We start from the raw sequence: 72,089 nt of genomic DNA, 5'->3' as shown, positions 1-72,089 counted from the left end.
GACCTTGAAGACATTTCAGACAATGTGCAAAACAGTTCATTTTAAGTTGTCTGAAACGACTTACAAAAGTGAACGGATGGAGTATCTTGTTTCGAATGACTAACTATTGCAAGGAAAACACGGGCATGGTAATACATACAGATTCGTTTGCATTCTCAAATGTAGGCGCACCACGCAGACCAGGGTCGTGTCGGGGTGGATGCTGCTTCGGTGCCTTAAAGGCAACTACCTTTGGGTCACTGACATGTGGGCCAGCCACCTGTTGGGCCCACATGTCATGGACACAAAGGTAGGTGCCTTAAGGCACCGAAGCATAGTCCTGTCGGGGTGGTCGCGTGTGTCGGACGGACGCGTAGCACCCAGCCACCCCCCCCCCAAAAAAAAGCACGACGACAATATAAGTTCGTGCTTCCACGTTTCGGATTGAAATATCTGGCAGCCCCAATTCCAGCCCTACAAAATCTCTCTTCTCCACCGTCCCCTTCCATGCCCAGATTGCTCAAATCCCTAATTCGCTGCCAACCCCCGAATCGCCCCTTGTCTCGTCTCTTTCCCCACCGTTCCCCACCTCTGTGCCGGACGACGACGACGAAGACGACGGTCGCGCTTCACCACCGCACCGGAGCTACCTCATCTACGCCCTCGTCCACCGCACCGGGTGGTCCACCGACAACATCGGCCGCCGCAACCGACGTGCCTCACAGACACCGAGTTCCACCGCATCAAGTGCGCTTCACCGACGCCGTCTCCCAGCTCACCGGGGCTACTGCACCGAGCACATCGTCGCACCTCCACCCCCCGAGGCTATTGGGGCTTCACCAATGGTCTCATCCATCGCATCGTAGCGCTCCGCTGCCACTCAAGATCTGCATCCGTGCACGGCCAGTGAACGCCAGCTCATCACACTCAACGGCTCTGAAGTGACCCGCACTCTAGCTAGGAGAGCATGCCCAAACGCCGGCCCGAACTAGGTATCCACACATCACTCCCTTGTGCACTGTTCCGACGATGTTTGGATATCCTTTCACTACTCTCTTAGCTTACACGCCTATGCAACTTTGACTTTAACTCTTATTTCTTCTGGAGATATCATCTGAAACAAGCAAATCCATTTTTTAGCGAAGCATGACGGCGCTACGGGATCTGGTACACATATTGCACACCCGTATAACCTTGTAAGTATCTGTCCTCCGGTACAACATCAAGGTCGATTCCTCTTATTTGATCAACCATTCGTCGTGTCAAAAATGTAGAGGTGGATGCAAGGAGCACAAGGCCTGCACATGCAAGCAAGTGGTAACATGGACTTGTACATGGAACATCCCAAGCGCAAGCAAAGCTGCAGTGAGCCTGTACAACAAGCTAGCGTAAGTCCCTGCATTTCATTTAATTCGTACTGGCATTCGTGTATGATTTGTGTGCAGTGGCTGATCCATGAATTCAAGTTACCAGGGGCGAACATTTAACTTAAAAAATACGAAGGCACTTGCACTCCGGAAATCAACATAACTTGAGAAATGTGAAGCTACATGCACTTTGAAAACCAGCTAATGATCCAAAGTAGTTCAGATTATAAACACTAAATGATGCAAGCACCAAAAAACACAAAATGCAACATGGTGTACAAGGACTACAAACATGGTCTGTACCTGCTTGAATTATTCGTTCTCTGGCTGAAAATATCGAAGTGTAATTGCACGTATAACCAGTGCGCAAACTGCATATCAATATATCTATCCTGCACAAGTATGCCAATAGTTTCAAACAACAGATTAGAAAAGTATTTATGCTATGTTGTCATGATACGGGGACTTTCTGGTAGATGGCCTCGACGTTTCCTCAAGCTATGAAAATGCACTATAATTTGCTTGTCATCAATGCCTGCAAATCTCTGTCTCTCTCAACATAGTAGATCATCATTAGACACTAAATCCTTCAAGGAGCTTGCAAAATGCTTGTGTTAGATCCCTCATTAGCCACTATATGTTCATCACCAGGAGCATGTAAAATATTTGCATCCAATCCTTCATTAGCAGTCTGTTCATTAGACACTTCAGGCTCAAGAACAACATGAGCTTGTATGTTTGCACCGGAAACTTGATTAGATACATCAGATTCAGTCAGTTCAGTATTGGTTGGGGGAGTTATAAAATAAGTAGAAATTGGTTTCATTTTCTCATAGAATCCCTACATACAAGCAGTTTTACAACACTGTCAGGTTTAACTATTGGCCAGAAATTGAAGAGTTGAATTAGATATAATCAGGGATGTGATGTACCTGCTCGTTGCGCATGCTACTCTTGCAAGCTGCGACTGTCCATTTGCGCAAGCTCGATGCCATGCCCGTGCTGCCGCCGCTGCCTCCCACGGAGGCTACACCCAGGGTTGGATCTTCATCTTCTTGTCCTTCCATTCGCTTGAAGCCCGGAGACCGCCCTCCAACGAGGGCGCGAGAAAGTGCTGTGTCGGTCTGTCCAGCGGCGGCTAGGTTAGGAGCGAACCAGACTGGAGGCTGGAGCGAATGAATTGGGATTTTTCCTAATGTCAATCGATATGGGAGGCGCTCGTTTGGGCCGCGAGCCTTCTATAGGGCCTGCCTTGCACTTATGTTATTGGCCCATCCAAATTGAAACATTTTTCTTCATTTTTTACATTGCCTGCTCATGCGTTGGGACGAAAAAAACTAGCATGGGCCAACCTGGACGACTCAAACTAGGTGCACACTTTCCAGCCGCCTGAGGCGGCCACCCATACCAGCCCCTATGGTGGCGTCGCCCCTTTTAGCGTGTATGATTGGATAGTGAAAAATATTCTAGTGGCGCTTTTGATTTACCCACATAATGGTTGAATTGCTTGTTTCTATGAACTGAGTTCGCCAATAATGTGAAGGATGCCAGTCTTTTCATCCTATTGTAGATTGATTAGATCTCGATATGCCAAAAGTAATCGCATGAAATATACAGTAAAAGCCAGTGTGATGTGTTTGGCTACAACTAGTCTGACTACACGTCCTCATATAACATATCAAGGACGCACCATCTTACCAGATTAACCATTCGGCTTACCCATGCAGTGTGGGAAGAAAGAAGTATTGGGACTGCGTATCCAAGCAATTGATGCCATGGACTCCTTCGTACAACCTTGTAAGCGAAAAAGAAGTTGCGGTGTGCCTGTACAAAGAGCTAGCGTAAGTTCAGTTACCTACTTCTCGGAATTTTAGTTAGCCACCTATTGCAAAATTGTTCAATTACGTTGCTTGGCTTAATTTAGTTTGCTACTGATTACATAATGGCACAGCCTGTTAATCATATTGTAGACTGCGCCTATCTATGTGTTTGATACTTACTGTTAAGAATTACCTGTTTGCCTTAACTTAAATATCTACTTGTTTGTTTAACTGCTTTGCTGCTGCAACAGCGGGTTACAATGATGTTAATAACTACTTTTCAGCATCCATTTGAAACTCTTTAATTCCTTATTTGTTTAACTGGTTTGCTGTTATAACTCCCAGTTGAGATGTTTTGCTAACTTCAACTTTTCTGAATCCAATCAAAACTTTAATGGCAAAACAGGTTAGCCCAAGATCAAAGAGCGAGGTCCCCATGGACGTTGCATCATCCCACAGCAGTGGCATCGGCCCAATCGTGCATTATGAATTGCCAACTGCTGATGCTCTAGAGGCTAAACTAGTGGTAGAAAGAGATTCTGCTTCTGCACTTAGAGATGAAGTTGACATGTTGAGGCAAACAACACAATCACAAGCAGTACTCAAGACAACCATTAAATATTTGGTGGATTTCAAAATGAAGCAAGCTGAGACTGACCAGATTGTTAAGGTCCTGAAGGAAAAAAGGAAATTAAATTCCTACTTGGTAAATCATAGGTGAAATGTTCTTTCCATAGTTGAATAACCTTTGTGTTGTCTGTTCATGTAATCAATCAAACCATTTGTTTTAGAGATCATGTAATAATTGTTTTTTTGGTTTGTAATTTTATTTGAGCACAAGTCTGTATTAATTGATAAGACTCAGAGACATTTCATTTGGATTGTTGTGCCAGACCTACAAATATGCCAATCGGGCTGAATGTGCATTCGGCAATAGTAGTAGTATAGATGGACCATAAGTGGCACGCATCGGAAAGGGCCAAGATGCTGGCTAAAAAAAGGATGCTGTTGTAGCCAAAAAAAGTACAGCGGCCTGGCTTATGTATGTTAGTTGATATTATTGATCCATATACTCTATAAGTGTTTATATGTCTGTTAGTTCTGTACATTCTTGGTTGATTGACTCGGTATTTGAATCTTGATACATCGCTTGTGTACATATCTAAATGGGAGTACACATTATGATGCGTGTGACATTTGAGTTGGACATGAAGTGTTCCAAATATTCGAATTCACCTTAAACTGGATTCTAGTTTCTGAATTTGAGTATCGGCATTTGTAAACCATATTCATATATGACAGTGGAATACATCTTTGTCATCCTTTTGAAGATATATAAAACACATAGAATGATTTATAAAGATTCATATAGGAATACAAAATGGATTCGAATTTAGTTGCCAGGGTAAACGTGGATGCTTATTGTCCCAAAATACGAAAGAAGCAGCAAAATGTCCACTCCCACATCGGCTGCCCGAAGCCAATTGTTTGGGAGATGGAAATTACTGTCTACCCATTACACAGACAATCCATCGGCCCGATTTCCACTGCTCTAAATAGGGGTAGGTTAGTAACTTCAATTAGACGTGACACGACTGCCTCTGAGCCCATTCCGACACGGTGGACGTCAAACATGGGCGGCAAAACTCATTTGATTCAAGCTTGTCCGAAAGACCTCTGTTTCTCCCTCCATTCCCCATTCATACACGGTGGGCGGCAAAACAAACTCGACTCGGCCGAAATTGATGTAGGCAAATATTTTCAATAGTGGCAGGTTTGTAGCTTCACTCAGACGTGACACAACCGCCCTACCGGTCAGCCCCGTTCATACACCGTGGGTGCAAACCATGGGCGCCAACCACCCTCTCCTCGCCCGAAATCGCTCTGGGCAAATATTGGCGAGATGCGAGATTACCGTCCTATCCCCAACCGACGAGACGTCCAAATTTTAAATGGGGGCTAAGTTCGTAACTTTCCCATATTTCAGATAGGCGCGTCCCAAAAACAAGGTTCCCCGTACCTCTCCCTCCATTTTCCCATTCATACACCGTCCGCGCTAGAACACCCCATCCCCACACCAGCCTCTGTCCGCCACCCCATCCATCACCGCCGTCCTCCACCACATCCATCGCCACCGTCCTCCACCATGTCGGAGCACCTACCAAGACCGCGTCGTCCACTGCTAGAGATGGACGTTTCTCATCCACGGCGACGGACCAATAGCCTTGCATCGCGTCCTCTCGCTTCATCGGCGTCGTCGTCCTCTTTACCGGGGCCGCTCACATGACCTTCTCTTCCACCACAACAGGACTTATCCCCCGATGCACCCGTCTACCGTCGCAGATCTGCTTCAACGCCACCGACAGCCATCGCACCCCCGATGCCTACACGGCGCCGCAAGAGAGGTGGTACTTCATATCTCCTCAACTTTTTGATCTCAACCAGAAAATAGATCTTAACTTGGTTACTCTACTTTCTTTTCAGCTCTTAGAATTTAGTTCTTAGTTCAAAGCAAACAATGGATGCTAAATATCATTTCTCCGGTTTGCAGCTTCAAATCTGCCATGGCACAGCCATAATACGATTTAATTGATCATGCTTAGGGTTTAATTGATCATGTTGGTTCCGTGGTGGTTTCTTTAATAGAAATCGGAGGGGAAACCCTCTTTTGCTAAAAAAATATGCTTAGATTTTCCCCCTTTTATGATCACTATACGATCAGAATACGTGCTTCATGTCATAATAACACTGCTCCACCCATCAAGCTAAACAAGCTTAGTTGTTCAAATACGAATCTGATATTATTAAAACAGAGTTGTTTAATTGGTCAGCTAAATGTTCCTAAATTAGTTTCGAAAATGCATGTTTGCCGCTCGGGTGTGTATCTCTACAGGGTGCCCATGGTGGTCCAGCCCACCCTGGGATTTTGGGTCGTCCCATGCCCCGATTCCCCTCTGTTCTGCTGCGCACTTCCGATCTCTACTCGCCCCAGCCGCCTGCCTCATCGGCGACTTGCCGTCCCCGGATGGCATGACTCTAGGAGGAGATGCCGGACTAACAGGAGGCCAGGAGCCGCTCGCCCAACAGCGTCACCGCTGCCCGGGCGTGCCGCCGTGCCTACCTTCCCAGTCCGTTCAGGGCTCAGGCGTGCAGCACCCACCAAGCCAACTCGATTTATCCTGAGATACGTCCTCAACACTCAGCAGCCACTCCTCATCACCCATTTTCTAATTGATTCATTACTCATTAGGTAGGACTATCATTAGGGTTTGTTGTGTGCTCAGTGCTACCTACACTTAATGGTTCAGATGTATTTCGGTAATCTTTAGTACCTCTAAAGTTCACAGGGTTTTCAAAATTCCGGCCCTCGGAATAGAAACTAGTCATTTTGGATTGTTCGTCGTAGTGACATTGACCCAGATTACTACTGCAAGCCAGGTTTGTTGACAATTTTACTTGTCTTTCTTACTCATTCGATATAATATCCAATTATTCATGTCGATTAGTTGCAAACAATAAGTGCTAGACAAACTTCTTCATTCAGATTTTGGACGGTCTCTTACTGTAGTTACAATTCTGCATACTTGTCCTAGTAAGCTCACAAGTAAATGATTGATTCACTACATCTATGCTTGCCTTGTCAATATTCTTTTAGGGTGGACCACCCTGTTTCTAAATACTGGAACCGTAGACATGAGTGAATAGTATTTCTCTATGTGATCTCTTCCATCATGTGTGGGTAACGAACACTGCATTGTATAGAAAGAAAGTGTCATTTCCAGCTTTTACATAGGTTTCGATATTTTACATGGAATACAATCTGCCTACTTGCTTTGTGTTGCACTACCAACACTCCTCCCTTGAAGCTAAACATTACGCCACTCATAATTGCTTAGTTTATTTGTTCAAATATGAATTTCATATGATTCTAATGTTCCTACTTCAGTTTTGAAATGTGTGCCTGCCTGTTATAGAGACATAAGGGGTTTGTATTTCTGTGTGTGGTCTGGTCAGCACGGTTGGGGAGGTGAACTTTGCATATGCAGGGGTTTATAGGGAGACACTCTCCGAGTTGAATCCGCAATGCATTCCATAGATAATCTGACTACTTTTTATGTTTTCATGAATCTCAGATTCTGAACAGCATCATAATGATTATGAGCTTGCACGCATGAAAAGAATAAAGCAGAACAATGCCATGGCTGTCAAACTTGGCATTAAGGGACTGAAATCAAGTCTGGATGCAATGCAATGCAAACGCTCTCCACCTACAGATTCATGCTCAGAATATGATCCTAATAGTGATTCTGAGCTAGAGGGAGACTTATGTCAATGTAGCTCCCTAGTGGAGGAGTCAGAGGAAGATGCCCTATCTTATTCACCCATCAAGGTACTTGCTCTAACTTTCCAATGTTACATTGCTCGCACATATCTTGCAACTGATGCTTTGCATTGCTTATACTTTGTTGAACTGCCATTAGCTTAGTTTACACATCGTGTATGTGAATACGCCCTGCCTATCCATTTTCAGTACATATTCCATCTGTCATCATACCATATTTATCCATTCAAATGTTGTTCTTGTGTATCAGACGTTCAAAAGGAAGAGGGTGATTGCTGATCGTGGAGGAGCACAAGCAAAGTATTTGGAGAAGGTAGTGGCACCTGATAAATCAAATAGCCCATTAGGTGTAGTTGCAATATCACCTGACCCACAAAATACCCCAACTCTAGCAGACTCTAGCCCAACTACACTGGTCATTTCTGATGCCCCAACTCAGCAGACCCCAACTGCAGCAAACAGTATGATTATGCCAGTTGACATAGCACCAGCTGTACGACACAAAACCCCCATTCCAGCAAAGAATGCACCAAATCCAATTGCCAAATCCCTTTTCGAACCAGAGAGAGCCCCAATTGCAGCAAATAGGACCCCTGTTCCATTTCTTCCCAGTTTAAAAGATGAAGCTTATGTTGTTGTCAGGAACTTTGTGTGCATCTTTCCTTCATGGAAATATTATACCGCAGACACAGAACAATTTCCAGTCTTCCTCCGCAACTTACGCGTAAGTAATGTACTAATGTTATTCATGGTCATTACTGCATATGTTTCTGCTGACAGAAGACACAAGATTTCATTCTTTTAAATAGGCGAGGAGCAAACTGGATTGTGATGACGAGCAAGGGTTGGTTGCGCTTTTCAAGCACTCGTTGATGAAGTATCGTTCCTACCTGAGGCAAGCGCACTTCGATGGCAAGCCTCTGAATGAAATTTCTGTAAAGTCTCTGGTGCTACATTTATCCGACGGTGACTGGAATAATCTTGTTACACATTGGTCTCAGCTGCAGCATAAGGTACTGTATATGATATCACATCACAATTTGAACTACATTTCTTCATTTGCCTTAATGTCTCACTTGTACGAAAACTGTTAGCAGAAGAACATTCGTTCTCAAGGGACCACAGAATCTCGCAACTATACTGCACACTGCATTGCTCTTGTGAGTACCTCTTGCCCTGTATGACCATACTTACTTTCATAGTTGTTTGATTATGTAGCATCACTGCACATGTTAGCCTCATAATCATCCATTTGGTGGACATTGTAAGATCCGTATGGACTCTTACATAAATTTAGAATCAACCCAATGCTTTTGAAGAGGTTTAGCTCTGCAGTCCTCTTGTAAGGACTGAACGTGGTCTATCACTGTACTTACATTAACAGCTACTCCCTCCGTCCCATAATATAAGAATGTTTTGTACAGTACACCAGTGTTCAAAACACTGTTGTATTATGGGAAGAGTGATTGGTTCATTTTGTAGCATTATGCATCTTATCTCCCTCGCCGACCATTTACTAAAAAAGATCAGATCTATATTTAATCTTACCAACAAGTAGAATACACAGACAATGCCAGTGCAGAAGTGTAGCCCATTGCTCTTGTCAGTACATTTTGTCATGTAATGCTTGTACTTCCAGGGATTGGTAGTTGATTATGTAGCATCAATCTGCATCTTATCTTCATTATCCTCTATCCCTTCCAGTATTATCATATCTATAATTACTCTCTACAAAATGTAGAGTACAGGCAATGCTTATGAAGAAGATTCTATGCTGAAATTCTTGAGTTATCGTTCCCTTGACATGGAGAAGGGCATTATAAAGCCAGTGTTAACTGTTAATGTAAGTCAGTCCTTCTAAAGCCTTTATCCTCAACTGCTATTTAATTTGCTCATACTCCCTATCGTTTACTGCTGTTTAGTTTGTTGTTTCTACCAAAATGCATGTTCGTAAGAACCGTAAGTTCTAACTTTTACTTGTAAAACCAAATTCCTTATTCATACCATGCACATTACTTAATACCCCCTATATGTATGCTTGTTTTTGTGGATCTATAATCCATTGTGTGGTGAAGCAGCCCACGTTTGCACCTTGTCATCTCCTGTTTTATCTTACTAATGTGGGTGATGATATGAACAACATGCCATGCACATTATCCAAAATAGATATAATGATTTTCGTTGCCCTTCATCTATGCTTGTTATGTTGACATGGTAATCCACTAGTGTGGTCAAGCTCCCCGCATTATGAACAATGCCAAATTATGCTATTGATATTTTGAACTTACTCTTTATTTTCTAATTTGAAATTGGATAGAATTGACAGAACAATTATCATCTTTGTTTATACACGTGCAAAACATGTCATCTCTCTGCTTTGTTTCAGGGTGATATGCCTGATGGCATGCACAAGTCTGTTGAAGACTGTGAGACAAACCCAACATATATTGCAGCAAAGAAGGCAAAACATCTTGAAGATAGCGAGACAACCCCAAAGTCTTGTCTTGATGCAGTGTTCAAGTTACATGAGACTAACAGTCAGACAAGCTCACAGAATTCGTTGTCTGAATCAGTTCGACTTCTTCAGTCCCAAGTTCTAGCAAAAAGGCATTCTGCAACTCAACTTCGACTTGAAGTCCTATCTCTAAGAAAGATTGCGGGGAACACCAATGAGAACCTCATCGCTAAACAGCTACACCTGGAAGCTATGACCGACATGCTAGGCCGGTCTCACAGCCTTGCTCAGCAGCTTGCACAACAGTTCCCCCGCAAGGCTAACCTTTCTTGAACTGTCTTGGAAGTGGTCTCGGTTCAGTATTATTTCGTTACGCTGCAATGGTGCCCAGTTTTTGTAATCTGCTTCTTCATTGCGCTTTATGATCACTGGTGGCGAACTTCGATGCCCAGTGGATGTAATATACCTTAAATCCTTTATTGTATAGTGTAGGTTTATTCTTAGTTACTATGCCGTAATTTCTTTATTGTATAGAGTAGGTTTGTTCTTAATTCCTACTATTTACTGCCATCCTTCGCTATCTGAAAAAAAATCTGATGTAGTCGACCGGACCAAAACATTCGACTCTAACGGGCCAGGTTTTTAGTGGGCCACAATTGGGCCAGACTGTGTCTTTATTGGGCCCGAATGATTGGGGCCTTCACACATTGCGCCAGGCCCGAACTTACACCGGCCTATATTTTAGTTGGGCCTTTTGTCGACCCAACGCTTAGTTTGGCCCAGGTAGCGTTGGGCCATTAACAGGCTGAATATTGTACTGGCATGTTACGGCCGAGATGAAACCACGGGCCTTTAGCAGGCCAAAATGCATGTTGGGACTCAATTTTCACTAGTCGTCGACGGGCCTTCAGCAGGCCGAAATGTAGACCGGGCCATTTTGGGCCCAGTTAGCTCACGGGCCGTTACCAGGCCGAAACATATCTCGGGCCTTAGTTGGCCCACTGATATCATGGGCCTTTAAGAGGCCGAAAGCTTAGCACAGGCATCAACGGGCCGAATTACGCGACAGGCCTTTAACAGGCCCAAAGTCATGTTGGGCTTAATTGTTGCCACCTTTAGCACGGGCCGTTAGTGGGCCCGATGTCCCGTCGGACCATATATGGCCCATGGGCAACACGAGCCATTCCCAGGCCGTAAGTCACACCGGGCTGAAATGGGCCCATGTCTACATCAGGCCTCTAACAGGCCGAAAGTCACTGGGCTGTAGTTGGGCCCAAATATTCGGCGAACAATTAACGGACCAGATCTGGCTTCGGGCCACAAATGGGCCCAAATATTGGGCGAACAATTAACAGGCCAGATCTGGCTTCGGGCCGTAAATGGGCCCAAATATTGGGCGAACAATTAACGGGCCAAATCTGGCTTTGGGCCATAAATGGACTTTATTAAGCAGGCTGTTATTGGGCTGGCCCACTAGTACCTGATTAAGTTCTACGGGCCTTTGACTGGGCCGGCCTTTTTAACCTATATGGGCCTCTGTTGGGCCCAGCCACGTGTCGACGTATCATAGGCATGTCTCCTCCAATGGACGGGCGACATCTGGCCCACTGACGAGCTGACAGGTGTTCCCTTCGGCCAATCAAAATTTTACACGTGGAAATTTCCCATTGGTCAGGGCTGTTAACGGGTTATCGGATCCAAAATCTGACCCGATAGCTTAACGGCGTTCCGTTACGGTGGATGCCACATGTCAGTCACCCTTGATGAAAGCACTTCTGTGATGCGCGATTTATTGTCATGGAAGTGGACACTTCCGTGATGATAATTTTGGTAATGTCATGGAACACTTCTACGACAGCACAGGTATGACTATCTTGATTCTGTCATAAAATCGTCATGGATGTACATGCATGACAAAAAACGCGACCTACTGTGACAAACACGTATCATCACGGAAGTGTATTTTTTTGTAGTGCATCCTTGGAGCGCGGCATGATAATCTGTTCACATCAGAAAAACAAAAATGAAATGAAAAGTTCTTTCGACACATAGCACTAGGACCACTGTTCCAAAAATAACTATAAAGAAGAAATGCAACAAACCAGAAAATAAATGACGGAAAAGAATGGACTTACCATTTTTGCGTCCAACAGGTTTACGTCGTCGCTCACAAAAACCTTGAACTACTTAACTGAAACAAACGAGCTATGCACAACTGGCAACACAGGGTTTAATTCATCATCTCTCGTCACAAAAGTTTCCATTTGAAGAACATACTACACAGAAAAGAACAAAAAGGACATGAAGGAAAGAATAAACCATGCATGCAGGCATGGACATGAAAAAACCAGTACAACAGAAAAAATGGCAGCACACGTTTACCGTGATAAATAAAGGTGAAAGGAGCACACATTCACCAGAATGATAAACTAAACCCAATTCAGGGTCTTGCTTCGAGTACTTGATGACAAAATCCATGAGATACGAATCCATTAAAGCTCCTTTGCCAAATGTATTATAGATATAGTCAACAGCGTAAGTATCAACATCACCAAACGGACTATCCACCATAAAGAACACGTTCCTGCAGTAAACATACACATATGGGATCAATAAATTTAAAATTAAAAACAAAACACACAAAAAGGATTAAGGGCACACACATAAAACTTACTCGTTGTATTTGGTTACAAAATCTTTGCTGAGAACAAGATCCTTTATTTTCCTCGCCTCATCAATATATTTGAACCTCGGAGGCTTCAATTTCTCTATAGAGCATCTCAACTTAAAAGCCCTCTCACCTGCCCTCTTGTTTGAAAATACTTCAACCTCATCCACAGGAGGACGATTAATTGTTGCACTCCTAGTCCTAGTGACGCGTGGAAACGGCGTAACAAAATCATCATCATCAACATCAAATACATCGCGTGGAGAGCTAGGTCGAGAAACACTTCCACCATCAGGTCCAGACGCCACAACTGTGTTCAAACCATCTCCAGCCAAAGGACCAGAATTATCTGGAGAGATTTCAATGGCACAATCCTCCATAACCACCTCAGAACCCTGCGACTCGAGTAGTGACGTACAGCCTTCATGAAGCCCCCCATCAAAACCTAAAAAACGTGTAGAAAAAACATGAAAACACTCAGCACAAAATACAAAACCAAAAACATGTAATACATCTCATTAATATAAAAAATGCAGTTCACTAAAGAATAGAATGCAGCCCAACTGGCTACATCAATGCAGTCCGCTTGTCTACAGTAATGCAGAACAATTGTATACAACAATGCAGCCCACTTGTATACAACAATGCAGCCCACTTATAAAGAACAATGCAGCTCACTTGCCCCAAAAATAAATACAGCTCACTAACACAACAAAAAATATACACACATCCATTCCAAATCACGCACTTAACTAAATGAAAGATCGTGGATGTCGCTTAGAGGGGGGGTGAATAGGCGTTTTAAAATAATTACGGTTTAGGCTTGAACAAATGCGGAATAAACCTAGCGGTTAATTTGCCAAGCATAAAACCTAAAACAACTAGGCTCACCTATGTGCACCAACAACTTATGCTAAGCAAGATAAGCAACTATGAGATAGCAAGATATATGACAAAGAACAATATGGCTATCACAAAGTAAAGTGCATAAGTAAAGGGCTCGGGTAAGAGATAACCGAGGCACGCGGAGACGATGATGTATCCCGAAGTTCACACCCTTGCGGATGCTAATCTCCGTTTGGAGCGGTGTGGAGGCACAATGCTCCCCAAGAAGCCACTAGGGCCACCGTAATCTCCTCACGCCCTCGCACAATGCAAGATGCTGTGATTCCACTAAGGGACCCTTGAGGGCGGTCACCGAACCCATACAAATGGCAACCCTTGGGGGCGGTTACCGAACCCTTACACTTTGGCAACCCTTGGGGGCGGTCACCGGTACCCATCAAATTGCTCGGGGCGATCTCCACAACCTAATTGGAGACCCCGACGCTTGCCCGGAGCTTTGCACCACAATGATTGAGCTCCGAACACCAACAACCGTCTACGGCGCCCAAGCACCCAAGAGGAACAAGCTCAAGGGTACCAAGCACCCAAGAGTAATAAGCTTCTCAACTTGTAACTTCCACGTATCACGTGGAGAACTCAAACATGCACCGAATGCAATGGCAAGGGCACACGGAGTGCCCAAGTCCTTCTCTCTCAAGTCCCACCGAAGCAACTAATGCTAGGGAGGAAAATGAGAGGAAGAACAAGGAAGAGAACACCAAGAACTCCAAGATCTAGATCCAAGGGGTTCCCCTCACATAGAGGAGAAAGTGATTGGTGGGAATGTAGATCTAGATCTCCTCTCTCTTTTCCCTCAAAAACTAGCAAGAATCCATGGAGGGATTGAGAGTTAGCAAGCTCAAAGAAGGTCAACAATGGGGGTAAAAACGAGCTCAAGAGATAGGGTTCATTGGGGAAGAAGACCCCCTTTTATAGGAGGGGGGAAATCCAACCGTTATGTGCTCAGCCCGCACACGAGCGGTACTACCGCTCCTGGTCCCGGTACAACTGGGACTCACAGTATACGCACAGAACCCTACCAGGCGGTACAACCGGGCGACCAGGCGGTAGCACCGGTTGAGAGGAACAACCGGACCAACCGTCCAGCCACCGCTCAACCACCGCATAGGAACAGAAGGGAGTCACCCCTGAGTGCGGTAGTCGAGCGGTACCGGGCCGGTGCAACCGCATGGCCTTGAGCGCTCGGGCGGCTAAGTCCTGAGCGGTAGAACCGCTCCGGACACCGGTGGTACCGGTACGACCGGACCAACCGGGCCACCACCGCCCGAGTACCGCATCAAAACAGAGGCCTGACCGGTACTTGGGCGGTGCCTCGCCGGAACAACCGCCCAAGTCTTTGCAGAGCAAGTTGGCGGTACCACCGCCCGGAAGCAGCGGTACAATGGCTGAGAGCTCCAAGCGGTACTACCGCTGGGGCACGCGGTACTACCGCTGGGACCAGACAAAAACCACTTCCAAGAAAACAAGAACTGCCATAACTTCTGCATATGAGCTCCGAATTGAGCAAACTCAAGCTTGTTGGAAACAAGACGACGAGTAGCATCAAAACAGTGACTGGTTATAGTAAGAAGAGGCAGGGGAGGTATGCCAACAAAAAGAGGAGTGAAACCTCCAACTGAGAAGAACCGGCAAAACCTCCAACATCGAAAACATCATAGAAGAAGCATGCGAACTCAGTTTTTGATGAACTCAAGCTTGTCATCAAGATGACCATAAGCTCTAAGACTCACAAATGGAACCAAACAAGAACTAAGAAATATGATGCGAGGATGCAATGGTTTGAGCTCTCAGCGAACGATACGATCAAGCTACTCATCGAGAGACCCCCTTGATAGTACGGCAATCGATCCTATAACCCAGTCTCCCAACTACCATCATGAGACTGGTAAAATAGAAAACCTATCAAGGGCAAACCTTTGCCTTGCACATGGTCCACTTGAGCTAGATGATGACGATCTTGACTCCCTCAAGTTGGACCACCTTTCTTGATTGGGTTGACTCGATGAAGACTAGTTGATTGCTCCCCCATACTCCACTATGGGTGAGCCACTCTTCCGCACATCTTCACAAGTCCATTGTCACCACAAAGGACGGCAAGCTTCAGGCATTTGATCTCTTCGTGATGCTCCACTTGAACTTGCACACCGCAACCTAACCCCACAAAGAACCCTCACGAAGACCATGGGTTAGTACACAAAGCGTAATTGACAATGCTTACCATACCATGGGATCACTTGATCCCTCTTGGTACATCTTCTACGCTTTGTGGGTTGATAAACTTGATTCACTCTTTAACTTAGTCTTGATCAACCTCTCACAAGACCAATCTTTAGTTAATTCCTTGAATAGCACTTTGGTCGACACAAACTCTCCTTGAAACCAACACATGTACTCCAAGAAAAGCCTATGGACAAAACCTTCAAATATAACTCAAGGCAACCATTAGTCCATAGAGATTGTCATCAATTACCAAAACCAAACATGGGGGCACCGCATGTTCTTTCACTAAACAAACTAGTAAAAAAATCCCGTAAGAAGCGGAAGCAAGCAGTAGACAAAAAATAAATAATGAAGGATGAAGAAGTTCACTAAAACAACCTTTATCTGCAAAAATTAAGTGATGCTAAATCAAGGCAACACTTTCTCGATGTGAGCCAACTATAGAGCATGGCCTTTCTGATGTAGCTAATGTGCTCCGCCCCAAACTAAGCAATTCGAACACCATCCCAAGTCTGCAAGAATTGAAACATATAGAATCCCCCATCATGCCTGCAATAAAAGAATAAAAAACATCAATTTCACAAGATGAAATAAAAAAACTTGAGCAGTATGGTGGAGACGGACTGCACGGAACACACCCATTTGGCTGCATTGGGACAATGACATGTTTCAACACAAATCCATCAAGTGTAGGAGGATTTAGCGGCTCATCAGAACTTCAGCTACCTTCTTTCCATTCACGCTTGATATTTTTAACCATCCTCCTAAAAACCCTGATCGCATCAGGGCTGCCAGGTTTATTGAGCGAGTCAAGAAATTCAAACCGTCTTTCTTTCACATTTAACGCAACTACACAATAATGATCAATGTCATCCCTCATCTCTGGCGGATCAAAGGTTGCAAAAAGGACCTGTTCAAAGAACGAAAAATAAATAAAATTATTATAAGAAGAAGAAGAAACAGAAGACTATAAAAACAAACACACAAAATATAGTTTTTGACACATAAAAACGTTACTCACCATATCCTTTTTTATCAACATGCTCCTCGGGTTTTGAAGAGAACATCATTTTAACACTCCTGCCTATAGTACCACCATTCCAAATATTTGTATGCCAAAACAAAACCAAAAGTCAAATAGTGCTCAAACAAAAACAAGTCGTTGCACGAAATCAGAAAAGAAAAACAAAAAATAAAACAAAAATTTCTGCATTCTTACACAAATATGGTACGGGGCAACCATTGTCGGAGATCCCTTAAACTTATCTACCAGCAAAGAAACCCCAAGATCTACAAGGCATGTAGTGAGCATCCCTTTATCCCAAAAAGATTGACCAACTTTGCCAATGGTAACATCAGCCATCTCAGTTTTAAAAGCAATCATGTCTTTGAATTTTTTATGAAAAACACAAACATAAGATACTAAAAAAATAACAACAAAGAAAAAAAGGTAAAAATACCAAAATTAGAAAATACAAATGAACAAAACCATTTCTAAAAAACCATACTTCTTCTTCTTGTCCTTCTGAACCCTCGTAATAGCAGCGAACAACTCATTGTATCTTTTCAGAAGAGCTGGATCAATGATCGATAGTGTCACAACAGGAAGTTCGTCATCTGTAATAAAAAATATGAAGTTCACTTATCCAAAGAATGAAGTTCAAATATTAAGATAAGCAAGTTCTGCTAGCTATTTTGAAAATCATCAACAAAAGATAAAAGTTTCACTTATCATTAAACATCTAATACAGCTACCATAGTAATTAAACAAAATGAATGAGAAAAACTTCAACTGCACTGTTCGAAACAAAACTCTTGCCTTCAGTGTCAGAGTCTTCATGTTGTTGTTCTTCAGAGCTGACCAAAACATTTTCTTGGCTAGGTTGCGACGAATCCACCACAACCTCACTGGACTGCCCTTCTACAGCAACACCAGCATTCTTTGGATTTACAACAGTCTGGTCAACCACAAAATCCTTAGATACTTCAGCTACATGAGGCTCCACTCTCGGTACTTCAGGAACATCGTTGGCCACCAAAAAAACAGGGGGAGCAGCGACACTAACAGCAGGAACGCCATTCTCTAGCGACTCTTCAATGCCAAAATCAGAATCTTCATGCCGACTAGGGGAAACAACATCATGGGATTCTTGAGCTGCATAAGGGTCTGCATAGTCAACGGCAACCGATGCAGAAGCATCAACACTGCCACCACCATCAACAGCACAACCCCCCTGATTCAGATCAACATGAACTTCTACATTTTCTTCTCCAGACTGTGGAAAGTTCAAAAAAACACACAATAACACAAATGAGCGTGGGGATAATTAACACAACAACACACAAGACACTTATGTCAAAGACTGCTGACAACATACGCAGAACAACTGCAGTCCACATATGCAAAACAACTGCAATCCACATGTGTCAAAACAACTACAACTGCAACCCACATATACGTAAAAAAGAGCTGAAGTTCACTTTGTCAAACGATGCAGTTCAGTTATGTTATATACTGAAGCTTACGTGTGTAAAAGACTATGGACCACGCATGCGAAAAGAACTGCAGTTCACTTCTGTCAAAGACTGAAGCTCACACATGTAAAACTATTGCAGCTCACATATGTAAATGAAAATACATGAGTGAACATAACATCCTACATCAAAGTTTATAACAACAACAAAAAATTACATCACAACCCACTAATAGAAAAAGTAATACAACTATACCTTATCAACTACAACATCCGGAGGGGACGATGCATCAGCCAAGACCTCATCCTTCCCAGAGCCATCGTATGACTCTTTGTGCACATCACAAGCAGCAACACCAGTCTACGGGCATACAACAAACCAAAAACGAAAATAAGATGGTAACGACTAAAAAGAAAAAACTTCAACTATCCACAAGTAGTACACACATTACAACAGTGAAGTACACAAAAAATACAATAAATGGAAAGCAAATGCAAGTTCAAAGAAGAGGGACGCATGGCAGAACAGACATCGCAGAAGTACTTGTACCTGACCAATTCCATCGTCCCTAGATACATGGACACCAGAAGATTCCACTGCAGCCTATCACAAAAAACAAAAAATAGTGAGGAGCAGTCCACATAATACACAAAAGAGGTTCAAAGCCACAAAAAACCTAGAACATACATTATCAGCTCCAACGCCAGTGTCCTGACGGTTCATTTCATCCAAAATATGCCCAGCATCCTTCTCATACAGACCGCGTTTTTCCTCCTGTGAATGTCTCAACTGAGCATACGAAGACCGAACATTCGTCACTACAATCTTCAGGCTTCCAATCACGCCATAATCAAAATTGTGAACAGCAACAATATCTTCATCTCGTGGGCCATGGCTAACAGGGAAAAACCAGCAACTGTCCTCAACCTGTCATGGCTAACATCTCGTGGGCCAAGAACTCATCCACGTACCAAGTTCAACGGTGATCTTCATCAAGTCCGGTACCAACTTGTGGAAACCATATATTCATTTCCAACCTAGGCTCGCCCCTTAGGATGAGATGAGCGATTGGTCCCACCGAGATTGCAATGCAAACTCTCTATTTCCCCGTCGTAACGTTTTGGTCTAACCAAGATGAGCGAATCGGTCCCACCGAGTTTGCCTGACCAACTCTCTGTTTGTCTATTACCAAAATCGGCCCCACCGAGTTTGTGTAATCGGTCTCACCAAGATTACGTTATGCCCTAACCCTAATCGAATCGGTCCCACCGAGTTGACATGTCGGTCCCACTGAAAATCCTAACGTTCACATTTTGAACTAATTTGGTCTGGCCGAGTTTTATAATTTGGTCCCACCGAGTTTGGTGATTTGTCTGTAACGGTTAGATTTTGTGTGGAGGTTATATATACCCCTCCACCCACTCTTCATTCATGGAGAGAGCCATCAAAACATGCCTACACTTCCAACATACATTTTCTGAGAGAGAACCACCTACACTTGTGTTGAGGTCAAGATATTCCATTCCAACCACATAAATCTTGATCTCTAGCCTTCCCCAAGTTGCTTTCCACTCAAATCATCTTTCTACCAAATACAATCCTATGAGAGAGAGTTGAGTGTTGGGGAGACTATCATTTGAAGCACAAGAGCAAGGAGTTCATCATCAACACACCATCTATTACCTTTTGGAGAGTGGTGTCTCCTAGATTGGTTAGGTGTCACTTGGGAGCCTCCGTCAAGATTGTGGAGTTGAACCAAGGAGTTTGTACGGGCAAGGAGATCGCCTACTTCCTGAAGATCTACCCTAGTGAGGCAAGTCCTTCGTGGGCGATGGCCATGGTGGGATAGACAAGGTTGCTTCTTCGTGGACCCTTCGTGGGTGGAGCCCTCCGTGGACTCGCGCAACCGTCACCCTTCGTGGGTTGAAGTCTCCATCAACGTGGATGTACGATAGCACCACCTATCGGAACCACGCCTTTCCTCGGCTTGCAACAAAAGGGGCGAGCCTAGGTTGGAAATGAATTCTTGGTACCACCCGTGTAGTTTCCACATCGCAGACAAAGGTAGTAGTCCCTAGGTCTACTACCTATATTCATTTCCAACCAACCACCCGTGTAGTTTCCACATTTGGTTTCCACGTGGGCCAATTCCGGTACCCTCAAAGATATGTACACAACTTTGAGAGAAACCAAGTGTGGACATTGGTTGAGAAGCCCGACAACAAACACAACATCATTGGTACCAAATGGGTGTTTTGCAACAAGCAAGACGAAGATGGACAAGTCGTTCGCAACAAAGCACGTCTCGTCGCCCAAGGCTACACTCAAGTCGAAGGTATGGACTATGGTGAGACATATGCCCACGTTGCTATACTTGAGTCCATCCGCATCTTACTTGCCTATGCTAATCACCATGATATTACCTTGTACCAAATGGACATTAAAAGTGCTTTTCTAAATGGTGAAATTGAGGAGGAAGTTTATGTTAAACAACCTCCCGGCTTTGTTAATCCTAAGAAACCCGACCATGTTTACAAACTTCACAAAGCTCTTTATGGTCTTAAACAAGCTCTTAGAGCGTGGTATAAATGCTTGACCAAGTTCCTTATTGAAAAAGGCTTTGAGATTGGAAAGATAGATTCTACTCTTTTTACTAAAAGGGTTAATGGTGAATTATTTGTGTGCCAAATTTATGTTGATTATATCATATTTGGTTCGACTAACCCTCATTTTAGTGAAAAGTTTGGAAAGCTAATGTCGGAGAAGTTTGAGATGTCTATGATGAGTGAACTCAAGTTCTTTCTTGGGTTGCAAATCAAGCAAACCAAGGAGGGTACTTTTTTTCCCAAGCAAAGTATACCAAGGACTTATTCAAGAAGTTCAACATGCAAGAATGCAAAGGTATGAATACACCCATGCCTACTAGAGGACATCTTGACTTGACCAAGGATGGTGAGCCAGTTGACCAAAAGGTTTATCGCTTTATGATTGGTTCATTGTTATATCTATGTGCCTCCCGTCCCGATATTATGCTAAGTGTGTGCATGTGTGCACGATATCAAGGAGCCCCCAAAGAATGTCATCTTAAGGCTGTGAAAAGGATAGTGAGATACTTAATTCATACACCAAATTTTGGCATTTGGTATCCTAGGAGGTCTTCTTTTGATCTTGTTGGATACTCCGATTCGGACTATGCCGGTGACAAGGTTGATAGAAAATCCACTTCATGTACGTGTCAATTTCTTGGTAGATCTCTTGTGTCTTGGTCCTCCAAGAAACAAAACTCGGTATCCTTATCCACCACCGAAGCGGAATACATTGCCGCCGGTTCATGTTGTGCTCAATTACTTTGGATGACCCAAACTCTTAAAGATTATGGGATCTACGTGAAACATGTTCCATTGCTTTGTGACAATTAAAGTGCTATTAATATTGCTCACAATCCCGTGCAACATTCTCGAACTAAGCATATTGAAGTTCGTCATCATTTCATTCGAGATCATGTTGCTAAAGGAGACATTGATCTTAAGCATGTTCTTATCGATAAGCAATTGGCGGATATATTCACCAACCCGCTTGATGAGAAAGTATTTTGTCATTTGAGAGGTTAATTGAACACCATTGATGCTTCAAACTTGGAGTATAAACTCCATTTGGATACATATGTCTTGGATATACTTGATATTTCTCTTATGATGATGATCATATGTCTTGGATATACTTGTACCCTTGCATGCTATCTAACTCTTGTAGGTACTTGGATGAATCTAAATATATGAGATTGCAAATCACTCACATCTTGAGCAATCTCTACATCACCAAGTCTCTACAATATGGTGGTTGAAGACAAGGAAGCATGAATCCCTTTAAACATATCCTTTGACAAATCCTATATATCAAATTTCATTTGGTATCAATTTTCATGATTGTCATTTTGGATACGCAAGTGCTTTTCCTTGCAAGACTAACCCATGTAGGTAGATGAACTCAAACTACAAGTGGTGCTCCCAATCATTGATGAGCTACATCAACCTTGAGCATCCCACACAAGTTTAACTACATGATCAAGATCGACACCACCACCCAATTTATGTCATTCCATCTTAGAGAAGCTTTACCCCAAGTCATGGGTCAAAGCAGCTCAACAAGATGTGAATACATCAAGATCCTTAAACAAAAAATGGTAACCCCATTTTGAGCTTAAACGATGAGTATGACCTACGATCAAGTGTTCTCACCTGACTCCTAAGTTAATACACTCTAACATAGGTGACTTTGTCGCCGACCAATTCTAGATGAAGTTCTCTAGTGTTTCTCTGAGTTCTTGCATTTGTCTCTTGCATATTTGTTCTCCTTCTTTATTAAAAAACTTCATCTAGAGCTCTTTAATTTCTCTATTTGTTCCTGCATTCCCTGCAACCAATTCGTTGCAAATCCTTCAGTTAATTCCTTGCAAATATTTGTGAGATTGTATTTGCCTAGTGAGGTCAGATGACAAGTGTTCTCTCTGTATTAAACTCGGACACACCGGCTTGCCTCTTTCGGTCTAACCGAACCATCTCGGTGCTACCGAAGAAAACAACTCGGTGCTATCGATCTCAATGCTGAGAAGACACTTTGCCATTTGCATCCAGCATATTTGTTCCAGCTCCACTCAATGATTCTTGTCCTTTACCTGCATCACATTCTCTAAGCTGCTTTTCTATGTGACTCAAGGACCAAACCTATTCGACTCATATTCCAGAAGAACCTTCTTGGAAATTGATGTCAAAGGGGGAGAGAGAGAGATCACATCAAAGCTTAATCACTTCAAAAGGGGGGTACACTTCAAAGGGGGAGAGTGCTCAGTCACATCAAAAAGCCCCAGATGCTTGGTATTCAAGAGGAGAGAAGTCACATGTCTTTAAGAGGGGAAAGACATGTTAGTTTGTGTTATGTTTCTATTTGCTCTGATTTTCTTTTCCCTATATTCACCCATTAGATTCAGGGGGATAAAGACTTCTAAGGGAAAGAAATCTTTGAATTCATTGCACATCTTTACCTTTGGGGACATGTCTATATCTAATAGGAGTACCCAGTACTCACTCTCTACATGACATCCCAATCTTGGTACTCTTGTGGTTTATTGCTTGCTCTATTTAGCAGATGTTTCTATGTTATCTAACCTTGTTTACTCAGGTTCATCTCTTCCAAAGCCAGATCAAGACCACAAGGTAAGTATATGCATCACACTCATGTGCATGATAATCTCTTTCTAATGTACATATTGTTTGCAAGAAAGACTCATGAAATGAAGGTATATTTCCAGTATCTACACCATTTTCTCTGATGCATATAGCCAAGATACATGTAACTCATTGCTTGATCTATCATGCTTATGCATTCGCATGCTCTTATATTCCATATTTACATGGATCCATACATGTAGGGGAGCCTATGCATGTTACATGTTCTTCCAAAGCTTTACCTTCTATTCTTTATATATTTATCTAAATCTTTGATGTATGTTGTCATCAATTACCAAAAAGGAGGAGATTGAAAGCACAAGTGCTCCTTGGGTGATTTTGGTAATTAATGTCAACATATCTCTTGTTGGATTGATATTTTCACCTAGTATATTTTAGATGAGATCAACAGTGGAGTGGCTTGGACAAGAGGATGTGGAACCCCTTCAAGATGCTAAGGACAAGGATTGGCCCAAGCTCAAGACTCTACATTTTCCTTTTAGTGATCCAAGATCACATTGAGTCCATAGGAAAAGCCAATACTATTAAAAGGGGATGAGGTGTAGCTTAATGGCTTGCTTGCTCAAAGTGCTTAGTGATATGCTCCAAAGCCCTCAACCACTTTCTCATATCCACATATGTCCCAAACCAAAAGTCAAACTCGGCCCCACCGATTTGATTTATCCGGCGCCACCGAGTTTACTTGTCATAGCCACTGCCAGAAACCCTAATCAATTTGATCTCACCGATGGGATCCCGGTCTCACCGAGATGGGCTTGCAAACTCTCTGGTTCCTGTTGCAATAATTTCGGTCTCACCAAGATATGTAATCGGCCTCACTGAGTTTGCTTGACCAACTCTCTGGTTAGCTTATTACCAAAATCGGTCCCACCGAGTTTGTGTAATCGGTCAAACCGAGACGAGGTTTTACCCTAACCCTAGCACATCGGTCCCACCGAGTTGATCATATCAGTCCCACCGAAAAGCATAACGTTCACATTTTGAACCAAATCGGTCTGACCGAGTTTAACTATTCGGTCCCACCGAGTTCGGTGAATTGTGTGTAACGGCTAGATTTTATGTGGAGGCTATATATACCCCCCCCCCACCCAACCTCCATTCATGGAGAGGGACATCATAATGTGCCTACACTTCCGGCATTCATTTTCTGAGAGAGAACCACCTACTCATGTGTTGTGACCAAGATATTCCGATCCAACCATAAGAATCTTGATCTCTAGCCTTCCCCAAGTTGCTTTCCACTCAAATCATCTTTCCACCAAATCCAAATCCTTGAGAGAGAGTTTAGTGTTGGGGAGACTATCATTTTAAGCACAAGAGCAAGGAGTTCATCATCAACACACCATCTATTACCTTTTGGAGAGTAGTGTCTCCTAGATTGGTTAGGTGTCACTTGGGAGCCTCCGACAAGATTGTGGAGTTGAACCAAGGAGTTTGTAAGGGAAAGGAGATCGCCTACTTTGTGAAGAACTACCCAAGTGAGGCAAGTCCTTCGTGGGTGATGGCCATGGTGGGATAGACAAGGTTGCTTCTTCGTGGACCCTTTATGGGTGGATCCCTCCGTGGACTCGCGCAACCGTTACCCTTCGTGGGTTGAAGTATCCATCAATGTGGATGTACGATAGAACCACCTATCGGAACCACACCAAAATCTTCGTGTCTCAAATTGCGTTTGCACACTCCAATCCCATCCCTTTACTTTCTTGCAACTTGCATGCTTTACTTTCTGCTGCTCATATACTCTTTCCATGCTTGCTTGAAATGTATTGTGAATGTTTAAACTTCTGCTAAAACTCCACCTTAACTTGAGGAAATTAAAAACTACTACTTTTTTGTTAAGAGTCTATTCACCCCCCTCTATACGCCTCTTCTCGATCCTTTCACTATCACGACCCCAAATGATGTGAGCAGGGTTCCCAAGTCCACCTCGACGGATGGTACTATGCTTGGTACACCGTGCCACGTGCCTAGCCATCCCAAGTCCATCCCATCGGGTAGTAGTGCGCTTGGTATGGCCAATAGCACATTCTACAAACACCAGAAACTACTTGCAACTCCTGGATAGAGATCAGGGCAATTAATAAGTCAAGAGAGTCAATTAAGGATCCCAATATGTGGTAGTAACTAATCTTGGATAACACGCAGAACTCAGTTCTTAAGGATGGTTGAGGGAGTCCTGGATTAAGGGGTCCACGGGCATCCGGACTATGTAACATGGGCCGGACTAATGGGCTATGAAGATACAAGACAAAATACTTCTCTCCGTGTCTGGATGGGACTCTCCTTTGCGTGGATGGTGTCAGTGTCAAAACCGGCGGATCTCGGGTAGGGGGTCCCGAACTGTGCGTCTAAGGCTGATGGTAACAGGAGGCGGGGGACACAATGTTTACCCAGGTTCGGGCCCTCTCGATGGAGGTAATACCCTACTTCATGCTTGATTGATCTTGATGATATGAGTATTACAAGAGTTGATCTACCACGAGATCGTAGAGGCTAAACCCTAGAAGCTAGCCTATGATTATGATTGTTGTTGTCCTACGGATTAAACCCTCCGGTTTATATAGACACCGGAGGGGTCTAGGGTTACACAGAGTCGGTTACAAGGGAGGATATCTACATATCCAAATTTCCAAGCTTGCCTTCCACGCAAAGGAGAGTCCCACCCGGACACGGGAAGAAGTCTTCAATCTTGTATCTTCATAGTCCAACAGTCCGGCCAAAGTACATAGTTCGGCTGTCCGAGGACCCCCTAATCCAGGACTCCCTCAGATGGAAAGCTTGGCATTCGGATATGTAGATTCCTTCCTTTGTAAACCGACTATGTACAACCATAGGCCCCTACGGTGTCTATATAAACCGGAGGGTTTAGTCCGTAGAGGCAATCACAATCATATAGGCTAGACATCTAGGGTTTGGCCATTATGATCTTGTGGTAGATCAACTCTTGTAATCCTCATATTCATAAGGATCAATCAAGCAGGAAGTCGGGTATTACCTCCATAAAGAGGGCCCGAACCTGGGTAAACATCATGTCCCCTGTCTCCTGTTACCATCGATCCTAGACGCATAGTTCGGGACCCCCTACCCGAGATCCACCGGTTTTGACACCGACATTGGTGCTTTCATTGAGAGTTCCGCTGCATCGTCACCAAAAGGTTCGTTGGCTCCATCAATCATCTACAACAATGCTGCCCTGGGGGAGGTTTTCCTCCCCGGTCAGATCTTTGTGTTCGGTGGCTTTGCACTGCGGGCCAACTCGCTTGGCCATCTAGAGCAGATCGACAGCTACGCCCCAGGTCACTAGATTAGTTCTGGAAATCTGGAGTATGTCACTGATATCTGAGGAGACTTGATCTTCCAAGGGTTCACGACCCCTACCTCCGCTCTGGCCTTAGATCCGAAGCGCATCACCAGGTCCGAAGACGGGATTACCGAGCCTGCCGGACTATCAGTGGCCACTAAACCCAGTACGGGAGAGCAGGAGGAAGTAGTGTCGCTGGCAACCATCATGAAGCCGGACTCTTCTCCGGACACTGGCTCCGAACCCCCAGAGTCAGCATCGTGTGAGCTCAGCCAAGGAGTTTCCTTCCTGTCGTACTCCATGCATTTTCTTCTCCCTAATCAAACCTCGCCTTTAAGTGAGGCTCTGAATTTAATGCGATCCCTCGTCATTACAGAGGGGCAATTTCCAAACTACGCCCATCCCGGACTAGGGGTTGAGGGCGGATAATTTTACGTCCCACCCACCACCCACTTCATAGCCACTGTCGAGGACTTAACTGGCATGCTCGACTATGGCTCCAAAGACATCGATGGTATGGATGACGATGCCAGAGAGGAGCAGGCCAAAAACCCGCCGTTTAGCGGACACTGGACGACCACCTCTTCGTATGACGTGTACATGGTGGACACACCCAAGGAGGGTAACGGCGATGATAAAGAAGATCCAGTTGAGGATAAGCCTCCTGAGATACAGCCAAACGCCGACGTCAGCAGCGCCGCTCTAAATCACATCGTGGAAAAGATAGCAATACCTGCACAGGAGACAATGATGTCTACTACACAACCTTCTTCTTGTAGACGTTGTTGGGCCTCCAAGTGCAGAGGTTTGTAGGACAGTAGCAAATTTCCCTCAAGTGGATGACCTAAGGTTTATCAATCCGTAGGAGGCGTAGGATGAAGATGGTCTCTCTCAAGCAACCCTGCAACCAAATAACAAAGAGTCTCTTGTGTCCCCAACACACCCAATACAATGGTAAATTGTATAGGTGCACTAGTTCGGCGAAGAGATGGTGATACAAGTGGTATATGGATAGTAGATAATAGTTTTTGTAATTTGAAAATATAAAAACAGCAAGGTAACTAAGGATAAAAGTGAGCGTAAACGGTATTGCAATGCTAGGAAACAAGGCCTAGGGTTCATACTTTCACTAGTGCAAGTCCTCTCAACAATAATAACATAATTGGATCACATAACTATCCCTCAACATGCAAAAAAGAGTCACTCCAAAGTCACTAATAGCGGAGAACAAACGAAGAGATTATGGTAGGGTACGAAACCACCTCAAAGTTATTCCTTCCAATCAATCCGTTGGGCTATTCCTATAAGTTTCACAAACAGCCCTAGAGTTCGTACTAGAATAACACCTTAAGACACAAATCAACCAAAACCCTAATGTCACCTAGATACTCCAATGTCACCTAAAGTGGGTATGATTATACGATATGCATCACACAATCTCATATTCCTCTATTCAACCAACACATAGAACCTCAAAGAGTGCCCCAAAGTTTATACCGGAGAATCACGACGAAAACGTGTGCCAACCCCTATGCATAGGTTCATGGGCGAAACCCGCAAGTTGGTCACCAAAACATACATCAAGTGAATCACGTGATATCCCATTGTCACCACAGATATGCACGGCAAGACATACATCAAGTGTTCTCAAATCTTTAAAGACTCAATCTGATAAGATAACTTCAAAGGGGAAACTCAATCCATTACAAGAGAGTGGAGGGGGGAAGAAACATCACAGGATCCAAATATAATAGCAAAGCTCGTGATACATCTAGATCGTATCACCTCACGAGAGAGAGAGAGAGATCAAACACATAGCTACTGGTACATACCCTCAGCCCCGAGGGAGAACTACTCCCTCCTCGTCATGGAGAGCACCGGGATGATGAAGATGGCCACCGGAGAGGGATTCCCCCCTCCGGCAGGGTGCCGGAACGGGTCTAGATTGGCTTTCGGTGGCTACGAAGGCTTCTGGCGGCGGAACTCCCGATCTATTGTGCTCTCGGATGTTTTTAGGGTATATGGAGATATATAGGCGGAAGAAGTACGTCAGGGGGGCCACGAGGGGCCCACGAGGGTGGAGGGCACGCCTAGAGGGGTGGGCGCACCCCCTACCTCGTGGCCTCCTCGAGGCTTCCCTTATGTGCACTTCAAGTCTTCTGGGCTTCTTTCCTTCCAAAAATGAGTTCCGTGAAGTTTCAGGTCAATTGGACTTCGTTTGATTTTCCTTTTCTTCGAAACCCTAAAACAAGGTAAAAACAGAAACTGGCACTGGGCTCTGGGTTAATAGGTTAGTCCCAAAAATGATATAAAAGTGTATAACAAAGCCCATAAACATCCAAAACAGTAGATAATATAGCATGGAGCAATCAAAAATTATAGATACGTTGGAGACGTATCAGCATCCCCAAGCTTAGTTCCTGCTCGTCCTCGAGTAGGTAAATGATAAAAACAGAATTTTTGATGCGGAGTGCTACTTGGCATAATTTCAATGTAATTCTTCTTAATTGTGGCATGAACATTCAGATCCATAAGATTCAAGACAAAGGTTCATATTGACATAAAAATAATAATACTTCAAGCATACTAACTAAGCAATTATGTCTTCTCAAAATAACATGGCCAAAGAAAGTTCATCCCTTCAAAATCATATAGTTTAGTCATGCTCTATTTTCATCACACAAGAATGCTCTCATCATGCACAACCCCGATGACAAGCCAAGCAATTGTTTCATACTTTAGTAATCTCAAACTCAAAAACCTTCACGCAATACATGAGCGCGAGCCATGGATATAGCACTATGGGTGGAATAGAATATTGAGGGGGTTATGTGGAGAAGACAAAAAGGAGAAAGTCTCACATCAACGAGGCTAATCAATGAGCTATGGAGATGCCCATCGATTGATGTTAATGCAAGGAGTAGGGATTGCAATGCAACGGATGCACTAGAGCTATCAATGTATGAAAGCTCAACAAAAGAAACTAGTGGGTGTGCATCCAACTTGCTTGCTCACGAAGACCTAGGGCACTTGAGGAGGCCCATTGTTGGAATATACAAGCCAAGTTCTAATAATGAAAATTTCCCACTAGTATATGAAAGTGACAAAACAAGAGACTCTCTATCATGAAGATCATGGTGCTACTTTGAAGCACAAGTGTGGTAAAGGATAGTAGCATTGTCCCTTCTCTCTTTTTCTCTCATTTTTTCATTTTTTGGGGCATTTTCCTTTTTTATGGCCTTTATCTTTTTTTTGGGCATTCTCTTTGTTTTATGGCCTTTCTCTTCTTTTTTTTATTCCTCACTTGGGACAATGCTCTAGAAAATGATGATCATCACACTTTTGTTTATTTATAACTCAATGATTACAACTCGATACTAGAACAAAGTATGACTCTATATGAATGCCTCCGGCGGTGTACCGGGATATGCAATGGACCAAGAGTGACATGTATGAAATAATTATGAACGGTGGCTTTGCCACAAATACTATGTCAACTACATGATCATGCTAAGCAATATGACAATGATGAATGTGTCATGATGAACGGAATGGTGGAAAGTTGCATGGCAATATATCTCGGAATGGCTATGAAAATGCCATAATAGGTAGGTATGGTGGCTGTTTTGAGGAAGATATAAGGAGGTTTATGTGTGACAGAGCGTATCATATCACAGGGTTTGGATGCACCAGCGAAGTTTGCACCAACTCTCAATCTGAGAAATGGCAATGCACGGTACCGAAGAGGCTAGCAAGGAGGGAAGGGTGAGAGTGCGTATAATCCATGGACTCAACATTAGTCATAAATAACTCACATACTTAATGCAAAAGTCTACAAGTCATCAAAAACCTCGGCACTACGTGCATGCTCCTAGGGGGATAGATTGGTAGGAAAAGACCATCGCTCGTCCCCGACCGCCACTCATAAGGAGGATAATCAAATAACACCTCATGTTTCAAATTTGTTACACAATGTTTACCATACGTGCATGCTACGGGACTTGCAAACTTCAACACAAGCATTTCTCAAATTCACAACTACTCAACTAGCACGACTTTGATATTATTACCTCCATATCTCAAAACAATCATCAAGCATCAAACTTCTCTTAGTATTCAAAACACTCATAAGAAAATTTTACTAATCTTGAATACCTAGCATATTAGGATTTTAAGCAAATTACCATGCTATTCTAAAGACTCTCAAAATAATATAAGTGAAGCATGAGAGATCAATTATTTCTTCAAAATAAAACCGCCACCGTGCTCTAAAAAGATATAAGTGAAGCACTAGAGCAAATGACAAACTACTCTGAATAATATAAGTGAAGATCAATGAGTAGTTGAATAATTATGCAACTATGTGAAGACTCTCTAACATTTAAGAATTTCAGATCTTGGTATTTTATTCAAACAAAAAGCAAAGCAAAATAAAATGACATCTAAGAATAGCAAACATCATGTGAAGAAGCAAAAACTTAGGATCAACCGATACTAACCGATAGTTGTTGAAGAAGAAAGGTGGGATGCCAACCGGGGCATCCCCAAGCTTAGACGCTTGAGACTTCTTGAAATATTATCTTGGGGTGCCTTGGGCATCCCCAAGCTTGAGCTTTTGTGTCTCCTTAATTCCTCTCATATCACGGTCTCCCTAAATCTCAAAAGCTTCATCCACACAAAACTCAACAAGGACTCGTGAGATAAGTTAGTATAAACCATTGCCAAAACCTTATCATACTCTAATGTAGCAAATCACTAAAATTATTATTCAACATTGCATACTAAATGCCTCTGTATATTTAATAGTCCTATCCTCAAATAGAACCATTAAAGAAGCAAACATATGCAAACAATGCAAACATAACAGCAATCTGCCTAAACAGGATAGTCTGTAAAGAATGCAGAAACATCCATACTTCCCTAGCTCCAAAAATTATGAAAGAAAATCCCCACTGTATTAAATTTATCAGAGCTTAATATGCAAAAGGTTTCAACATTTTATCACATTTTGAATTTTATAGGGAATTATTGCAACAGTGGTAAACTTTCTGTTTTCAAACAGCAACATGTGGACTTCTAAAATAGGCATAGTAAAGGCTATCAATGCCACTTTTATTGAAATAAAAGATGCAAAACATTGTTCTAAATAACAGCAAGCAAATCCTAACAAAATAAATTGACACTCCAAGCAAAACACATATCATGTGGTGAATAAAAATATACCTCCAAGTAAAGTTACCGATGAACGAAGACGAAAGAGGGGATGCCTTCCGGGGCATCCCCAAGCTTTGGCTCTTGGCTATCCTTGAATATTACCTTGGGGTTCCTTGGGCATCCCCAAGCTTAGGCTCTTGCCACTCCTTATTCCATAGTCCATTGTCGGAGTAAATAACCATGGGTAGCCTAGCCGGCTCCCCCTGGCCCTTCTGAAAAAATTACGAGCCGATTCGGCCCTCAAGAATCCAAGACGCAGGGCCGCCTTCCCCTTGCCAGCTGTCTCCAGGCCGGCTATCGAAAGGCGGCCCGACTTCAGCCCTCATGAAGAGAAGCCGCGGGAGGGCCGGCTCCGAGAAGCCGGCCGCGAGAAGGCCGACTCCAAGAAGCCGGCTCCCATAAAGCGGTCAAGATCGTACCCTTGAAGTCTGCATCCACATAACGGCGATGTGACGGGGCGTGGCTACAGTGAAGCCTGCCACCCCCTAATCCCGGAGCACGCCTGGCACAGTGCGCTGTACGGGTGGCCATGACCCGTCCGACGCAGCACTGTTGCCACGTTGACCCTGATGTCATCCACGACAGGTTACCAGTACGGCCCACGGGCGATGGGCCCCTTCGGGCAGAGAGACACCCGAAGGCGGCCAGACCTCCCCCAGTCGGCCCAAGATAGAGCCGGCTCCCCACAGCCGGCTTGCCACCTCCCTCGAAGAAGACGCCCCATTAAGGAGACAAGACGCGGTGGGGCTACAGTGATCGCCCACCGGGCAGCGGCACTGTAGCCACGCCCACTTCAGCGAAGCCCTCGCCACCAGGATTGAGCAACAGTAACCAGCCGCCGACAAGGCCCTGACAGTGGGGCCTGCCTGTCGACCAAGGAGCCGGCAGCCGGCGGGACCCACTAGCGGGCGGGCCCTAGCAGCCGGCGCAGAAGCCAAAGAGCGTAGACACAGACGGCTGGGCCCCGCGCCCAGCCAGATTACCATTGTACCCCCGGGGGGTAGGCCTATATAAACCCCCCGGGGCATCCATGCAAAGAGAGATCAATCCCTGCTAGTCTCAGACACCACATAGGGAGGAGAAGAGAGCAAGCCGTGCCCTTCTTCCTCCTCTCGCCAATAGCTCAAGCAGCACCGTGTAGCTACTTGTTCATCTAGTGACCATGCGGAGACCCCGCAGAGCAGCAGTAGGGGTGTTATCTCCACGGAGAGCCCCGAAGCTGGGTAAGATTCACCGGCGTGCATGTCTTAGCCTCATCCCGTTTCCAGGCACCGGCGACGTCTTACTGGCTCCCACAATGATAAGCCACTCGTTGGCATATGTCGCACCTACCACCCGACATCCATTGAATCCTTACCCAAAACTTGAAAACTTCACAACACAAAACTTAACAGAAAATTCGTAAGCTCCGTTAGTATAAGAAAATAAATCACCACTTCAAGGTACTGTAATGAACTCATTATTTGTTTATATTGGTGTTAAACCTACTGTATTCCAACTTCTCTATGGTTTATAAACTCTTTTACTAGCCATAGATTCATCAAAATAAGTAAACAACACATGAAAAACAGAATCTGTCAAAAACAGAACAGTCTGTAGTAATCTGGATCAAACGTATACTTATGGAACTCATAAAATTATCAAATAAATTTCTGGACCTGAGGAATTTATCTATTAATCATCTTCAAAAAGAATTAACTAAATATCACTCTCCAAATAAAAATGGCAGCAATTCTCGTGAGCGCTAAAGTTTCTGTTTTTTACAGCATGATCAACAAGACTTTCCCCAAGTCTTCCCAACGGTTCTACTTGGCACAAACACTAATTAAAAGCATAAAACGACATATAAACAGAGGCTAGATGAATTATTTATTACTAAACAGGAGCAAAAATCAAGGAACAAAAATAATACTGGGTTGCCTCCCAACGCTATCGTTTAACGCCCCTAGCTAGGCATGATGATTTCAATGATGCTCACATGAAGGATAAGAATTGTAACATAAAGAGAGCATCATGAAGAATATGACTAGCACATTTAAGTCTAACCCTCTTCCTATGCATAGGGATTTTGTGAGCAAACAACTTGTGGGAACAATAATCAACTAGCATAGGAAGGTAAAACAAGCATAACTTCAAAACTTTAAGCACATAGATAGGAAACTTGGTATTATTGCAATTCCTACAAGCATATATTCCTCCCTCATAATAATTTTCAGTAGCATCATGAATGAATTCAACAATATAACTAACACCTAAAGCATTCTTTTCATGATCTATAAGCATAGAAATTTTATTACTCTCCACACAAGCAAGATTCTTCTCATTAATAGTAGTGGGAGCAAACTCAACAGAGTAACTATCATGGGATTGAAAATTGAAATCAAGATGACAAGTTTCATTGTTATTATTATTCTTTAAAGCATATGTGTCATCACAATAATCATCATAGATAGGAGGCATGCTTTCATCATAATAAATTTGCTCATCAAAACTTGGGGGACAAAAAATATCATCTTCATCAAACATAGCTTCCCCAAGCTTGTGGCTTTGCATATCATTAGCATCATGGATATTCAAGGAATTCATACTAACAACATTTCAATCATGATCATCATTCAAATATTTAGTGCCAAACATTTTATAGATTTCCTCTTCTAGCACTTGAGCACAATTATCCTTTCCATCATACTCACGAAAGATATTAAAAAGGTGAAGCGTATGAGACAAACTCAATTCCATTTTTTATAGTTTTATTTTATAAGCTAAACTAGTGATAAAACAAGAAACTAAAAGACCCGATTGCAAGATCTAAAGATATACCTTCAAGCACTCACCTCCCCGGCAACGGCGCCAGAAAAGAGCTTGATGTCTACTACACAACCTTGTTCTTGTAGACGTTGTAGGGCCTCCAAGTGCAGAGGTTTGTAAGACAGTAGCAAATTTCCCTCAAGTGGATGACCTAAGGTTTATCAATCCGTAGGAGGCGTAGGATGAAGATGGTCTCTCTCAAGCAACCCTGCAACCAAATAACAAAGAGTCTCTTGTGTCCCCAACACACCCAATACAATGGTAAATTGTATAGGTGCACCAGTTCGGTGAAGAGATGGTGATACAAGTGGTATATGGATAGTAGATAATAGTTTTTGTAATTTGAAAATATAAAAACAGCAAGGTAACTAAGGATAAAAGTGAGTGTAAACGGTATTGCAATGCTAGGAAACAAGGCCTAGGGTTCATACTTTCACTAGTGCAGGTCCTCTCAACAATAATAACATAATTGCATCACAAAACTATCCCTCAACATGCAACAAAGAGTCACTCCAAAGTCACTAATAGCGGAGAACAAACAAAGAGATTATGGTAGGGTACGAAACCACCTCAAAGTTATTCCTTCCAATCAATCCGTTGGGCTATTCCTATAAGTGTCACAAACAGCCCTAGAGTTCGTACTAGAATAACACCTTAAGACACAAATCAACCAAAACCCTAATGTCACCTAGATACTTCAATGTCACCTCAAGTATCCGTGGGTATGATTATATGATATGCATCACACAATCTCAGATTCCTCTATTCAACCAACACATAGAACCTCAAAGAGTGCCCCAAAGTTTCTACCGGAGAATCACGACGAAAACGTGTGCCAACCCCTATGCATAGGTTCATGGGCGGAACCCGCAAGTTGGTCACCAAAACATACATCAAGTGAATCACGTGATATCCCATTGTCACCATAGATATGCACGGCAAGACATACATCAAGTGTTCTCAAATCTTTAAAGACTCAATCCGATAAGATAACTTCAAAGGGGAAACTCAATCCATTACAAGAGAGTAGAGGGGGGAAGAAACATCATAGGATCCAAATATAATAGCAAAGCTCGCGATACATCAAGATCGTATCACCTCAAGAACACGAGAGAGAGAGAGAGAGAGAGAGATCAAACACATAGCTACTGGTACATACCCTCAGCCCCGAGGGAGAACTACTCCCTCCTCGTCATGGAGAGCACCGGGATGATGAAGATGGCCACCGGAGGGGGATTTCCCCCTCCGGCAGGGTGCCAGAATGGGTCTAGATTGGCTTTCGGTGGCTACGGAGGCTTCTGGCGGCGGAACTCCCGATCTACTGTGCTCTCGGATGTTTTTAGGGTATATGGAGATATATAGGCGGAAGAAGTACGTCAGGGGGGCTACGAGGGGCCCACGAGGGTGGAGAGCGCGCCCCCTACCTCGTGGCCTCCTCGAGGCTTCCTTTACGTGCACTTCAAGTCTTCTGGGCTTCTTTCCTTCCAAAAATGAGTTCCGTGAAGTTTCAGGTCAATTGGACTCCGTTTGATTTTCCTTTTCTTCGAAACCCTAAAACAAGGTAAAAACATAAACTGGCACTGGGCTCTGGGTTAATAGGTTAGTCCCAAAAAATCATATAAAAGTGTATAATAAAGTCCATAAACATCCAAAATAGTAGATAATATAGCATGGAGCAATCAAAAATTATAGATATGTTGGAGACGTATCGACAACAACACTCCGAGCAATGTCGAAGACAAAGAAGACCCCGTCGAGCTAACTTTCGAATAGGACGATCGGGAAGATGGGCAAGTTAGCCTTAACGAACAGGCCGTAAACAAAGACTCGGAGGACAGTAATTGTCTCCCACTCTTCGAGGACGAGGTGAGCCTCGGTGACGAAGACTTTATCATACCTGAGGAACCTCTCGAGTAGGAGCGATTTCAGCGTCGGCTAATTGCCACTGCAAGGAGCCTGAGAAAGAAGCAGCAGCAGCTTCAAGCTGATCAAGATCTGGTCAACGATAGGTGGACTGATGTCCTGGCAGCCGAGGAATACAGCCTCGAGCGCCCAATCAAAAGTTACCGAAGTGTAAACTGCTACCCCAATTTGACGACGAGGCCCTCGAGCCCGCACCGTCAGCGCGTAATGCGGCTGACCGACCACCTCGTGGCCGGGACAAAACGGCAACTAAAGCCGAACACCAGCCCATACTACCTCGCCGTAAAGGTAGAGACATAACGGCTCGGGGATATACACATGACCTGCGGCAAGACTTGGACAATAGAGCAGGTCAGACCAGATCGATCTACGGATCGTGGGGCGTGCACTGATGCGCGACGACTATCTAGCCGGACATGACAAGCATAATCACACCCGGGCCGAAAACCGCAGACGGACTCCATCCGAGCTGCGTCGCGACTTGGCCCGATATAGAGGCGCCGCACACCCCCTATGCTTCACTGATGAAGTAATGGAGCATGAATTCCCAGAAGGGTTCAAGCCTATGAATATCAAATCGAATGATGGAACAACAGATCCCGCGGTATGGATTGAGGATTTTCTTCTCCATATTCATATGGCCTGCGGTGATGATCTTCATGCCATCAAATACCTCCCACTAAAATTAAAGGGACCAGCTCGGCACTGGCTAAACAGCCTCCCAAAAAACTCTATTGGCAACTGGGAAGACCTGGAAGACACCTTTCTCGACAACTTCCAAGGTACATATGTCCGGCCTCCGGATGCTGATGACCTCAGTCACATCATCCAGCAGCCTGGAGAGTCCGCCAGGAAGCTCTGGACTAGGTTCTTAATTAAAAAGAACCAAATTGTCGACTGTCCGGATGCCGAAGCCCTAGCGGCTTTTAATAATAGAGTCTGAGATGAATGGTTGGCCCGTCACCTCGGCCAAGAAAAACCAAAGTCTATGGCAGCTCTTACCGCACTGATGACCCGCTTCTGTGCGGGAGAAGACAGCTGGCTGGCTCGCCGAAACAACAGCACCAGCGATCCTGGCACCTTTGAGGTCAGGGACGGCAATGGCAAGCCTCGACGCAATAAAAACAAGTGTCAAAACAATAATGGAGGAACCCAAGACACGTCGGTCAATGCCGGATTCAGTGGTTCCAAATTCGGTCAACGGAAGAAGCCATTGAAGGCAAAAGATGGCCCATCCAGTTTAGACACGATATTGGATCGGCCCTGTCAAATTCATGGCAGCCCTGACAAACCCGCCAACCATACCAACAGAAATTGTTGGGTTTTCAAACAAGCAGGCAAGCTCAACGCCGAACACAAAGGGAGGGGGCTGCCTAGTGACAGCGAAGACGAGGAGACTCGCCAGCCAAATACTGGGGGACAAAAGCAATTTCTCCCCAAAGTAAAAACAGTAAACATGATATCTGTGACGCATATCCCTACGAGGGAGCGCAAGCGCGTACCACGAGACGACTATGCCATAAAGCCGGTCGTACCAAAATTTAACCCATGGGCAGCCTGTTCGATCACTTGTGATTGCAATGACCACCCAATAGGTATCCGTCACAAAGGTTCGACAGCTTTGGTCCTCGACCCAATCATCAATGGATTCCATCTCACATGAGTCCTTCTGGACGGCTGCAGTAGCCTTAATTTGCTCTATCAAGACACTGTTCGCAAAATGGGCATTGATCCCTCAAGGATCAAGCCCACCATAACTGCCTTCAAAGGTGTAATACCTGGCGAAGAAGCTCAATGTACGGGCTCAATCACGCTGGAAGTCGTCTTCGGTTCGCCGGACAACTTCCGAAGCAAAGCCTTGATCTTCAATATTGTTCCGTTCTGCAGTGGATACCATGCACTGCTTGGGCGGACCGCGTTCGCTCGTTTCAATGTGATCCCACACTACGCCTATCTAAAGCTTAAGATGCCCGGTCCACGCGGCGTCATAACGATCAATGGAAACATGGTACACCCCCTCCGTTCTGAGGAGTATACCACGACCATCACAGCCGAAGTACAAAGCGGACTCGTTAAACCGCATAATTATCGGCCATTAAGCCACCGGCCTCTACTACACAAGACCGATCAATTTTCAAGTTGGATTAGTAGTTCTGCCTTTGTCGTTCGCTGCATATGCCCGCGAAGTTCGCATCGCGCATGCATAATTATGCACTTAAAATGCCTTGGTCGTCAGAAGAGGCACAATGCGGACAGGCCTACTACACGGTTCGTCCTCCTACAACTTTTCTCCCTTCTTTTCAAACTATTTCTTATTTTTTTGTCACACATGAATCAAAACCTGCTCGTCCTATGGACATGCAAGGACTCTTTAGGAGCTCAATTTCGTCCAGGAAACCAAAGATTGCTCCTTTTAAGGAATCCTCTTCACTAAGGCAAAGGCAGCAGACGTGCGATAGGAGGTTCAAAAGATTTTTTGTAGACCAAACACTCTATTTAAAACCTGGATATAGCCTTTTTCCTTAGCCTTCGACCCCTGGCATGTAAAATGACCCGGGTAGAGGTGTTATAATCTGTAAGATTGCACTTGACGTATCAATCAGATTCCAGTGGACATAATCTTTTCTCCTACAACTTTTCTCCCTTCTTTTCAAACTATTTCTTATTTTTTGTCACACATGAATCAAAACCTGCTCGTCCTATGGACATGCAAGGACTCTTTAGGAGCTCAATTTCGTCCAGGAAACCAAAGATTGCTCCTTTTAAGGAATCCTCTTCACTAAGGCAAAGGCAGCAGACGTGCGATAGGAGGTTCAAAAGATTTTTTGTAGACCAAACACTCTATTTAAAACCTGGATATAGCCTTTTTCCTTAGCCTTCGACCCCTGGCATGTAAAATGACCCGGGTAGAGGTGTTATAATCTGTAAGATTGCACTTGACGTATCAATCAGATTCCAGTGGACATAATCTGTCTTCAGTACTTATTTTTTCCTCATAGAAACTGTATTTTACCTTTTCGGTGGTTTCACATATACACCTCGGCACTAATCGCCAGGGGCTCGATATGGCAACATATTAAATTGCCAACAAGTCGGAACAGCTCTATAGCATACTTTGGCATCACGAGTTTTGGCATTATATGCATCAGCTTCGAATCATGTCTTTGGTCAATAGTTGGGTTGCCTGGCTCCTATGCTTACTACCTTACGTTCCGCTCTATCGGCTAGGGTAGTAAAGGGAGAACTACTACGATTGTGTTTCCGGTTCACCTGGTTAAGCACCTCAGTAGAGAAAGCCAAAAACCGACTGTCATGATACGGCGAGAGCTGGTCAACCACTCGGTGACTTATTAAAATCTTTTTCGATTTCTTCCGTATAACACGAAGGACCGTTTTCTAGTCGCCTATGTAGCGCAGCCGTATTCGCATAACCGCGCACATACAAGGGGCTATATCATAGACCCACCGTCAAACTCCTATGGCTAAGTGAAGGTGTTAAAGCCCTATAGTCCGATTGCCTAGTTCGCTGCACTGACACCTCCTTCACGGACCAAGACATTGGGTCAAGTGTAGTCAGTTGCTATTCCGAACACCCCCGCATTATATGCGAGGGGGCTGAAGCCGACGACTGGCAAATCTTCAGATTATAAAAAAACGGCCGCACGGGAGGAAATGCCTTTCAGGCAAAAGGCATAAATATAACACGGCCTTAATATATCATAATATTTGTTATCACAATTCCGATACATTCACTGGAGCATAATATTCTTCAAGCACTGACCCTCTATCAAGCGGGCGCCCTCTAGGACATCTTAAAAATAATGCTCCGGTGTGCGATGGTCCTTGCCCTCGGGCGGACTGTTTGCTGCAACATCTGCGGCCTTCATTTTTGCCCAGTACATCTTGACGCGGGCAAAGGCCATCCGTGCACCTCCAATGCACGCTGACCGTTTAACGACGTCGATACACGGTACCGCATTAACAAGTCGTTGCACCAAACTGAAATAACTATTCGGAATTGGCTCAGTTGGCCACAGCCGGACCACGACTTCCTTCATGGCAGCTCCAGACACCTTATGGAGCTTGGCCCACTAGGCCATTTGTTCGTTCAGCAACGACGGACGCTTTGGCACGTTGAACTGTGACCAGAAAAGCTTCTCCACTGCACGTCCGTCTTGCGCTTGATAAAACTGCACCGCATCAGCGGCACTCTTTGGCGGGTCCAAGAATGAGTCTGGAGAACTCCACAATTGATTAAGCGGGGCATACTTCGGGTCGCCGAATTTAGTCTGTAATAGAAAGGGCTTACCAGCCGCTATCTCCCCAGCTTGCCGGATCTCCTCCCGAGCCGCTCTAGACTCGGACCGTGCCTCTCATGCCTCTTGTAAAGCCTTGTTGAGTTCGGTTGCCTTGGCTTTGTTATCCTTATCGAGTGATTCGCATTGGCTAGTGGCATCCTTCAGCTCTCGTGCCATGATAGATATTCTCTCCTCGCACTAGCGCCGAGCGGCTTGTTCGGCCTTTAACTCAGCAGCTGCCTTCTTGACAGCCGCATTGCTCACTCTGGCTTGCTCCTTGGCCAGGGCAAGTTCAGCCCGAAGGGTCTCAACTGCAGCAGCACCATCTACAATTATGCATGTCCCAATATATAATTTTCAGCTTCGTGCTCATATTAGTATACATGCATAAGCTGGCTGCCCCAAAACATACCTTGTGCCTCCTCAAGCCGCCTGTTAATAAGAGTAATGTCCTCATCCGCTGACTCAAGTTTCCGCCTTAAATCTGCAACTTCTGCAGCATGGGCAGTCACCATTGACATACTAGCCTGTTTTCAAATTAATCATGTCATTTCCTGAGCATATCTTTTGGATCCTCTGATCGCCTCCCTGTGGAAGCCGACCAGAGTCTCAGGGGATATTATCTATACACAGGCACATTCTGTATGTAAAGAGCGGTTAAGATATTACATTGCATACCTCAAAGCCTCTTAGTAGGCCCGTGAAGGCTTCATTCAATCTGCTTCTCGCGGACAGAATCCTCTCAATTACCATAACCATTAAGGTATGATGTTCCTCTGAGATGGACGCATCCTGCAACATGCCCATTAATGTATCCGGCACCTCCGGACTCCTGGAAGCGGCTGCAGGAGTACGAACTCCCTTCGAAGGGATATGTTTGCTCGACCCTAGAGTCGTCTTCGGCTGTAAACCGGATAGTCTGGGGCCTTTATTATTGGTCCCCGTAGGGGCCGCACACCCCGGACCCTTGATGACCAAAGTATCACCTTCGGGCGCTGCCTTCATTGCCCCCTGCGCCACTTGATGATCGGGGGAGACCCTCCGGGATGACACCTCGAAGTCGTCCGCCCTAAGGGGCGAGGAAGCATGTGGAGGCGTCTCGCTTTCCATCATCTCCGGAAGCAGGTCACCCGAGAAGGAGGACTGTTGAGGAAGACTGCGGGCCGGACTGCAAACATATATTTAAGATGTTACCCTTGTGACCTGAAAAGAACGTGATATGTCTAGAATACCCTTGTTCACTTACCATTCAGCGAAAGGCTTGTCCTTACAGAGGGACTGTGCGGCAACATCGTCTTCCGAACCCGAACCGTCTGACAGGTAAATTTTCCCTCTCTTGGAAGCCTCCACCTTCAAACCCTCGGAGGCGGTCCTTTTCTTCCATGGGGAGAAGGGATATAAGCTTCTTCTTCCCCTTAGTCTTCAAAAGAGGGAGTTATGGTCTCCCCGGACATAGCGTCCGGTGTAGCTTTAGAGTGGGAGCCACCCCTGGCCTTTTTGCCCTCCTCTTTATCCTACTTCGCCAGCACTTGATATGACGTCGGGGCCAGCATCCTTGTTAACACAGAATCCGTTGAGTCTTCGGGAAGCGGAGTCGAACACCTAATTCGTTCTGCCTTCTTTATCCATCCCTGGTCAAAGACGGGTTTCTCAATATACTGATACGGGATAATCAACTAAGTTGTGTTCAGGAGTCAAGTGCTTACCGAGGTATCCGAATGATTGCAGTCGAGGCCGATGTCCTCGGTTGTATCCGGCCACTGCTTTCGTGTCCCGAAGAATAACTTCCACATCCCTCTGTGCGTTGTGCCGGACAATCTACGCACCGGACACATCGTCATTGAAGCCTGGTTCAGGGGCTAGTGAGGGAGTCCTGGATTAAGGGGTCCACGGGCGTCCAGACTATGTAACATGGGCCGGACTAATGGGTTATGAAGATACAAGACAGAAGACTTCTCTCTGTGTCCGTATGGGACTCTCCTTTGCATGGATGGCAAGCTTGGCGTTCGAATATGTAGATTCCTTCCTTTGTAAACCGACTCTGTACAACCCTAGGCCCCTCCGGTGTCTATATAAACCAGAGGGTTTAGTTCGTAGAGGCAATCACAATCATATAGGCTAGACATCTAGGGTTTGGCCATTACGATCTCGTGGCAGATAAACTCTTGTGATCCTCATATTCATCAAGATCAATCAAGCAGGAAGTAGGGTATTACCTCCATAAAGAGGGCCCGAACCTGGGTAAACATCGTGTCTCCTGTCTCCTGTTACCATCGACCTAGACGCACAGTTCGGGACCCCCTACCCGAGGTCCGCCGGTTTTGACGCCGACAATGGTCTCAATGAGACAACCCACCATGTACTCCTACATGGCCTCTCATCGCCACCTTTACCAAAATGTGTTCACACACTTAACTCTCAATAGTAGGACATGATCACAACCATTCTAATTCATCCTGGATGAATCAGATATGACACAACTCTAAGCAATAGCAAGCATGGCATGGATGAATTCACAACATGGCTCAAGCAACTCCTAATCATGCTAAAAAGGTTTGGCTATTTACTATGACAATGACAAGTCATGCAAAGGAATGGGTTCAACTACTGCAACATGTAACAATTGAATCGGTGTTGTCCTAATGCAATAAATAGAGATCAAGAGCGAGAGAGTGGGATTGCATCAGAATGATCAAGGGGGTTTTCTTGCCTAGAAGATCAGCATGGGAGCATTGTTCCTCAGATAGGTAGTCGGTGCCACTCGCAGGGGCAGAACCTATTGAGAAGAACGGTTCCAGAGAGGCAATCAATATACATCAAATGCAACAATATGATGCATGATCATGACATGTCAAAATGCTATGAATGGTGCTAATGCATCTAGCAACAATTTGGATGAAGTACATTTGAATGAAAGGTTCAAATACAACTCCAATTTAAGCATTTTAAAATGACATTTAGTTGTTTTCACTTATACAGTAAATAAAAGTTGCTTAAATAGGCATGAAATTATTACAGATGGATCATTTGGATTTTTCTGATCATTCATATATAAATTATTTAAACACAAGCTACGGTTGATTTTTTGTGATTTTTCTAAGGTTAGTCAATTTTCTATAAATCATTTGTGATATATAAAAACGCCAGAATAATTATGATATCAGCAAGACGTAGCAGGTCGGCTATGCCGTCCAGGGTCAAACCTGACCAGTGGGGCCCACCGGTTAGTGGCTCATTTCACTAATAGTGGTGGAGAAATTGCCAACTCGGCAGTCGCTCGCAGGGCTAGTCTAGGACTGCTTTAAGTTCCGTGCAGCCCGAGATGTAGATGTATCCCACGCAACCAAACGGATGTTTTTCCCCGCGCGGGCTTGATTGGTGCTAATGCAGGCAACCAAACATGTATGTATTGTTTTGTTGCTCGCTAGACGGATATGCATTGTCGGCAATGTTTCACTTTGTAGCCTACTCGTGCTTGTGTGGTGTACAAGAAGTTGAAGAAGAAGTCCTTCACCGTCATGCATTGTTGGTTGAAGTTGAATGAGCAACCGAAGTGGAGCCTTTTCATTGCCAAGACCGCTGCCCAAGCAAACGAGAAAGAAAACGGTGACCATACCGACCCAATCCAAGAACCGCCAAAGAAGGTTAGAAGAAATTTACGAGGGAAGAAGTGGGAGGAGGAGAGGACGAATAAAGAAGGTGTGGCGGCCAAGCTGTCAGAGGGGTTCGGGGACATCTTGACGAAGAAGGAGGAGGCATGCGTGAAGCGCTCGGAAATCAAGGAGGAGAGGAAGGCGAAGAGGTTCAAATTGTTGATGTAGGCAACAGACAAGAAGATCAAGCTCGAAGAGAGGAGGATCATGATCGAAGAGAGGAAGGTCACGCTCGAGGAAAAAAGGGTGAAGATCTCCACCGATATGTCCATTTTGTATCATGTTTTCTTATTATTATTTATGATGTTTTTATCCATAATAATGCTTTTTGGAGTAATTCTAATGCCTTTTCTCTCATAATTTACAAGGTACACATAAAAGAGGGAGAATTCCGGCAGCTGGAAATCTAGACCTGGAAAAGCTACGTCAGGCCACCTATTCTGCACAACTTCAAACAAGCTGAAACTTCATGGATATTTTTTATTAAATATATGATGAATATTGGAGCAAATAATTACCAGAGGGGGCCCACCAGGTGGGCACAACCCACCTGGGCATGCCATGGAGCCCAGGCGCGCCCTGGTGGGTTGTGCTCACCCAGGACCACCTCCGGTGCCCATCTTCTGGTATATGTCATTTTGACCTAGAAAAAATAAGAAGAGGACTTTTGGGACGGAGTGCCGCCGCTCGAGGCGGAATTTGGGCAGGAGCACTTTTGCCCTTCGGTGGAGCAATTCTGTCGGGGGAACTTCCCTCCCGGAGGGAGAAATCATCGTCATCATCATCACCAACAACTCTCCCATCTTGGGGAGGGCAATCTCCATCAACATCTTCAACATCATCATCTCATCTCAAACCCTAGTTCATCTCTTGTGTTCAATCTTGTTACCGGAACTATAGATTGGTGCTTGTGGGTGACTAGTAGTGTTGATTACATCTTGTAGTTGATTACTATATGGTTTATTTGGTGGAATATTATATGTTCAGATCCAATATGCTATTTAATACCCCTTTGATCTTGAGCATGATTATCATTTGTGAGTAGTTACTTTTGTTCTTGAGGTCACGGGAGAAACCATGTTGCAAGTAATCATGTGAGCTTGATATGTGTTTGATATTTTGATAGTATATATGTTGTGATTCTCTTAGTGGTGTCATGTGAACGTCGACTACATGACACTTCACCAGATTTGGGTCTAAGGGAATGCAGTATGGAGTAGCAATTAGATGATGGATTGCGAGAGTGACAGAAGCTTAAACCCCAGTTTATGCGCTGTTTTCGTAAGGGACCGATTGGATCCAAAAGTTTAATGCTATGGTTAGAATTTATTCTTAATACTTTTCTCGTAGTTGCGGATGCTTGCGAGAGGGTTAATCATAAGTAGGAGGTTTGTTCAAGTAAGAACAACACCTAAGCACCGGTCCACCCACATCAAATTATCAAAGAAGAGAACACAAATCGAACCAACATGGTGAAAGTGACTAGATGAAATTACCATGTACCCTAAAAACACTTTGCTTATCATAAGAAAATGTTTTGGCATGTCCTTTGCCTCAAAAGGATTGGGCTACCTTGCTGCACTTTTGTTACTACTATCATTACTTGCTCGTTACAAACTACCTTGTTATCAAACTACTCTACTACTTATAATTTCAGCACTTGCAGACATTACTTTGCTGGAAACCACTTGTCATTTCCTTCCGCTCCTCGTTGGGTTCAACACTCTTACTTATCGAAAAGAGCTATAATTGATCTCCTATACTTGTGGGTCATCAGTCATCAATGCGGAAGACGCCAAGATATTGACCTTGAATATGTACTCTTTGGATGCCGACACAAGAATCATCGTGCAATCCATCCGCTACCAGATGTTGCAGCGGCAGAAAAATGAGTTGGTGACGATGGACTATGAGGACGCGAACGCGGAGGCAGAAGTTGCCAACGCAGCAGTGACGTCACCACCTTGATCGGCCAGCAGACGGCTAGGATTGCCGGGCCGACATGGCAAAAATGCACGGACCGCTGAAGTAATGTTCTTTTGGATTTGGGTAGGTAAGAACTAAGCATATTTGCTTCTTTGTTGTGATCGGGCTTACGATCCGGCGCTGATGTGATTTGAATTTATTGGTGGATATATATAGATTAGCATTGAATGTCGTCCTTCTTCATCCATGTTCGTGGACTGATCCTTTTGCCTATGGACAGGTGCGGCAGAAAATTTATGGATTACCGTTAAAGATGCCTTAAAGTAAAGTATAATCCCATTCTCAGCGTGAACAAAAACGGGCCACGAGACAAACAAAGTCTCCCAACGAGTGTCGTTGCGTGCACACAGTTATACGAAAGTTTTTTTTCATGGTAATACGTGTCTCATTTATATCATAAAAATCAAATTACAAGTCACGTAAAGACTGACATGACAAAACTAAAAAGATAGCAGAACATCGCTAAGTTTGACACCAACGTCCGTCACCTGTCTCCGGCACCACCACAGCAGCCACTAAAGAAAAAAAAATGATGAATCATCTCCTCACCTGAGCTCGACGCGGCTCCATCGCTGATATGCAGCTTTGCGGACCTCCAAGGTGGCTCATCAAAGATGAAGCCATTGCCGTTGAACGAATCAGACCGGGGCAACACCCCGGACACGCCATCAAACTCCAGATCTGACACCCCACCACGACTAAGACACCGAAGTAGGAAACCATACTTGCCATCCATCAACCATGAACCCAGCACACGTTCCGTCTTTCAGATGTCGTCGATGCAGACCACAATCTGCATCCGTTTCTGAACTACCTCCCAAGCTCCGCGCTGACGATGGAGCAGACGCCGTCGCAATGGCGGAGCCCGAGGACACAAGTCCACCACAAGGATGCCGTCGCCGTCACGGTATCCCTGCTTGAGTAGACTGGTTCCCAAATCTATCACCGACCATAGAGACGATCGCCTCGCCGGAGAAGAATCTGAAGCTTCTTTATTCAGCATCGCCGAAGCCGTCGCCGAAGCCAAGGCGTCGAATGATCCAAAAACCGAAGCTATTAGGGCGTGTTCTGAACTCCTCCCAACTCTCCCAACTCCTCAAATCCAGCTTCCCAATGCAGCTTCTAACTCCACATAGCGATTTTGATCCCGTTCGGCAGCCACGCTAGCTTCTCTCATCGCCAACATGGGCTGGCAGCATCTATGGCCCGTCTTAGCACCATATTGGGCCGGCTCGAACCAGCCCATAATGGGCAAGCTCGAGAGATGAGGGGTACCGATTCGTTGAGAGGAGGACCGTACCGCTTCGAGTTTCATTTTTTCTATCGAGCGAGGGGAGGTCGAACCGGTACGTAACTTGACGGTGGCAGGTCGCTGTAAATAAGGGGAACTCCAACTTCATGTTTCGGTGGAGCTGGGCCAATCGGGCTCTTCGTTTTTGCACTACGCTCTGGCTAGCTTCTCAGAAGTTAGCTTCTTGGAGCCCATCCGTTCGGCTCGAAATCATTCGTGGAGTTTGTGGAGTTGGAAGCTGAAGGAGTTCAGAACAGGCCCTTAGGCCTCTAAACCTAAAGAAAAACGACCCGCACACGCGGAATCCGGTGACACCTCTCACGACCGACGACCAAGATATCGCCTGCGAAGGAGAGCCGCCGGAAAACGGCGTCAGAAAGTTGGCTCTCTTGGCGGCGACGGCTAGGGGTTTTGGTTGCTAGCCAAACGCCCAAACCCGCTACATCCTCCAACCAGCACACCTTAAGCACCGGAGATAACAACCGAAAGATACAAGTACGTACGTAGCCGTAGTATCATATGCCTACAAGGATACGGTTTTAGACACAGACGCATGCCGAGTCACGTGACATGATCGATCACCTCACCTGGAGCCTGGAGAGGCCGGCCGGACACGTTAACGCCGTAGTCACGCAGACAAAAGCTACGTGCCGGCCGAAGCGACACACGCGTCGCCAGGTGTTGCATGACGCTAGTATAAGACGCAGTACGTATACCTGGTCTGGTTCTCTGCCGCAGCAACAACATTATTCGCCCCACCAATCATACATCCCGATTTGTATTAAAAATCATCATTCATCACTCCAAGTCAAGAAACCAACCCCACCGCACCGCGCCGATCGGGTCGGGAACCCGTCGCGTTCACCGCAACGAGCCAGAAACGCCCACCCCGACCCGACCCGATCCAGCAGGCAGGCAGGGACAAAGGCGAACACCACCCGACCCATACCATTCCAGACCCCCGCAGACTGGCGCGCATCACCATTTTCCACCCGGCGCGCGGCCGGCTGTGCCACCGCGCCACTTGGACCGGACGGAGGCTCTCGGCCCCGCGCGGCTCGTTGCCATAAACCAGCCGTCGCGCCCCACCTCACCTCTCCTCTCGCCCAGTCAAAGCCAGAGAGCACCAGCCTCAGCCTGGCTGGCGGGCTGTCTCCTCTGCCGCTGCCGCCTTCCCCTCCGCCTCTAAATCCTCCGCCCCGCCCCGCCTGACCATCGACTCGACCGGCGCCGAATCCGGGACGGCGCGGGGTGATGGGTGTGTCGCCGGTGTCGCCGGGGGGCAGCGGCGGCTACGAGTGCTCCTTCAAGATCCTCCTCATCGGGGACTCGGGCGTCGGCAAGAGCAGCCTCCTGGTCAGCTTCGTCGCCGCAGCCAACCTCGACGACGACATCGCGCCCACCATCGGTACGTCTTCTTAGTCTCACTCTCACCCCACCACCACACCACGCCACGCCACGTCCAGTCCGATCGCTCTCTTGCTCTGCTTGGTACTACCAGACTAGTACGAGGTTCAGTGTACGCTCGTCGTATTGCTTCGGAGTATATCGTGTGGTGGCAGTAGGTAGCGGATTAAGGGCACCAGCGATTCCGCCCATTTCGGTGAACGAGACCTTTTCCTTTTAAGTTTTAATTAATGCCCGAGCTGTTCTCTGCTTTTGATTCTGCTGAATTGTCTCCACTTTCTTCTTGTTTGTTGGCGTTGGCCAGGGCTGGGAGTAGTACCATATGTCCTTTACAGTTGGTCTTATATGCCACTAATAGGTTGGTCCCCATCAACCCAAATGCTTAAATGCTGAAGCTAGTATTTGGGAAGATAGGGAAAGCGATCCATGCTTGTGCAACAAAACCTGATTGCGCACTAAAGAAAAATTAGTACTCCTACTCAAGCAACCCTCTCAGAAAAGTCATTTGGACAATTTTACCTTGCACGTAATCTATGGGAATGGTCCCAACTCGGTGCCCTTATGTATTTCCTTCCCGCCACTATGTTTTCTCGCCAGTTTAGTCTTATGGCCTATGGGTGAACTCTTTGTGTTATGCAACTCAAGATTGTGTGAGAGACAGTATGTCCTGACTGGGTCAAGACCTGGCTCGTACAATTTGAAGAAAAATAATTATAGCCAACTCTAGTCTAACCCTTAGGCCCGAGACAGCAGTGCTGTTATGCTTGTGCATGCAGCTCTATATACTACAGTACTATGATTTTCACACCATCACAATTTTATTCTATAAATTGCACGCTCTTTTGGATTATATACTTCACATGTCTTATAATTTTGTTTCACATTGATTGCCAGGAGTTGATTTCAAAATCAAGTTTCTTACTGTTGGTGGAAAGAAACTGAAGCTGACTATATGGGATACTGGTGAGTTCACAATTTCCTCTCATTCTCCGACTGTTCAAGTATGGTCTTTCGCAGTAGGAACTGGCACAAATAAGTCCTAACTTCAAGTAAGCGGTCGTGTATGCAAGACTTTTATGTTCCAAGAACAAGTGGTTGGAATTTGCTCATAGAGACGCAACAATGTTTTAATATGCCAAAAACTACCAGGAGTTGCTACAAGCACCAACTAGAGCAGAAAATAGCAATAAAGATCATCTCAGAAAAAAGATAGACAATAAGCATGGAAAATTCCTAGATTTAGCTTGCTAGTCATCTTGCCCTCCCATCCTTCTCTGCCATCATTACTTCAAGCATTTATAAGATACTTTATTATTTGGGTGCACCCATCATGTTACTCCCTTTCTCCTGACATCATCTCGACCAGAGGTTCCATCCTTATGAGTTTATAACCCCACTCAGTGCTGTCCTAAAGAATAATTTAGAGCTGCACCATATTACCTACTCTTCACGACAGTAGTACTACTGGAAGGTGTCTTAGTTATCTGTAAACAGAGTAAATTATGACATGGTGTCTACAATATTTTAAATGTTCTACAAGTCATTTTCTGTTGTTTTGCAGCTGGCCAGGAGAGGTTTAGGACAATCACTAGTTCTTACTATAGAGGTGCTCAAGGAATTATTCTAGGTAAAAAAAATGTTCTTAGTTGTTTTTGAGTTCTTACATATACTGTTGTTCTAAGATGATGTCAAATTTTCTCACTCGGAGATTAGATATTCGGGATATGCCATAGAACTTTTTAGGTTGGTCTATTGAATCGTTCCGTTAATATACTCACCAGTAGGTCAGCTACTTAGTGCTACATTATGTAGATCATTTTTTTCTGTAGCACAGTTTTCTTGCATTTCCCTTTGTATTCATGATTTCTCCATTGATGAACCCAAATCAACTCTGTTACTTGCAATGCATGGAATTATGAGAAGTTGGTGACCACAAGGATGCACCCTTCCATCAAACGAGAAATATTTTTCATTATTTTGTGGATACTTCTTTCTATGTGTATGCATGGACAATCTTATTAGTTAAGAGTATCTTATTTACTCATGTTTGAGCGCCGCTAGGCTAGCGGCTTCTGTGCTCGCTCAGCCCACCTGGGTTTGAGGCTTGGCCTCTAGGCGGTGCCTCATTGTTGTTCTTCTAAATAAAAAAATGCCACAGGTGCTAGTGCATGCTGGTCAAGATTTTTTTTATTGCTGATGTTTTGATCAGTGTAAATTATATATCTAGCGAAACGTGGAACCTTTGATCATACTTCACAATAATTTAGTTGCTACTAATCACTTGGTCATGGCGAATATGAAAGCATGTGCTTAGGTTAACGATGGCAAATATTGATTAGCTTGTGTAGTGCTAAATTATCTTGAGAATTATGGTCCTTTGTGTATTATGTTTTTCATGCTATAAAGTGGATTAAGGTCTAATATCTTATAGTATTTTACTCATAGTATATGACGTCGCGAAGAGAGAGAGCTTCACAAATTTGGGTGATGTATGGACTAAGGAGATAGACTCAAACTCATCAAACAAAGACTGCATAAAAATGCTTGTTGGAAACAAAGTTGATAAGGTACCATTTTTTTCCAAATAGAAATTGTTATTTTTCCTGAATATTTTGTTCCAAACTTGTTATTTCTTTCCAAACCTAAATTGCTTTTTCTACACAACTTTATATCAATTCAGGAAATCACTCATGGGTCAAGTAGACATAGATTCAGTTGTTAGCTTTAATTTTGATGGTCCCATCTTTGCAGGATGATGAGAGAACAGTCACAAGAGAAGAAGGTCTTGCCTTCGCACAAGAATCTGGATGTCTGTTTCTTGAGAGCAGTGCAAAAACTCGAGAAAACGTCGAGAATTGTTTTGAAGAACTTGTGCTAAAGGTAAAGACTCCAGAGATACTGTGCCCCACAACCTTAGACTCTAGAGTCTTTTATACAATTAAGATGCAAACACATGGGAACACAACTGAAGAACTTAGTTGCATTTTCAGTTTCGTGGTTGCTTTTTCTTCAAGTAGGCAAGCCCCTAGCTACATGAATCACAAACAGACTCAGTTTTGCCGTCGTGCAGATCCTTGAGGTTCCAAGTCTCCTGGAGGAAGGCTCGTCATCGGTTGTCAAGAGGAACATTCTGAAAAAGCAACAGGAAAGTCATGCAAAGTATGGTGGTAGATGCTGTCAATAGATCCATGACGTATGATTGAGCTCGCTATCTATGGTCATCGTATCGCAGGCAAGTTCGTGATACCCAAACTGTAGGTTCTCGTTGTACATGAGTTGTGTCTAAACAACCTGTGAGTAGAAAAGGTGGGGAAATTGGGGAAAGTAAGTACAGTACTCCCTCCGTCCCATAATATAATAGCGTTTTCGACACTACACTAGTGTCGAAAACGCTCTTATATTATGGGACCTAGTGTCGGAAACGCTATTATATTATGGGACGGAGGGGTTAGTTTGTAAGGTTATGGAGAGTGGTTAAAATTGGTTTGTACAAAGGGAACACAATGTCTATTCTTGCTGTCTAATTAGGTATAATTTGCGCAAATTGCTTTGTCCCGGGGATGAGACAGACCTTCCCTACTTTCTTGATTCTTGATGTTAGCGACTGTTGCATGGACGGCACTGAAGGTTTATTGTCAAGATGTGCGCATTCTGCTCTTTTGATAATTCCAGCAAACAAAAGATTACCCTGGAGGGTAGGCCCTTGATGAACAGGACACTCCTGGATGATGCAAGCCAAAGGGCCAGGGGAAGTAAAGAGGCCATCGTTTCCTTCGTGCATTTTCCAGATTTCCCAGCAAACAAAGATATGTCCATGGAGCGTTAGTTTTTCAGGATTCAGCCACAGGTGCCGAAGAGCCCAGGGGTTATAGATCAATGTTTTCGAGCCAGGAGTTCACTTGACAGTGAAAGAAATTGGAAGCATTACTTGACTAAACTGAACCCTAACGGCAAATTGATGTTGGATTTTTGCTCGGCATCTTTGTTCCACTTATGCTGCTGTGGAGGCACAGCCTATATTTAAGCGGTTGTAACATATGTGATTTTTTGGTTCAAGTGCCAAAGGCATCAAGTGCTACCTTTTCCGTTGGATGTTTTGTCAGAAAAAAAGAATGTCCAATGACAGATTTCATATTCTAAAAGCACTTTATTATTAACTGAAAAAACACCAACGACTGCAAATCCAGTGATGAGAATCAGTAATTCATGGGCAACATTATTTGTCGGCTTAACGAGAAAGTGGTCTTGAGACAAGTATTCTGTCTTAGTAACGGTGAATGAGATCGCCAAATGCCCCAGGGTTCTTCGAGTAGTGATCAATCTCAGCCTGCAAAAAGATAGAACCAAAGATGTTAGCCACGCTCGTGCTTTCATTATATTTCTGAAAATTCTGTCGAGTTATATCATGTGAAGAAAAATAATACTCCCTCCAATCCATAATAAGTGTCGTGGTTTTAGTTCACAAATTTGAACTAAACCACGACACTTACTATAGGTCGGAGGGAGTAACTTACGAGTACTAACCTTGCGCACAGCGATAATGGCTGTAATAAGCTTATCGCCGATTAGCTCATGCAAAGTTTTGTCTGCAGCAAGTGATTCTACAGATTCCAGAAGGTCCTGTGGTAGCCTTTTAAGTTTGGTAGCATAATCTGCAGGATTTGATTCTGGAAGAGACACAAGACACATGTGACATTTGCAGACAGTCTCTGAGGAAACCAAAAGCTAGTCGGCAGAAAAAAAGTTACAATAAAATAATCTAATTCCAGACATATAACATAACATTTTTAGGGGCATACCGGATCCATTAGGCACATAAGGTATAGTAATGTGTTAGATTATTGATTAGCAGTTTTAACGATAATGAAGAACTCCGACTTCTTCTCACTACATTGACACAGCATCTACCATGTCTCAAAATCTCATCCAGTTGACTCGCAGCTCAACAAACAAAGATGACAAATCTGACTGAATAGTACTAGCCTGATGTGGCTTTCCTTTTATCAAGCTAGGAATTTCATTTTGATTTGATATTATGTGGGCATAATACATGTGCATTGTGTCTATGTCATGATGGTTTTTCCCAGAATTTTCAGGACCTTTAGATGTGTTTTTCGACAACTTTCTATCATGGTGTACATGTTCCTGCAAGGATCACCGCACATGCTCAATATGTTCCTAGGGCATTTTCAGACATGGTAGGACGACAAATATGAGTAATGCATGAGAGTAAGGTAAAAAGGTCAAGCAATGAAATTCTTTTCATACCAATTGGTTCAGGCAACTTAAGGCCTTTCCTAAGTCCATCAATCCCAGCAGCGACAATAGCAGCAAGCCCCAAGTGTGGATTTGCGCACCCATCAAATGATTTAATTTCGAAGTTGCTGACCATGTCGAGAGGCACACCAGGTGGGCATGCGGTTCTCAATGGAGCCTCCCGGTTTTCTTTCCCCCAGCATAGGTAAGCTCCACTCCATGTATTTGGCTGAATTCGATCGTAGCTACATATAGAGAAGCCAATAATGACGATCGTTAAAATGGCTACTTTGATGTTCTGGCATTTCTCCAACAAGTAGCAAACTGTGTTATCCAGATTCAAGATAATAAAAATACGTTGACATCCTCTAAGTACCAGAGAGTATGCAAGAAAACAAGTACCAAAATGAGTTATCAAAGTTATTATCGAACTAAGGCGTATTCTTGGAAGCTTTTCTGGAAGATGTTACCTGTTAGGGTGAGGAGCAGTAAATGCCAAGATTGATGGAAGATGATGGTATACTCCAGCAAGGAACTGTTCTCCAACGTTTGACATTCCATAGTGGATGTATTCATTTGATCCCATAAAAACATTCTGATCATTCTTCCATAAACTCAGATGCACATGGGAGCCCGATCCAATATCATTCAGGTCAGGTCTGTGTCCAGCAGAACAAATCATCAGCTACCAGAAAGGCAAGTTTAACTTGATTGACAATTTTTTTTTTCAAATCACACATGTTTGGTGATCTGGTACTGCTAAAACCTAATATTTACATGATGCATCAGAGTATAACATAGGAATATCAGCAACTGGAAGTTTTATTTGATCAACTGTAGCTCATTTCAGTTTTCTTCTAATCTTCCAAGTAAATATTCAATTCTTTCACAAGCCAGTAATGTTGTCTGGATACACTGTCTGGTGTTCATGTATGATTTGCTGTTAACACAAAACAGTGTACGCAATAAACTTCCAACTATAAAGCATGCTAATGTAAAAACAGAGTGTAGATCCATTGACTTACTTTGGAAGAAACGTTGCTATCAACCCATGCTTTCGAGCAACAGATTTAATAATCTCACGAGCATATATCAAATTGTCAGCAGCAAGAGTGCACAGGACATACTTCAAGGCAACCTCGAACTGCCCTTTTCCAGCTTCGGCATGCAGCTTTTATATTTTTTGAGCAAGAAAGTGGATGTAAACATGGAAAAAACGATCGATCAGTAAGTCATGACATATAATCAAAAAGGTAAACAGTTTGATATGTAACATCACGAGTTTTGACATCTTTTTGGTGGTAAAATAACGTCTTACCTGCTCAACCACAATATTTGCCACTTTAAGAGAAGAATACACTTCTTGTAGTATAGATGAGGCACCATCAAATGATGAGGTTGAGCAGTAACTGCTATTATCATATGGAACCCAACGCTCATGTCCCTCACTGTAGAGTTTTTAGATTTGGGTCACATAGAGAAAAACATGGCCTTTAGCATAATTTATTTTGCAGAGTCAGGAAAAGCTACCTTACTAATTTTCTGCGGAGATAAAATTCATTCTCAAAACCTGCCTTCATTGTCTACAAAAAACAAACAACTAAGCATAAATACAAAAACTAGTCCACATACAGAACTCATGAGACAAAAATGATCGTCACAAAGTTATGTAGGCAAAATTCTGGGTTTATTCTTACCACATTGAATTCATCCAGCAGAACTTTTGTGACTTTCCTTAAGGCATATCTAGGACAGTATTCCCAGGCTTCTCCAGGCCTAATTTGCATGTCAGCTATCACCATTTCCTCACGTGTTGACCTTGCAATGTGAGTACACTATCATTAGTTCAATGATGCCTTAATAAGTTCAGAGAATTGACCTACTGTTAACAAACAAGAAACTATTCATATACGTACAATACTAAGTTATGGGATTCTAAGGGATGGTCCGATACAAAGTACAGAGCAAGCGTTAAATGAATTAACTTTACCATGGGAGTCTCAAAAGTGTTGACATATCTGGCATAAGCCTGATCTCGCCTACACCAGTAAGGTTTGTTCCATCAGCTGGGCCGTCACAGAAGGAAGTCATTCCCATTGATGCAAAAGTCAGGCCGACACCCTTATTCCTTGCAATCTCATAAAACCTTCCGGCTGGGACAACCTGAAAGTGAAGTTCTATTTTCTCAAAATTGGATTGGTATTAGCAATTCTAAAAACAATGCCGTTGTTCAGGTGGGTGAACTGACCGTCAACACAGTCAACACCATGCAATTATCAGTAGTTTTATACATGCCAAGTTGACCATCTACTGAAACGGAACAACTTGTATGCAATCTTCAAACAAAGTTCATGCTAACTATTGTGTCTACTTGGTAGTTTATTTAAGACAATTTTCTAAAAGAGAATTTTTGGTCCACGAAAAAAGAGAGAAATGATCAGTGAGATTGTGAGAAAACTACATCCATAATGTAAACAATGCAGCATGTGCTTACGCGGCATCTATGTTGGCCTGAAGCATCATTCCAGACGATGCGAACAAAAAGCACATCTTGCTCAACACAAGATGATGCTATCCTATTGTCAGCTATCGTTTTCTGGTGAATTGACCCATTGGCAACGTTCAACTTGTACAGATCCGATGCATTTCTTCTAAAGATGTCCTCAACTGCATCTATAGCTTCCTGAATGCTAAGATCACCATCTTCACATGCAGCTGATAGGACACGGTAAACAACATCACGTGCCCTCCTGGATCCTGCAAATCAGTACAAACTATATATTATCACTTAAAATCAACAACTAAATGGACACGCTTGTGTGGTTTTCAGATAACTTTCCTTATGTGCACTACTTATTTATATACTCCCTCCACTACAAAATACATGCCGCAGTCTTCAAGATGTAACTTCGACGCTATTTTTCATATGACATATGTTAGTAAAAAAATTGAAATTATTTTTTCATGAACTAAACAACCTTTTGTTAATTAGTTGTCAAAGATAGAAAGGGTTGACTGTACAATTTTTAGGAAATCATGTTTTGGAACAGAGGTAGTATATCTGAAGGTCTAGATCTTGTGCCAAATCTGTCTGTTCTTTTGTATTTTTATATTGGTCCAAAAGTTTGTTTTCCTACTATGAGAGGATACTATTTAAACTACTTCATTTATGATAATATAGCTAACGTTTGTACTGACGTACAATGATCTCTCATCATCTTATGAAAGGGTTAAAACTGATTATTGTACCTAGATAGTATGTCTCCGGAAAAGCATATCCATCTGAACTAAACATGACCTGCCAATGGTTAACAATTAACAAATAAAAATATCATGTGCATAGTATCTCCAGAAGCAAAAGAAACTGAGAATGAACATATGTGACTGACAATGAGACATACATCAAGAGTGCTATTAGAGAGGAAATTGAAGAGTAACTATTTCAAACAAGATAGTAAATCAGATGCATTGGAAGAGCAAAAATAAGAGAGAGATTCTCAAACCTAAAATAAAGTCAACAGTAATCTATATTAAGCAACGAATACTGCTCGGACCTGGAATCTGGGACCATGTGTGCTGTAATTTTTCGTTCAAGAACATGGACGTACGTGTGTAGTAATCTCTGTGTCTAATGGTCTCCTTCCAGTAAAGAAAGTGACATTTTGGGATACGTGCAGTCAAACTTTCTTGACTTTGGCTATTGATATCTCTATGACTATTGAGGGTCTCCAAATGAACATATGAAAACAAATATATGAGTATATTCATCTGAGGAAGTATTTTTGTAATATTATAATGTTACTAAATCTTATCAGTAAACTGCATTATCAATGTAGAGTTATGGAGATCACGTCAGTGTCCACAATAGCAATCTTTGTCACTGGAAGGAGTACTATGGCAAAAACGTAGATGTGGTGGCACAGTGGAGGATAATACGTTATTGAGTTGTGGAGAATATTAATTAGTTCAGTTTTTCTGCACCATGGAAAAGCAAAATCTGTTTTCATATTAATAACTTCTTCAGATTCTATATAAATAATTATCCATATGACGGATATGGTACCTTGTTTATGGGAGCTAGCTCCAGAAGCTCTTTAAGTGATGAGACCATTCCTTGAACACTTAGTTTTGGAATTGCCAAACCAAAATCAAGATAGACCTGTTTGCGGATTGTGTATGATGATTAACATAAATCAAAACTGAATAGGTGAATAAATGCACAAAGACGAGGCTCCAACCTGGGAGTAAACAGATGCAAGATAGGATGCTTCCTTAGAATATGGATAAGAAGCATGTAAAAGGACTAACTGACACTTGGTGAATCTTTCATCCTCAAGAACAGCACGGAGATGTAGAGGATTGCACTTCCGCAAGTCCAGGTCTTTATCTCCAAAGCTGAAATTGTGTAGAACATGTATATACTTGAGATATTGACATGACCAGACAGGAAAGTGCTTTCACAAAATCTAAAATGCCAGTCATTACCCTGTGTGAATCTGCATTGGTAAGTGACACTGCACAGCAATATCAAGACTACGAGTAAATAGATAGTCGATGAGGCTCTTATTTGTAATCCGAAGAGGTCTTTGCCCTGAAAAGTATGGAGTATAAGCAGAAAATAGATCTTAAAATCATAGGTTACATGTTTTATCTGTTTACACATTTCTCCCTCCCAGTAGAGAAAATATGTTCACCTGTTAGCTCCTTACGAAGACCATCCTCTGCATCTGTCTTGCTAACACATGGATCAATCTCTAAGCCACTTCTGTATGCAGCAATGCTTTTCAACCCAACAATTTTGCTGGCAACTGTGAGAAATTAGTCAAGGATGTCCATGTAGTTGAAAGAACAAACAGAAAAAAACAACCAGTTTGTCCCAAATAAAAAATTCTGGAGGATATGATTTGAGCTTAGCCACAAAAGTTTCAGTGAATGAGTCCAACGTCCAGCTTGATCCACTGAATGAATCCTGAAAGAAGTAACTAATTTCATCACTAGCTAATCATAATCTTTACCTTGATACAGTATATTAGAATAAGTTAGCAACTGCAAAGGAAATACGTCAGCATAGAACTGAATCATAATCTTTACCTTGATACAGTATATTAGAATAAGTTAGCAACTGCAAAGGAAATACGTCAACATACAACTGAATCATAATCTAGTTATTGCAAGGGTGGCCCAAAAACCCTTTATCATTGACTCGAGAGAGGGAGACTCACGTCGTTAATAATCGTCTCCGCCAGCCATTCGATTCTCAGAACTCTGCCAACTGTGGGAACAAATTCCTTGTGGGCTTCCAGCTCAAGCATTTTATCAAATGCTAGGCCATCGTCCACGAGGATCGCGGATATATTGGCAGCTTGGAAGCATTTTGAGCTGATAGACGACAACCCTTGGGCCTTTCTGAACTCTTCCACCTTGTCAAGCGAGGCTTCACAGCCGTACAATGCGGCGATGTCCTTGATGCTTCTCTGCATTCAATGATATTTCAAGGATGTCATGAGTTGCTGAAAATCTATCCTTAGATACCATGCAATAATTGTGGAATAAGCAACATGGAACAGTATTCCTATTTCTAGACAGAAGAGCAGCATTTGGAAATTGGAACCACAGAAAAGTTACTGGCACGTAAGAGATGGACAGAGCACTGAACAGATGGCCCACATCACATGACGGCGTGAACATCTTAAGCTGAGAAGCAAGAAGCATGCCAAATAACCCCAGCACCTCCCATGGGTCCAGCAGCGTGCCATTAAAAGCACACACGCCCATCCATGGAATGGACCTCACAGCAGGGCAAAGAGACGGAGCAAAAGGTCTACTGCACCCCACCGCACTGCACCCCACCATACAATGGCGATTGGCCAAAGCAGGCATAAAGCTGGCGATCTCTGCCGTGCCACCAGTTAAAGGAAAAAAGACGAACTCATTCATCCGCATATTCTGCCCAGTCAGTAGTAACTAACGGATCGAACATGGTGTCATTATAGACATTAAATAACTAAATATGGACTCATTATCATGTGCCCTCCAAAACCACCAGCTATGCTTGAAGTATGTGTTTTCTTAATCTTACAACATCCCGCGGTCTTATTTAGAATAAAAATCATGCGATATGCCACTTAAATATTTAAATTTTAGTATACTGTTTGTACTTAAGTATGTCTAATGATAGTTTATATGCGTACATGTTTCGAATGTCAAAAATATAGTTTCTCTATATTATTTACGTGATTAATATATAATCCACATATTTATGTATAGTTTCTCTAAACACGTGCATGGTATATTCATGCGCATTTTCTACATATATGCCGCATCATATATGTAAACAGTGCATGATCCGTGTTAAAAAAAAAGTGCATGATCTAGTGGAATGACCAAACCAAGATTTGAAAGCAATGATAACATTGACTAGAATGATACATTTCCTTATTTTCCTCCATGTTTTAATGGCACTATAATTTACCTCCTTATTTGCCAAATGGAAAGTCCATAGTAGCCCTACATAATCATTGACAACATCTTACCCCCACAAGAGGTAAAAGTAATACTATTAGCCATGGGATCATGTGAATGTAAGGGCTCATATCGATTTGGGCCCATCTTGAAAGAGCGACAGAATTTTAGAGCACATGGCCTATTTGTAAATCAACCCGTCAACACGTATAGGACCCTGATAAGACAGGCCAAAGTACACCTAACTAACTCTATGGCCGACACAATCTAGCACACACTCCACTGACTTTGGAAAAAGAAAATGTTGCGATCTCGAGCAGGATGCAAGCAAGACGGCGCGGTGGAGGATGGCCAGCCGGGGAGTGGATAAGCACAGCGGCGGCGTGAAGCGAAGCAAGCGTGCGTGTGGTCAGTCAGTCGGTTACCGTAGTACAGTAGTACCTTGAAGGAGAGGGAGTGAGGAGCGAAGGCGAGCGCGTCGCCGTCGGCCTCGGAGAAGCAGCGGAGGAAGGGGAGGGAGGAGGCCGTGTCGACGAGGTTGTGCGCGTGCGCGTCCACCGCCGGCGTCTCCTCCACCGCGCGTCGCAGCTCCGCGTACCTGGCCTCCATGCTCCGCCGCCGGTCGCTCGCTCGCTCGCTCGCTCAGCCGGGGAGTGGTGGGAGATTTTCCGGGGGCGGCGCCTTCTTGTTTGACCGTGGGAAACCCCGAACGATCTTGCGTGTCTGGGAACGGTGTATTGTACTATTGCAAATGGAGACTCGGAGGAGAGAGGGTTTTTTATGCAGGAAGTGGGCGCTCCGCGACGCAGGCGCGGCACAACTACCGGTCAGTCTACTCCTGCCGCTGCTCTGCTCGGCTCGGCTCGGCTAGTGACAAGCGGGGGTCGATGTGGCGATGGAATGGGAGGCTGCCTGTCCTGTGGGACCCACTTGTCAGTTGAGCTAGTGGTTTGGTGGACGTGTACTCTATCTTATTTCGATGAACGTGTTATCTATCTTCTAGGCAAACATTGCCACAAGCATTTATTTTTTTATTTTTATTTTTAAAAGAAGAAAGATGAACAAATGTGTCTACATACATACTTCATCCTTTCTGATTTATATGGCTCAACTCAAACATCTCACCAAGGATAGATAATGAATGATGGAATAATTTTGATATTTTGCAAAAATACTCAATTAATGCGCTCGTTTTCATCAAACAATTGTGTGAACCAATGCATTAATTGCAATGCATGCATGCATGACCAATAAATGACTAAAACTTTTACTACATGTATGGCCTCTTTTGGTTCATAAGATAGGATTATCATAGGAATAGGAATCTTGTAGGAAATGAGATGACATGTATCTCAAATCTTATAAGTAGGAATAGGAAACAAGATATCATTTGGTTGACACCAAAAGAATTTTCCCATTGAGTCTAGGCTCTTTTTTATTTTTCTATGAAATATGGAGGATAGGAACCAATCCTATGTAGGAATAGGAATCCATTCCTATGAATCAAAGGGCTCTAAAGGAAAAAAATCCTATAAGAATCCTATCCTCTAGAATTCCTATGAAATTCCTCTAAACCAAAGGAGGCCTTAGTGAGTTTTCTTTTAATTCTTGCATGCAGTGATTTAATGCACCTCAATATCTGAGTGTGTGATGTGCAGCAATAGAAATATGACTTATAAAATGAGAAAACGAGAGTTTTGAGATACTAAGGGGGTGTTTGGTTCTAGGGACTTTTTTGTGTTGGGACTAGAAAAAGTCCTTAGCAAACCAAATAGGGTGGGACTTTTTTGCGACTTTTTGCTAAAAGTCCTTAGAAGCACCTCCTTAAGAGTTTTTTTTAAAAAGTCCTAGGAACTAGAAAAAGTCCTAGGACTAGAAAACCAAACACCACCTAAGCTTTATAAACCGGAAATGGGGTAGTAGTACTATCTCCGTCCGGGTTTATTAGGCCCTCTTGTATTTTGGTCCAAATTTGACCATATATTTAACTAAAAATATACTCTGTATAAAGTATAGTTTTTGTGACATGTAGTTTATATAATTATTAGTTAAATTTATGCTCAAAGTTCGGCTCAAAATAAAGAGGCCTAATAAAATTGGACGGGGGGAGTGCAGATAAAAAAATGTTTGCATACACTCTACCACTACTCTTTAGCCTATTAATTCATGTGTATGGGCACCCCGCAAAAAAAAATCATGTGTATGGGCAGCGGGACTAAAAAAAGGGAGAGTTACTGCTGGTGAAATGGGCAGCGGTACTTGCTACATTAGCCAAATCATTCATTCACGATGGTCCACAATAGCTGACTGTTTTTTGTCCGAATTCTTAGCGTGTACAGTATGTTAGACCGATGACGAACCGACGTCGAGCGGCTCACGAAACCGACGTTGATGATATATCTGTCGTGCAGGCTGGAGGACGATAAGGCTGAGATGTCTTGGCATGGACGGCGCTCCAAACCCAATTACTATAGCCTGGACCGGCCGGCTTGGTCGACTGTCACGGCCGTGTTACAGTACAAGATAAGCACGTACGTAGTCACGCATACAGCACATTACAGCCCCGGGCCGAGCTGCCACGCACCCGATGGTTCGACAGGTACAATGCCTAGAAACAGCACTAGCTGATCGACCGGTACATGGGTCTGCTTACGGCCGGGTGTGGGGCGAAAGCAACAAAAATAATGGAGGTCCTCCATGCGTGCATCGCACTCGCCCCGCGCGCTCTGACTTTTGCCGCCTACTACTAGTAGTACATGTGCTACCTGCAGCTGGGACGCGCGCGTGCTATACGGACGCTGCCATGATGCCCACGCTTTCGTGCCGCCCGCGTATTGATCGGTCGTGATCCGTCGACGAGGGCCGGGAAGCTTTGCCGTGTGTGCCACCGGTGCGGTCGCACGGATTCGGAGCGGGGTGGATTGAGTAGATTATGGGGATGTTTGGTTTTAGGACTAGTATTGACACACTTTGTCACACATTTTTGCTAAACTTGTCTAAGGTTAGTTCATCAAAATGAGAGCCACAAGTTGACAAGCTTAAGGGAATCTTGCCATGCTTTTTGTGTGTATGCCATGTGGGGTCTAAATGTGGCTTGCCTAAGATGTGACTTGAACCAAACACTCATCTAATGTAACGTACCTCAGCGACTAGATTAGATCGGGGCAAGGAGGGGAAGAACAACGGTAGGTAGAGGAGGAGGAGATAAGTATTAAGAGAGTGAGAGAGAGGACAACTCTTCTCGTCAGTTTGTTTCAGGTTACAATCGATGCCTCTCTGGCTCACACCCGCTGGGCATATATGCTCCACTCCACCCACGCACGTACCCACAGCCAGCTCACCCAATCAGTCACGGCCTTCTGGGAAATATTCGTTCCCTCCCTTGCCTGGCTCGCTGTCGCCTGGGCCCGCCTGTTCGATGCCGCCCGCGCTGGTCAGGGGTCCAGCCCCAGGCATGACATTCCCCCCCCCCCCTTGAAGTCCGACTTGTCCCCAAGGCAGTGTAGTAGAGAAACGGAGGAGAAGAAGCTCAGGATCCTCCCATGTAGAGAGCGAGCGAGGCAGAACGTGCCACTGCACGAGCACCCGCTCCACAGCCTTCCCTTGGACCTGCACAGTACGCCGATCAGTTACCTGAAGTGGCACATGGAGTGCATGGAGGACGTCATTGGAGGGCGGAAGCTGCTTGTCTGCGCTCTCGCTGGCCCCCAGCGCACGCTTCAGCTGAGAGACATGCACCACATTGTGAATTTTGCTGGACTCCGACAATGCCAATCGGTACGCCACGACGCCAATGCGAGCCTCGATCTTGAATGGTCCATAGTATCGGAACGTCAGCTTCTAGTATGGCCTTTGGGCCAAAGAAGTTTGGATGAATGGTTGTAGTCGGAGGTAGACCATCTCACCCACCTGAAATTCTTTGTCCGTACGGTGCTTGTCTGCTTGCTTTTTCATACGATCTTGCGCTCTCTTCAACTGTTGCTGCAGCAATTCCCTCATAACTTCTCGCTCTTGCAGCCACGCTGTCAAATCAGGAACCGAGCTCTCGTCAACTTGTGCAACCCCAAATTCTCGTGGCAGCGTCCCATAGAGCACTTCATACGGTGTTCTTCCCAGAGCCGAGTGGTAGGTAGTGTTGTACCAATATTCTACCAAGAACAGCCATTTGATCCAATTAGCGGGGCATGAATGAACGGCACATCGGAGATAGGTCTCCAAGCACTGGTTCACTCGCTCGGTCTGGCCATCGGTCTGGGGGTGGTAGGATGAACTCATCCGGAGCTGCGTCTTCGAGAGGGTGAACAGTTCTTGCCACAGAGTGCTTGTGAATATCCTGTCCCGGTCGGAGATGAGTGCCAAGGGTAGTCCATGAAGACAGAAGATATTTTGCATGTAAATGGTGGCCACGGTCAGAGCTGTAAAGGGGTGCTTCATTGGAACGAAATGCGCGTATTTGAAGAACTTGTCAACCACCACTAGGATCACATCGTATCCCCCTGACTTGGGCAGTCCTTCAATGAAGTCTAGTGACACCACTGCCCACAGCTGCTTGGGAATTGGCAGGGGCTGGAGTAGACCGGCTGGAGAGACGCGATCAGTTTTTGCTTGCTGGCAGATAGCGCAGCTCCGAACAAACTGCTGCACCATTCCCTTCATGCCCTTCCAAAAGAAGAGGCGTTTAACTCTGTTGTAGGTGGCGTGAAAGCCAGAGTGCCCCCCGGTGGCACTGTCGTGAAGTGCCCGGATCAGCGATGTCTGGATCTCCCCGTTGTCGCCAATCCAGATGTGTTTCTGAAAGCGTATTACCCCATCCTGAAGGGCGAATTCCTCATCATCCTTGCTCGCCATGAGGGCCAAACGAGTCAGCAACTGTTGCGCTGCGGGGTCCTGCTGGTAGCTATTAGTGATCGCTTCCAGCCAGGCCGGCTTGCAGAGCGAAATTGCCGCTAGTTCTGTGTTGGCATCCGGCACTCGGCGAGATAAAGCATCCGCTGCCTTGTTCGATATCCCAGGCTTGTACTGAATCCTGAATTGGAGGCCTACTAGCTTGGTGAACGCCCGCTGCTGAATGGGGGTGTTAAGGCGTTGATCTGTCAGGTTCAACAGGCTGCGTTGGTCTGTTCTGATCAAGAATTCTGAGTGCTGCAGGTAAGGCCTCCACTTGTCCACCGCGAGCAACAACGCAAGACACTCCTTCTCATAAGCCGAGAGTCCCAAATTTCGCGGCGACAACGCCTTGCTGAGGTAAGCAACGGGGTGCCCCTCCTGCATGAGAACCGCACCGATGCCAACTGCACTTGCATCTGTTTCAATCACAAACTCTTTTCGGAAATCTGGTAATGCGAGGACCGGGGCTTCTACCAAGGCTTTCTTCAGGGCACAAAAAGCTGCTTCGGCCGTTGGCGTCCAGACAAAGAGTACATTCTTCTTAAGCATGTCCGTGAGGGGACTACTGAGCACACCAAAATTGCGAACGAATTTGCGGTAGTAACCAGCCAGACCCAAGAACCCCCTCAACTGCTTGACTGATGTTGGTTGCTCCCATGTCTGAACTTCCTACACATGTTCATCGAGGGTGGCTACCCCTTGTTCGCTGATACAGTGTCCCAAGTACTTAACCTGCCTTTGCGCAAACTCGCATTTGGAGCGCTTAGCATGAAGAGCGTTGTCACGGAGAAGCGTCAACACTTGCCTGAGCAGCCGGATGTGTGCTTTGAGGGTTTTCGAGTGCACCAAAATGTCATCCATGAAGACCAAAACCCCGTGTCTCAAAAGGGGTGAGAACACATGTTCATGCCATTCTGAAAGGTACCCGGGCCATCTGACACTCCATAAGGCAGTACCCGGAACTGGTAGTGGCCATTATGCGTTCTGAAGGCTGTCTTTGCTTCATCCTCTTCCACAAGCCGTATTTGGTGGTATCCTGCCCGTAAATCCAGTTTGGAAAACCAACTAGACCCACACAATTCGTCCAGCAACTCGTCTATAATGGGCAGAGGATATGAGTTATGGATTGTGATAGCATTGAGATGCCGGAAATCCACGCAAAACCTCCAAGTAAGATCTTTCTTCTTCACCAATAATACTGGGGATGCGAAGGGGCTGCAGCTTGGAACAATCAACCTGGCTGCCAGCATCTCTTTAACTTGCTGTTCAATCTCTGTCTTCTGCTATGGGGTATATCTGTAGGGTCTTATGTTCATTGGTTTCGCGCCTGGAATCAGTGGGATGGTGTGGTCCCAGGGCCTATGCCGAGGAAGAGTTTTTGGTTCCGAGAACACCAAGGAAAATTGGTCCAAGAGCTCGACAATTTCTGATGGCAAGTCTTGCTCTTTCTGTCCTTCTGTCGTCGCATAGAGCACCACCACATGAGCCACACCATTGTTCTGCTCCAACTTGTGCAATTCCATCGCTGAGATTGGCTCGACCTTTGACAAGTTGTTCTGGACCCCGTGCAGCCGGATGTTGTTTCCGTTGTGCTGGAATTGGAGGACCTTATCTGCCCAATCCACCCACATTGGTCCGCACTGGACTAGCCAATCCATGCCCACTACCATGTCGTAGCAGCCCAATGAGAGAACTCGCAAATCCGTCTGAAACTCCTGACCTTGTGTGCACCACTTGCAGCCTGGCACCCACCCGAGCAGAGCAAGGTACCCCCATCAGCGATCTTCATGAATACCTGCTCAACAGGCCTGATCTGAGTGGCCATATGTGCAGCCACCGCCGTGCTCATGAAGCTGTGCGAACTACCTGAGTCCACCAGAATTAGAACTTCGAGCCCAGCCACTTCTCCCAATAAGCGAATCGTGTGTGGCGTTGTTTGCCCAGTCGTTGCTACCTTGGATATGGACATGAGAATTTCTTCATCTAAATCCTCTGCCTGGTTGAGTGGCACTGCTTGTTCTGCTTGCAGCAGCTCTAGAAGTTCCTCGACCACATGCAATTGGACCGTAGGAGCACATTGATGTCCTTATCCCCATCTTTCGCCACACTTGAAACACAGACCGCGTGTGCGCCTGTAATTTCGCAGCGCTGCGACGCTATCCTCTCCACGAGCCGCCCGATCAGGAGCATTGGCTGCGTCCAAGGCCCGACGATCTTCCGCGGCCGCAGGTGGCACCTGCGGCAAGGGGCGCGCCGGAGGAGCCCTCATTGCGAGGAGAGGCCGTGCCGCTGGCCTAGGGGAAGGTGCTGGGTCTTGGCGTCTGAAATTCCCACGCGGCAACGCCTCCAAGAGTTCTTCCTGCATAGAAGCCAAAGAGAAGGCAGTATCTAGATCCTTGGGCTGATGCAACATGACTCCAGCGCGAATGTCGTGCCGGAGCCCTTCGAGAAATTGCGTAGTAAAGTACACAGAATCGAAACCCAAATTGTGAGCTAAGATTTGGTGCATTAACTCCTCAAATTTGTTCATGTACTCCCCAACACTACCCTTCTGCCGCAACATGTTAAACCGGCAGATATGGGCTTGATACTGCTCCCTCCCAAACTTATCACACAACCCCGAGCACAGATCCTCCCAAGTAAGGTTCGTGTTCTTCGCCTCCTACAACTGCAGCCACCAAGCTGCGTTGCCCGAGAAGTGAAGAGTAGCCAAGCGAACCCACAACTCAGATTGAACCCCATATACTTCAAAATACTTCTCACAATGAGATCTCCAGAACTGTGGGTTATCCCCATCGAATGGGGGAAAATCCACCTTGGGTAGAGCCCAATTGACATGTCCTCCCGGTTGGTACCCTCTACTCTCCGTTCCCCGCCCTTGTTCTACCAGATCGAGACCAGACTGAACATGGGGAAAATTTCGGGAGTGAGACGCACTGTTGACCGGAGGCGGTTCTAGGGTGGTGACCACCCCGTGAACCTGTCCCCCGGAGTTGTGGATCTCACCGTGGCCATCGGGCCCGTGGAGCCCCAGGCTGGTTCGTGTCGAGGACGAAGCCCTGTGCCCCACCGCGTCGCCCTCCAGAGCCGGATCTGGATCAGGGGGCGTCGCTGCCAACACTGGGTGGATCGCGATGCGCTCGACTTGCTACCGCAGCTCATTGACTTGATGTTGGATGTGCGTCACGGCTGGCCGCCACAGCTCCAGGGAGGTCTGGATCGCATCCAGCCTCGCATCCGTCGCCGCCCGGCTGTCGTTGAAGGACTTGATGAGCGCGGCCAACTGCTCCTCCATCGCCGCCGTCTTGCTTGCCTGCTTGGTGGTGTAGCGCGGTTTCGGGTACGCTGTCTCCAGATCGACTGACCTCTGATACCAAGTTGTAACGTACCTCAGCGACTAGATTGGATCGAGGAAAGAAGGAGGGGAAGAACAGCGATAGGTAGAGGAGGAGGAGATAAGTATTAAGAGAGCGAGAGAGAGGACAACTCTTCTCGTCAGTTTGTTTTAGGTTACAATCGATGCCTCTCTGGCTCACACCCGTTGGGCATATATGCTCCACTCCACCCACGCACGCACCCACAGCCAGCTCACCCAATCAGTCACGGCCTTCTGGGAAATATTCGTTCCCTCCCTTGCCTGGCTCGTTGTTGCCTGGGCCCGCCTGTTCGATGCCGCCCGCGCTGGTCAGGGGTCCAGCCCCAGGCGTGACACCTAAGTTGGTCAAATTTGCCTAACCTTAGTTGTGGCAATCTTTGGCTAAGTTAGTCAGAAACCAAACAACCCCTATGTGCACTGTCCCGGGCGGTGATATGACTTGTGTGGTGAGATCTATGAAATCAATATTTTTAATAGGAAAGGATGGCTTTCCTGACATCCCTCTCCTCTCCCTCCCCTCACGCCGACCATGGTCACCGATCTCTGCCACCATCAACGTGAGCTGACGCTGATGCGTCGGAGACGGTGGTCGTGGGGCGCGTTCATGTACCGCTCAGCTCGTCCCATGTACCGCAACGGACTTTTGACCCTGGGGGTACTCGGGCCTACACTCGCGACACACGCCATGGCGGGACCAAGAGGTGGGGCGAGCCCGGTCCAGGTGGGGCCGCCTGCTACAGGGCATGCGACTAGGGTTACGGAGGGGATAAATCCTCCCTCACCCCCCTCCATTCCAGATCTCGACCTCCTTCTTCTCCACTTCTGGGAGGCACCGCCTAGGGTTTCTCCCTCGTTAGGCTGGTGGGAGGGGAAAGTGGGGGAGACCACAGGTCCTTCGCTCAGGTCGCTGCATCTCCACCAAGCGCGAGTTCACCCCGCAATAGCTATGGCAGATCAAGGAGCGGAGAACCACGGCCACCGCATGGATGGCTTCGGGGTGGGCCGGGCCGGTCGTGGTGTCGGTCGCTTTGGCTGGGGCGCCGAACGCGGCGGTGGTGGAGGCGGTCGCATCATGGTGTGGACGCGCGACATCGAGGAGGGCGACCAGGTCTCCACCAACATGGACCATGGTCGCGGGCTGTCAGATCGGACAAGGTGGGAGGCCGCGGCCATGGAGACACAGAGCGACGACCGTTGGTGTCGGTGTCAAAACCGGCCGATCTCAGGTAGGGGTATCAAACTATGCGTCTGAGGATCGAAGGTAACAAGGGACAGGGGAACACGATGTTTACCCAGGTTCGGGCCCTCTTAATGGAGGTAAAACCCTACGTCCTGTTTGATTGTATTTGATAAGTATTGGGGTTACAAGAATTGATCTACCTTGAGATCGTAATGGCTAAATCCTAGCTGTCTAGCCTCTATGAATTCTGATAGCCTCAATGGACTAAACCCTTCGGTTTATATACACACCGGAGGGGCCTAGGGTTGTATAGAGTCGGTTTACAGAGGAAGGAAATTACATATCCGGACACCAATCTTGCAATCCACGCATAGGAGAGTCCTACCCGACGCGGGAAGGCCTTCTGCCTTATATCTTCATGGCCCACCAGTCCGACCCATGTCACATAGCCCGGACACTCGAGGACCCCCTAATCCAGGACTCCCTCAATAGCCCCTGAACCAGTCTTCAATGACGATATGTTCGACACGCGGGTTGTCTTCGGCATTGCAAGGCGGGTTTCTCCTCCTGAGTAGAAAGCAATCTTCTGAACAAAAGAATTAAATCCGACTCTGTATAATTGTTGCAACCACTAGCCACAACGGTAAGATACCAAACAAAACAGTGTCTTCCCACTGACAACATTTTCGGCGAAACGTCGCGTCCGGCCTCTTAATATTTCGAACCGTTTTTACATCTCCCGCTTCGCATTTCGAGGCACAACCTCTATTGGCATGTCTTGTCAAAACAGAGATCGTGCCCGCCCATTACGGGATCCTCATCAATACGGTTTTGTGTAATCGTGCCATTCGCATGACCCCTTTGGAACAGGCGAGTTTAAGGCTTTGACGGGGGGGGGTTTGATATTCACAGCCTATATAAGAGGATAAATATTCCTTTATTTCCCCCACGCCTTCTTCCTTCTCCTGTTTTCCCATCTTCGAGCTCCAGCGCTCAAACTTCAATCTTTCCCACCGCCGCCAGCTTCTCCAGCCATGTCTGGATCCCGTTCAAAGGGGAAGTGGGAGGCCTCCTCCGTTACCGAGAAGGACGTCAAGGAGCTCCAGGAGGCGGGGTATTTGTCTGCGGATATCGCGCACAAGCTCCCTGCCAAGAACCAAGTCATCCCCACCCCGGAGCCCAGCGAAAGGGTTGTATTCATCCCCCACTTCCTCCGCGGCTTAGGGTTTCCCCTCCACCCCTTCGTCCGGGGCCTCACATTGTACTACGAACTAGATTTCCATGATCTAGCCCCAAATTCCTTCCTTCACATCTCGGCGTTCATCGTCGTGTGTGAGGCGCTACTCCGCACCCCCCCCCACACACACTTCGGCCTATGGCTCAAGGTCTTCAATGTGAAGCCGAAGGTGGTCGATGGGCAGCATGCGGACTGCGGCGGCGCCATGGTGAGCAAGCTCCCCAACACTGTTTGGCCTAAGGGGGCCTTCGTGGAGACTGTCAAGGTGTGGCAGCAGGAGTGGTTCTACATCACCGAACCCCCGCGACGCCAAGTGGGCGGCCGCTCCTGAG

At 45.0% G+C, this 72,089-nt stretch overlaps 2 protein-coding genes and 1 pseudogene across 4 annotated transcripts; 2 read left to right on the top strand and 1 right to left on the bottom strand.

Moving 5' to 3' along the window:
- The first annotated feature begins 48,932 nt into the window (after nucleotides 1-48,932).
- Nucleotides 48,933-53,446, top strand: LOC125555675 (ras-related protein RABC2a-like). Of its 3 annotated transcripts, none has more exons than XM_048718559.2 (7): nucleotides 48,933-49,360; nucleotides 50,254-50,322; nucleotides 50,921-50,986; nucleotides 51,805-51,926; nucleotides 52,111-52,239; nucleotides 52,430-52,591; nucleotides 52,961-53,446. In XM_048718559.2, the coding sequence occupies exons 1-6, from the start codon at nucleotides 49,207-49,209 to the stop codon at nucleotides 52,541-52,543; spliced, it is 654 nt and encodes a 217-aa protein (XP_048574516.1). In that variant the 5' UTR covers nucleotides 48,933-49,206; the 3' UTR covers nucleotides 52,544-52,591; nucleotides 52,961-53,446. The 3 variants fall into 3 exon arrangements, with proteins under 3 accessions (XP_048574516.1, XP_048574511.1, XP_048574507.1); XM_048718554.2 differs by having other exon boundaries at nucleotides 48,934-49,360; nucleotides 53,032-53,446; XM_048718550.2 differs by lacking the exon at nucleotides 52,961-53,446 and having other exon boundaries at nucleotides 48,935-49,360; nucleotides 52,430-52,903.
- Nucleotides 53,447-53,486: 40 nt separating this feature from the next.
- On the bottom strand, nucleotides 53,487-61,837 carry NODGS (nodulin/glutamine synthase-like protein). Its single transcript, XM_087518088.1, has 18 exons — nucleotides 61,519-61,837; nucleotides 59,838-60,089; nucleotides 59,518-59,584; nucleotides 59,310-59,426; nucleotides 59,101-59,206; nucleotides 58,854-59,010; nucleotides 58,679-58,774; nucleotides 57,865-57,913; nucleotides 57,110-57,372; nucleotides 56,606-56,778; nucleotides 56,313-56,433; nucleotides 56,146-56,198; nucleotides 55,934-56,063; nucleotides 55,641-55,786; nucleotides 55,086-55,274; nucleotides 54,628-54,860; nucleotides 53,884-54,026; nucleotides 53,487-53,686 (listed from the first exon to the last, which is right to left on the bottom strand). The coding sequence occupies exons 1-18, from the start codon at nucleotides 61,684-61,686 to the stop codon at nucleotides 53,624-53,626; spliced, it is 2,526 nt and encodes an 841-aa protein (XP_087374214.1). The 5' UTR covers nucleotides 61,687-61,837; the 3' UTR covers nucleotides 53,487-53,623.
- Nucleotides 61,838-71,544: 9,707 nt separating this feature from the next.
- Nucleotides 71,545-72,089, top strand: part of LOC147990754 (uncharacterized) — an 880-nt pseudogene continuing 335 nt past the window's right edge.

This window comes from Triticum urartu, chromosome 1A, assembly GCF_056163025.1.
Source record: "Triticum urartu cultivar PI428250 chromosome 1A, HENAU_Tu73, whole genome shotgun sequence".
Taxonomy (NCBI): Eukaryota; Viridiplantae; Streptophyta; class Magnoliopsida; order Poales; family Poaceae; genus Triticum; species Triticum urartu.
The sequence above is the reverse complement of the archived record's forward strand: the minus strand, read 5'-3'. Positions and strand labels throughout refer to the sequence as shown.

Bases quoted from the DNA above. Each gene is read 5' to 3' on its own strand.
- NODGS (XM_087518088.1), bottom strand. From the start codon at position 61,686: ATGGAGGCCAGGTACGCGGAGCTGCGACGCGCGGTGGAGGAGACGCCG. The intron at 56,779-57,109 runs GTAAGCACATGC...CTTCACTTTCAG, and splicing joins CAGGCCAACATAGATGCCGC to GTTGTCCCAGCCGGAAGGTT. The intron at 53,687-53,883 runs GTTAGTACTCGT...ATCTTTTTGCAG, and splicing joins CCATTATCGCTGTGCGCAAG to GCTGAGATTGATCACTACTC.
- LOC125555675 (XM_048718559.2), top strand. From the start codon at position 49,207: ATGGGTGTGTCGCCGGTGTCGCCGGGGGGCAGCGGCGGCTACGAGTGC. The intron at 50,323-50,920 runs GTGAGTTCACAA...GTTGTTTTGCAG, and splicing joins GCTGACTATATGGGATACTG to CTGGCCAGGAGAGGTTTAGG. The intron at 51,927-52,110 runs GTACCATTTTTT...CCATCTTTGCAG, and splicing joins TTGGAAACAAAGTTGATAAG to GATGATGAGAGAACAGTCAC.